Below are 72089 nucleotides of genomic sequence, written 5' to 3'. Positions count from 1 at the left end.
GGTATCTATATTTCACTGTTACCTTGTTGATCTTGTGGTAATCAATGCACATTCGCATCGACCCATCCTTCTTGTACAGTAGTTCCTACAATTGCTCTTTCAACTCTTTAAGCTCAATTAGAGTCATCCGGTATAAAGCTTTAGAAATCGGCGCCTTACCTAGCAGTAGATCAATAGTGAACTTCACCTCCTGATCAGGAAGTAAATTGGGTAAGCCTTCCGGGAATACATCCAAAAATTCGTTAACCACTCGAATATCTTCAAGTTTCAAATCATCCCGAGGTGGTTCCTTCATGCAAGCTAGGTACCCCTAACAACCCTCCAAGAGTAACCTTCTTGCTTATATAGCTGACAGAATCTGTGGCGTCAAACGCACACACGATCCCACGAACTCATACTCCTACTCCCTAAGAGGTCTGAACACTACTACCTTCCTACGACAATCAATCACCACATAACTAGAGAATAGTCAATCCATCCCCAGTATGACGTCAAATCCACACATGTCGTACACCACTAGGTTCCCCGGTAGCAGCCTTCCCTGAATAACCACTAGAAAGTTTCCTAACATTCTACTACAGATCATTATTCTCCTAGTTGGTGTAGCCACGGACAACCACTCATCCATTACTTGGGTTTCAACCCCACATAGTTTCACAAAACTAGTAGATATAAATGAATGGGTTGCTCCCGAATCAAATAAAACAATAGCTCTATTTGAAAGCAATAACATGGTACCTGTCACTATGTTCCCAGCGTGTTCTGCACATATTGGAGTAAGAGAGTACACCCTCGTCGGAGCTGTGTTTGCCTGATAGTTTCCCTAAGGCATCTAATTGCTTCTACGGTTCTGGCTCTGTGTAGGCGTATCGCTCCTCTGTGCCTGACAGTTTCAAGATATGTGGCTCAGTTTGCCACAGTTGTAGCAGTTACCCTAGAATGGTTGGCATTCACCATCATGCCATTTACGACACTTGGTGCATGGTGTGGAAGATGGATCCCCCTGAGAACTCTGACATTTGGTATTCTGGACATAATTTGAACCATAGTTCTTCTTCTTCTTCCACTGTCCCTGTCGAGGACCAATCTAAGACCCAAAAGACACTGGCCTCTTCTTCTGTTTCTATACCACCTCATCCCCTTAGAGGTCAACCTCAATTATGGTGGATTTATCCACTAGAATAGAGAACTCTCAAATATGTAGCATCCCCACAAGCCTGCGAATGTCCTTCCTCAGACCCTTCTCGAACCTCCAAGTCTCCTCACACTCATTAGAGATCAAATACAATGCGAAACAAGATAGCTCAATATATCTGGCAGCATATCTCTACACCATCAAGGTTCCCTGAGTCAAGCTCGAGAACTCATCATCATTTACATCCCAAGTGGAAGCTAGGAAGTATCTCTCGAAAAATACCTCCTTGAAATGCCTCCAAGTTATACCGGATGGACCAGCTCTCTGCTTCTCAAGAAGACTCATCGTTGTCCACCATCTTTCAGCCTCTCCTACTAGCTGAAAAGTAGAATAGAGAACTTTCTGTTGGTCAGTATAGTGCAGAACTTCCAATATCTTCTTGGTCTTTCTCTGCTACTATCAGATCAGGTCCTCCCGTAAACGTCGGAGGGTGCATGCGGGTGAACCTCTCTATGGTACAAACCGTAGCAGTAGAAGAGTGCTCACATCTCCTAACACTCCGCCCAATCTCTACATAACCTGCCTCGTCATTCCCGAGGCACAGAAGGAGACTCATCACTCGCAGTCCCCTCGGAACCACTTTCCAAATTGTTATCCTTGGGCACCATTCTGAAAGTAAGATAGGAATTAGTTAGAATTCCTATATTGTACACAATTAACACAATCATTAAAAACTAATCATGTTAACTACAACTCTCACGGGTTTAGGTATGTCCTACCACACCGACACGAAACCATCGACAGTTTGCTGGGATTTTACTGAAATCGTCATTCTAAGAAAAGCACAGAACACCGCCAATGAGTCCCCGTCTAGCAACAAGACAACCCTCGACCTACTTTACCCATTTCCTACATCCTATACTCTGGTATGTACACATAACTTCGCCTTACCAAGTCTACAAGACCTAACAACCTGGTTTTGCTTTGATACCAAGCTGCCATGCCCGAAACCCGCAGATGGGCCCCAGGTGAAAGTTTAGTAATCTAACCTGTCTCTGTATTATTTAAAACATACATGATACTACTATGAATAAGGGTCCGACCCGTGGGGTACACGTAAACCCTATACATAATCACATACATATCCATACACATCAAATATGCAACGAAAATATTCTTTCTAATCCATACATCGTACCATACCAGAGTCTATACATAACTAGAGTCTATGCTCCAAAATAAAGTACATACCCCACGTGTCTACAAAACCCAATAATGACTACCCGGTTACAAAATCAGTACTTACTCAAGCACTCTACGTAGCTAACTGACAGCCACACTCCCGACCATTAGGATGCTAGTTACGGCTACTCGAAGAACCTAAAAAATATTTGTATATTCGGAGTGAGACACCTCTCAATAAGGAAGAAAGTAGGTTGTATTAGTGTATGGCATACAAGTGTTATTCGACATAAAACATAACACGATACTGTTCCAGTATTTTCACAATTCAGTTCCAGTACATACGATACCAAACATACGGTTAGTGTCGTCACACTCAAGCACTTAATACCCTATAATAACCGAAGCCTCACAGCGATATCATGCTGATACGGTGTCCACTCACACCCATAGGTGACCAGCTGACATAAACAGGAGATATTTCACACCCTCGGATATAGAGTCGAACACTCTCACCCACGGTATTTAGCTGAGATATAGTGTTTGCCCACGGTAATTAGCTGAGACATGGCAAAATTTCATAAAACTTAAAACAATTTTGGAACTCATGTTCCTATACCTATTAGCGTACGGTAATTAGTCACCCTTAGCTATTTTTAAAAAACCTGGAATATTTTACATACAACAGTTCATTCCACACTTATTTAAGTATGCAATAATCATATCATTTTCAATTCAAGAAATATAGTTTAATACAAATACAGGTATGGTCATCTCATTACTATAGTTTTATACAACATTTTATTTTCCAAGAGAAATAAAGATGATACCTGAAACTCCCAATTTTCCTGAAAACTGTAACCTGAAAATCTCGCATTTTCACCTGATAGATTTTCCCAAATAAGTAACCAAAACATACATACAATCCCAAACTACATGTTTACTGATTCCGATTTCAAAAATAACCGATATAAACAAAATCCCCTTACCTTTTCCCAAATACCAAAACACGAACTCTACGGCTCCAAAATTACGAACCAAGTTCCCAAAACCTAAACATCCAAAAACTATACTTCACTATAATTCTTACTACTACATATATACCGAAACAAAAATGAAATCGGACCCTTACCTCGGTTTCGGGTAAAAACCCAAAAATCCTCGAAACGAATTTCCAATCTACTATAAATGTAGAGATTCTCCTCCCAATGCACATGGTAATGCTGGATTGTTGATTCCAACAACTAGCGGCCCGAAATCCTAAAGAGAAAGAGAGGGAGAGGTTTTGAGGTTTCTTAGCAATGAAGCAACAAAATTATCCTATTTATAGACCCTTGACCCAATCCAATTCATCGACGAGACGACACCTTCATTAACGAATCATCCACACATTTCGTCGACGAACCGGCTCCTTCGGTGACGAACCCTATTATGATATTTTACAACACATTCGGTATCTCTTTGTTGACGAGACTTTGAATTTCGGCGACGAAGAGTATGAGGACCTTCATCGACGAAAGCAATGGCTTTATCGACGAAGCCTGCAAACTTTACCATTTTACCCTTTTGGTATTTATTAAATCTGAAATTCTCGGGTCAGGTTCTTAGAGACTGTCATCAGAAAGAGGTGATTTTCAGACCACCGAGGAAGCAAGAATTCAGATTCATGGGATCGCAGGTGAGTTCCCCACCACAGTTAGTGTCAGCCATGCAGGCGAGAAGATTACTCCTGGACAGTTGTCAGGGGTTTATGGCCTTTGTAAAAGAGGTGTTAGAAAAGAATTAAAGTTGGGCAATACACTAGTGGTTAAGGAATTTCCAAACGTTTTTCCAGAAAATCTATCTGGATTGCCGCTCGACCGCGAGGTAGATTTTGCTATTGATCTACTTCTCGAGACAACACCAATTTCTAAAGCCCCTGACTGAATGACTCTAGTAGAATTGGAAGAATTAAAGGACCAGTTGCAAGATTTGTTGGGTAAAGGGTTTATCAGACCTAGCGTTTCGCCTTGGGGAGCTCCAGTATTATTTGTAAAGAAGAAAGACAAGTCTATGAGGATATGTATTGATTACAGGGAAATAAACAAGGTAACCATTAAGAATAGGTATTTTCTACCCCGCATAGATGATTTATTTGACCAGTTTCATTGTACGCGGGTCTATTTCAAGATTGACCTGAGATCAAGCTACCACTAGGTGAAAGTTAAGGCAGAAGATGTCTCGAAGACGGCCTTCAATACTAGGTATGGGCATTATGAATTTTTAGTTATGCCATTTGGTCTGATGATTGCTTCTTTCGTGTTCATGGACTTGATGAATAGAGTTTTTCACCAATATTTAGATTAGTTTGTTATAGTTTTCATTGATGACATACTAGTTTACTCGAGGAGTTTTGGAGAGCATGAGATGCATTTACAGCTGGTACTTCAGATGCTCAGGGAAAAGAAGTTATATGTCAAGTTTAGTAAATGTGAATTTTGGCTATAGAAAGTGTCAGTTATGGGGCATGTTATTTCAGGGAATTGTATATCAGTAGATCCCAACAAGATTGAGGCAATGTTGAATTGGACCAAGCCGAAGAACGTTTAGGAAATTATGAGTTTCTTGGGACTGGCGGGTTATTACCGTCAGTTTGTAGAGGGGTTTTCAGCTTTATCAGGACCTCTCACGCGTCTGACCAGAAATAATTTTAGGTTTGAATGGGATGAGGATTGCGAGCAGAGCTTCCAGGAACTGAAATAGAGGTTTGTCACTGCACCAGTGTTGATCATTCCGTCAAGGGGTGATGGTTATGTAATTTATCGTGACGCGTTTTGAAAGGGTTTGTCTTTGTATTAATGTAGCATGGTAGGGTTGTAGCTTACGCCTCCCGACAGTTGAAAGAGTATGAAAATAATTACCCTACCCACGATCTAGAATTGGTTGCAGTAGTACACGCATTAAAGATTTGGAGGCATTACTTGTACAGTGAGAGATACAAAATATTCTCCGATCATAAAAGTTTGAAGTACTTTTTCACTCAAAAGGAGCTTAACATGAGATAGAGGAGGTGGTTGGAACTTATTAAAGATTATGACTGCACTATCGGTTATCACCCAGGGAAAGCAAACGCGATAGCTGATGCTTTGAACAAGAAATTAGTGGGACCAGCACTGGAAGCTATGGAGTTTCAACATCCGATCCAGATGGATCTGGAAAGACTCGGTGTAGAGTTGGTAGAGAGTGATTCTCAAGCATTTATTGCCAACCTAGTGGTGCAGCCTACTCTACAAGAAAGGATTAAGACCTCTTAAAGAGATGAAGCAGAGTTAGTAGAGTTGATAGCTAAGGTACAGGATGGATAGGGAGAGGAATTCAGCATTTTTTATGACGGGGCCTTGAGGTTCCATTCCAGGTTGTGCGTGCCTGCAAATATGGACATCGGGAGGATGATCTTGGAAAAGGCTTACAAGTCCTTGTACACGGTTCATCCAAGTAGTACTATAATGTATAAGGATCTACGAGAGTCTTACTAGTGGAGCGGCGTGAAGAGGGAAATTATCAAGTTTGTGCAGCAATGTCTGACGTGCCAGCAGGTAAAGGATGAGCACCAGAGGCCAGCGGGCCAGTTGCAGCCACTTTACATCCCAGAGTGGAAGTAGGATCATGTATCTATGGACTTTGTGATGGGTTTACCATCGGCACCGCATGGTCAGAATGTTATTTGGGTGGTCGTTGATTGATTGATGAAAACACTCACTTCATTCCTATTAAAGTCAACTACTCCATGAATAGACTGGCGGAATCATATATTCAAGAGGTAGTATGATCACATGGTATGCCCGTGTCTATAGTATCAGACTGAGACCCACGTTTCACTTCACGGCTTTGGAGGAGCTTGTAGGAGGCTCTGGGGTCTCAGTTATCTTTCAGCATGATGTTTTATCCTTAGACGGATGGCCAGACTGAGAGGGCAATTTAGATATTAGAAGATATGCTGCGGGCGTGCGTTCGGGATTTTGGGGGTAGTTGAACCCTATATATGCCGCTGGTAGAGTTTGCATACAATAACAGCTATTAGGCCTGCATCGGCATGACACCTTATGAAGCGCTCTATGGTAGGAGGTGTCATTATCCTCTATATTGGGATAAGATAGGTGAGAGGAGAGTGGCAGGGCCATATCTAGTGCAACAGGCATATGATAAAGTTCAGCTCATTAGAGACAGGATTAGTGCAGCTTAGAGCCGACAGAAGAGTTACGCTGATACTCGCCTCAGGAAACTGGAATTTGATATGGGAGATCACGTGTTTCTAAAGATAGCACCATTGAAGGGAGTTATGAGGTTTGGGAGGAAGGGTAATTTGAGCCCTAGGTTCATTAGCCCTTTCGAGATACTTGAAAGAGGGGGGTCAGCTGCCAATCGGCTAGCTTTACCACCAGCTTTATTAAGAATGCATGACGTATTTCATGTTTCCATGCTAAGGAAATACGTCCTAGATCCCTCTCACGTGGTCAGTTATGTAGAGTTAGAGCTTAGAGATTCACTAGTTTATGAGGAAATACCAATGCATGTTTTGGACAGAAAAGAACATGAATTGCGCAATAAGAAGATTCTTTTAGTAAAAGTCTTATGGAGAAATCATGCGACGGAGGAAGCCTCATGGGAGCTTGAGGAGCAGATATGACAGAAATATCCACACTTATTCAGTGGAGATCAACACTAGGTATATGAGTAAAGTAAATGTTGTATGGTTTAAGCTTATGAAAAGCAAGATGATATATGTATGAGTAGTATTGTAGGTTATAGAATAGGTAGTATTTTGATTTTGGGAGAATTTTATTTTGTGTATTTGTAATCTCCCAGAATCCTGAATGCAACCACGGTATTCCTCAGCCACAAGTGATGGTAAGTAATAAAATAAGTAGTCTATTTTCTTTAAAAGGATGGTGTCAATACAGATAGTCAATTTCGAGGATGAAATTTTTAGAAGGAGGGGAGAATGTAGAGACCTGAAGAATTATAGTAATTTAATAAGAAAAGAAATGAGAGAAAAAAGGATTTTTCAAAAAAGGTTTTCAGCAGGGTCTCATCGACGGGAACTCGAGCCTTGTCGACGAGAAATTATCGAGAGGACTTCTTCTAGAACCTAAAACTCATCAACGAGAAGATGGTGTTCATTGACGAGACTATCGCTTGGACTCGTTGACGAGGAAATGTGACTCGTCAACGAGGCCACGTGGACAAGCAATTCTATAAAAGGCCATGAACTCATTTTTGGCGAGGGAATCATACAGGAACTGTCTTTCTCTCTCTAACTTCATTCCCTCCCACTTCTCTCTATAAATCTAACCCCGTTCTTCGCTGGTTTGATGATCCGAAGCCGCCACGTTACTCCTGGGAGGATTCTCTACAGATCTGCTAGAGTGATTTGTTGGTTAGGCCAACTTGGGCACCATCCCAAATTTTGGGTAAGTTGATTATTTTAATATTTATTAAGGTATTTAGTATTTTTGGGCTGAGGAAAGGTATTAGATTGGTTTATAATGAAGTTTTTTTTTAGAGAAATGTAAATTTCAGGGTGTTAAGCTGGGAACACAATAGGTGTAATTTTGGAGTAATTTGTGGCTTTTCAATAAGTCAGGTAAGGGGGTAAACTAACTCAGAAATTTTCATGAAATTGTTTACCATATTACAACATTTATTTTCAGAAATTATGTAAGTATTAGCACAGTGTTTGGGAATACTGCTGATGAACAGGAAAATGAATTTAATGTTATTTATCAGGAAATATAATTTCAGATCAGGTTTTTATGCCTAAAAATATTATTCATATTTGTGTGGCATGAGTATAATTTTCATGAAATTGTATTATATCAGAATATTGGGTTCTTCCCAGAATAAGCATGTTTTACTTAGTTTTCAGGAAAACCATGAAAACGATACAGGAACTGTGTTTAAAATATGGTATTAAAACAGTACAAGGATTTCAAAACTATGTATGTTAAATATGCCGGTGTAAAGGCCGTGATTTTTACATGATATACTATGCTGACATAAGGGTCGTGATTTTTACATGATATACTATGCCGATGTAAGGGCGGTGAGTTTTACATGATATACTATGCTGGTGTAAGAGTTGTGATTTTTACATAAACTATGTCGGCATAAGGGCCGTGATTTTTACATGATATACTATATCGGCGTAAGGGCCATGATTTTATATGTTATAAATATGTCGGCGCAAGGGTCGTGTTTTATATGATATGCTATGCAAAATTTATGAAAATATTATCATGACAGATATTATTATGAAATGGTTATGTATCATTATTTGAAATTTACTATATGTTATAAATATGCCGGTGCAAGGGACATGTTTTATATGATATGCTATGCAAAATTTATGAAAATATTATCATGATAGATATTATTATGAAACAGTTATGTATCATTATTTGAAATTTACTATATGTTTTCAGGAAGCACGGTACCATAGCTATATATTCATGATCATGTATATGTTAGTTCTATCACACGTCGTAAAGGACTATGGGAGAACACCATTCGATGTGGTTTTATAATAGTGTAGGCGTCCCTCTGGTAGTCCAGACTAGGAGGGGCAGACCCATCGTACTTATAGACTTATGTTGATTTAGCGTGGTTGGCCAGCCATTGCTAGGTCTCGCCTTCGGGCCGCACAACCTAGTCATGTGGGAGTAAGACATGACACCAGCCAGCTATCCATCCAGGGTGTTATTTCATGTACAGTTATATAAGATGATTTCATGTATAGAAACTCAGTATGTTATACCATGTCATGATAAATTATGTTTTATCCAAATATGATACAGACAGTTACCAAATATGATTTATGAATTGTTACATGTATAACACGAAAAAACCCATGTTGCCACACACTGATATTAGTTTATTTCCCTTACTGAGAGGTGTCTCACCCCAACTATATAAACATTTTAGGAGCCCCAGATAGAAGAGCGGATAGAGCTGCGCAGCGTTAGAGGTCGACTATCCTACCCTATCAGAAGGGTAAGTCGTTATGTTAGGGTTTGATGGATTTTTGGGTTATGACCCTATAACACTTTTTGGTCTTTTTGGGATGTGTATATGTATATGACAGGTTTGGTAGAACTCTGGTATTGTATTGGTTGGATGACTTTATATGTATATGATGTATGATTTCCGCTGTTTAGGTATTAGAGGTGTATGACAGGGTTACCCCTAGTACCCATGGATCTGGAGGGAGAATGTTTATGGTTATTATGAAAATTTAAAAAATAATAATTTATTGATATGGTAAAATAGGCATGTTGTTACAGGGAAAGCATTAACCTTTGACCGATCAACTCGAAACAATGTCATTTTGGCTAGGCATATGTCCACGCATGCCTGCACATGGTTCGTTATGCGCCTTATAATTTAAAAAAAATATATTATTATAGTTTTTAAAAAATTAATTATTTTAAATTATTTTAATTGTTTTGAAAAAAAAAAAACTAATTTCCTAGAGTGGGGAAAAAAAACCAATGAAGCTAAGGAAAAAAATCCAGAAAAGGTAGGAAAATCTAGAAAAGGGAAAAAAACTTCTAAGATAGGGGTTTTCTCAGTTTTAAGGCCGAAAACTTGAAATTTTCATAGGTTGCTTCTAATCCTTTCAGGCCATTCTAAATCACTGAGAACAGTAAAAAATGGTCAAAAGGGAGCAAAAATGTCCAAAATGGGTAGGAGAACTTTCTCAATTTTTGTGTCAAAAATTCAACATTTGTCCAAGTTGCTCTTAACCCTTTCAAATCGTTTCAAATAACCCCATATTATCAAAATTTTTCAAAAGGAAACAAAAATGATTGAAATAGGTAGGGAAGTTTTCTCAATTTTTGTGTCGAAAATCCTAAATCTACCTAGGTTGCTTTTAACCCTTTTAAATCATTTCGAATCACTCAGAATGATCAAAATTAGTCTAAAAGGAGTAAAAAATTTACCTAGGTTGCTTTTAACCCTTTGTGTCAAGAAATGACTATCGACAAATCTCATGAAAACTCTACTACTTTATGTCATTTCAAAATAAATACACATTCATACATAAAGGAAAGTAAAAAGAAAAATGAAAGGACAACAAAAAGTAAAGGTAATAACTTTTAATTTTCAATTGTTATGGCTGAGTCTACATATGTAGATTGCTTATAAATCCTCTAGAGAGGAATCAAGTCATATGCTCAAAAAAAATCTTAGAAAATGTTTAATTGAGTTTTTGAAATCCTATAAATTACTTGAAAACACTTGAAAACCCTTGAAGTTTTGATTGATAAATCTCCATTTTTGTTTAAAACTTGGACTTTCCAACGAATCCTCTGCAAAAGTAGAGATTTGAAACCAAATTTAAGTTTGAAAATACAACATTCTTCCACCCTCAAACCACTTAATAGGTGATTACTTTGAAAAATGTTATTGACTTGCTTAAACTTGAAAAAAGTATGGATTTTTTGTGGGAGAATTACAAAATTGTCTTGAAAACTTATTTTTAGAAAACTTGAAAACTCTAGAAAATACCTAAAAGCCACAACATAAGCATTCATTCCAGTTGTTTTTTTATTAAAAAAAAAATTGAAAACACTTGAAACTTTTGGGGGAAAAAAACTCTTTTAAATATGAAACCTTTGTTTTTTTTTTTTGGTGGAAAAACCATAAAACCATATTGATATATCAACATTTAGACTTGATCATACACTTTAGAGAGTGTTTAGACTAAAAATAAAACATTAAAAGTTAGAAAAAAAAAATCTAGATAAAATGGCAAAAAATATGGCTAATAGATAGGTCGATTGATTGCCTATAGAGACCGATTGACCATCAACTTGTAATCAATAACTACTTTTTAACACTAGAGTCGATTGATCATGCCTATAGGTCAGTGGATTGTATGCATGCCCACTTAAAAAAGTGCAATTCCAATGCAAAGTTATGCAATTTCTTTGCAAATTAGGCTATAATTTCACTCCACACTAAACCTAGATGACACCTTTCATCATAAAAATGCATATTTAAATTACAAAAATAAAGATAAATAAACTATACTACAACATGGACAAATTCATGCAAATTCCAAAGTAAAGCTTGAAAACGCAATAGAAAGACAATTAGACTGACTTAGTGTCACTACAATCAATGTAGATCAAGTAGCAATACACTCAACAATGCTCTCCTTCCCCCCCTCAAAGAACTCTTGAGTAAGAAGAGGAAAATATGGAATTCTCTTCACAAACTCTCAATTACAACTTCCTTTCTCTAACCCCAATAATGCATGAAATCTATCTCTCCCTATGTTTGGAAAGGTCTTGAATTTGGATTTGTTTTAGATTTGGATAAGATATAATATAAAATTGTATTGAAATGTATCCAAACTCGCCCAAATCCAAACCCAAAGTCCAAAAATCCATGCTCCTAAATGCAACATTTGTGTTTTTCTCTCCTTTACCCCAAATTGAACATCCCCAAAAATTCTCCCAAAGGGTTTACTTATAGACCTCTCAAAACATAAAGGGAAATAACATTTGAACTTGAATTTCAAAAATTCAAATTTAAACTAACAATAACCAACCAATTGCCTTAGTCATTACTTGACACGTGACAACTTCAAAAACACTTGACATACCCAGATCTATTAGCCAATCAAATTAAAACAACTCATAATTTTGAATTTTACTAGGCCAGTCGACTAGCTACAGACGCCGATCGACTAGCCTATGCTATAGACACCGATTGACTGGCCTATTAGGTGGCACCAAACTAAAGAAAGGGAAAAAGGTCGGTCGACTAGCCTATGCTATAGACGCCGGTTGACTAGCCTATTAGTTGGCAACAAACCAAAGAAAAGGGAAAAAGGTTGGTCGACCATTAATAAGTTGTCGGTCAATCGTCCTATGCTACAATATTTTTCTTTGATTTTTTAAACTTAATTAATATAATTAATTAAGTTATGTTATTTTATTGGGCAAAAAATGACTATGGGCAGGTGGTTAGTAGTTGCAATTTGGTTTGCTAGAAGGACCACAATAAAGAGATCAGTGGTTGTTTTGAGATGGGTTGGCAATGGGAATTGAAATAATAAAAGGTTGCCAGCTTCATTCAACAGTAGTACCTCGTTGTGGCACTATAGGTGTCCATTTTTTTGCACTTTTAGTAGTTTGTTTAAATACCAAATTCCCAAACCCCCCATCAACCCCAAATCCCTGAGGCAACTATTGGATTGAAAATTGATGAAATTTGACATCTGATCTAAATCAATGAGAATTGTTGACATTAGAAATAAATTGTTGGAGTTGGTAAAATATGGGGAAGACAAACATAGCGTCTTTTTTTTTTTTTAATTGGCTTCACCTTAAATTTATGAGAAAAAACACTGAATTCTTTGGGGTTTGGCAAAAAAAGAACCTCCGAGCTCCCAAAGGTTTCAAAAATATCATAGACCTCTCTTGACGCTTATTTTTAATACATTTACACCACTCAAAAGATTTGACTTTAAGAAAAAAAAAAAAAAACAAATTTAAGGGGAGATTTGTCTTGGCAAACTTTAAGGGAGGTATGTGGAATTCTTGAAACCTCAATGAGGGGGAGTCCTTGATTTTTTGAAAACTCATAGGGGATAAATGTATTTGTGTCAAGCCTTTAGAGAGGTTAATGTCTTCTACCCTAAATTTAAAAAATCACTTAATTCAAGTATAAAGAGAAAGAGAGATATGGTTTAAGAAACACGATGGGGATTTGACAAAAAAATAAATATTATTGGCTCATTTCCTAGATGGAGGATCTAAATGGGTGAAAGAGTGTGTGAGAGACGATGTAGAAATGGAGGGAAATATTTGCAAGGGAGTAAATTGTGACCAAAATTAAGAAAGAGAAACTGTAAGGGGTTTACGAAGGGGAAATCTAGAAAAGGAGTTCAATTGCGGGATGATGTATAGAAAACATTTCAGGGAAGAATTTAATTAATTTTGTTGTGGGATAAAATGGTGATGACCAGTGACGTTGCTCTCCGACTTCCGATAACCTGAAAAGGATGAAAACAAAGTAGGCTTGGAGGACCCGGGGTGTACTCCAGGGGGTTCACTCCAATGCCTAAGTAAGGGAATGCTTCCAAGAGGTTGAATGCAATAGTAAGATTGGGTTAAAAGTGAGTTACCTTGGCTTGTTTGTATCACCCTTCTTTATAGTGGTAAGATTTGATCCTTGGGGTGATCCGCCATTATGACGCGAGGGCGTGGATTGCTCTAGAGGTTTATTTTTTTATCTTCTCCTTTAACTCATTCGATATTTACTCGTTGACTCCTGCGTTATTCGCGTCTTCCACCTTCTTAGTGAGATTGGTTTTTCCCTCACTCTCCTTTAGATTCTTTGTTTTCTTAGGTGAGTCAGAGCTAACTTGTTCTTGGTATGGAACATGTTCTTCTTAACCCTTTTGCTGCAAGAGTAGGTTGAACATATCCTCCATCTTTTTATGGGAGGCTTCCATTCTCCTTTGGAAGGCGAGAAATTCTTCTGTGGTTACCCCTGAATGAACTCTGGGCATGGAGTGAACGAATTTGGGTGATTCTTTACCAGCGGCAGGGCCGGAGCTTGAGTCATGGGTTGTCGTCATTATTCGAGAATCAGAGGTCGGAAGCAAGATGAGCACCTCTCAGAAGCAGTTCCCACAGACGACGCCAACTGTTGCGGGATAAAATGGTGATGACCTATGGCGTTGCTCTTCGACTTCCGATGACCTGAAAATGATGAAAACAAAGCAGACTTGGAGGACCCAAAGTGTACTCTGGGGGGTCACTTCGATGCCTAAGGGAATGCTTGCAAGAGGTCGAATGCAACAGTAAGATTGGGTTAAAAGTGAGTTACCTTAACTTATTTGCATACCCTTCTTTATAGTGGTGATGTTTGACCCTTGGGGTGATCCGTCATTATGACGTGGGAGCGTGGATCGCTTCAAAGGTTTAAAGCGCCAGTGTGGATCACTCTAGGCATTTAAGGCACCAGGGTGGATCTTTCCCTTCATTATTGGATTAGAGCTAATTGTTCATGCCAGAGGATTTTAACTTGGGTAATGATTGTTGGGTTTTGACTTCCTTTTATAAGCTGATATATTTATGGCATATTGAATTTATTAAAAAAACTAGTAATAGGAGTTTAGGAGTTAAAATATCAATACAGTAAAAATTAATTATTTCATTAGTTAATTTAAAAAATTTAAGAAAATTAGACTTGGATTTTAGACACCTATGAGGGTAAATTGACATGTTTTAATATATTAATATAGATATAGATTTATTTCTAAAAATATTAAATGCACATAGTTTGAAACTTATTATTTTTAAAAATTATTATCATTGTTATCTAAGTAAAATCATAAGTTTGTCATTGCAATTGAATACCTATACTTATAAAATTTCGTATGATTATATTTTTCATCCTTGATAGATTTAATGGTGCTAATGAACTTGTGAAGGCATACAAAAAATATTGACCTAACATTATCTTTAAATGTTTTAATATTACTGATTGTTTGTAATTAATCTTTTTATTTTGATATGTTTATTCTATATCGTTCCTAACTCATGGTTGTATGAATAAATCTGTCTCATCATGAAATGAAAGTTCCAATTACGTAAAATAAGTACAAGTCTTCAAAGGAGATTTTAAAGATTTCAAATCAGTATCAGCCAAGATTAAAGAAAACCAGGCATCACCCAGGCTAAGGGTGGGAGGTGGGAACGCTGGCTGCTTTCCTGCGGATAACCGCGCCTCGATCTCTAGGTTTTCTATGCACCTCGCCTTCTAGGTTCTCTCTCTCTCTCTCTCTCTCTCTCTCTCTCTTTTCCTCCCCGCGAGCAAACTTGTTCATATACACAACTAATTCGTCCGTCTCTCGCAGACTCTCCATTGCTCACCACAAGTCAATTTTTTGGTGCGACTCTCCGGCAAGATCTCTGTTCTAAGGTGCAGCCGCAACTTTCATTCTTGTTTCTTTTATTGTATATAATTACAACCTGCGTTGAATGTATTTAAGTTTTTTTTTTTTTTTTTTTTCCCTATTGCTGCTGTTCTGTGCTTTGTCACTGAGAAAACTTTCATAACTAGTTCCACATATTTCCTTGAAGCTACATAATGGCTCAGTATCGGATGAGACTGCCAAATGATTTTGATAGTTGAGCTCCAATGGGAATAAACGAATGATAATTGATGGGTTAGTTCCAAGGGCAGGAGATGCGGAGTATATTTTTCACTCTAAATTTCTGCCTTTTTTCGTTTAGACCCACTTCTGTAAATAAATCATAAAACTTTTTATGCTGATCGAACGGCAGAGATAATCCTGGTGATTCAAAATAATTATTTTAATGTGCGTGATAATATTTATGGAAGCATCTGCTTGTAGTTTTCTGATTCTTTATTTTCAAGTTTCCTTTTTGGATCACGAAAGACCCCAGTGTTCATCACAGTTTTGTGAGAAAGATTGTCAATTTGTAACCAATGATGACACATGAGAAGTATGAATATATTTGATGTTTCAAACCTCATAATTGTGTTAACCCATGCCTCTTTAGCAATCTCATGTGATGGTTAATTGTATTGTGTTACCATAACATTTTTGAGCTAGAGCTGAAATTCTGGAGTGCCCCATTGATCCAGCGTGTGGAGGAAATAGATTGCAAAATAAAATTTGACATGGTAGGATAATCATAGGGAGATACGGTGGTAAAAGAAATACCCTCTCATGCAGAAATGCTGCAGCTGAAGGAGACACTGGGTGAATCCTCAACACACACTTCCAAGTATCAGATTAGAATTTGTGGGCAAATGGAAGGGAGAATTTTGTACTCTCTTCATTATTTGGGATATATATATATATATATGAATGATTTTGATTGATTTGACTTCTCTAGACTCAAAGACCATAAATGAACTTTGGAACTTGACTCATAAATGTATTTGGTAAATGAAGTTGGACTAGGAAATGACACACTTTGAGTAGAGTCAGTAGACCATAATATTGTCGCCTTATTGCAACTAACAGAGCAAAGAGTGGACTGTTTTCCATAAAGTATTAACTAATGCATCACTGTAGCAGCACTGTATCATTTCCCCCCTTGTTGGAAGAAGTTTGCGTCTATGCGAGTTGCCATCTTTAATGGTTCACACATCTTGGCATCCCTTAGCATAAGCTCCTATTTGCTTATCTAGGTCTTCTTGATGGTTGGGTTTGCCTTTCCACATGACAAGAATCAAAGTGGTTGTCCACAAGTCAGAAATTTGAATCTCTGGGGAAGCCATGAAATCTAACAATCTCTTGAAAAAGTAAATGTGAGGCATGGATAGCAACACAAGTCTTTTTGCATGCTGTTATATGTGCTATTTTTGAGAATCTGTCAACCTCCAAAAAATTGATCGTACACCTTGTTCTCACAAATACTTCTTTCTCTTTATTGGGTCAAACAGTGCAATACGGTTGCAGGTGTTTCACACTTCAAGCTTTAATTTTTCCACCACTACTTTAGCAAGCATACTTTTGCAGCTGTCTCAGTCAATAACTAGCAAAGCTTTCCCCCTGTTGTGTCTCTTGTTCTAAGATGAGTTTGAAACAAGTCATCCTTCATTTTAATATTTTCACCAAGGTCTTAAATTTTGATTTTGACTCAAATTTCAAACCTCCAAAAGCACAGAAATTTCAACAAAAATTCGATTTTGATGTCAATTTCGATATCAATTTGAAAAAACGGAAATCGGTAGTTAAACATGGAATCTTTGTGAAACTTTAGAAATGGTTAACAAACATAATAATGTAAGTTTTAGGACTAATATATTACTAGTTAAATACATCTATGTTATGTATGAGATGGAAAAAAAGTTGTAATATAGTATGTGTATACAACATGTTTGTAAGATACTGCGCATTAAACATATTTAGTTAATACAAATGAAGTCATAAATCATTTAAATATTATTTATTGTACAAATAATGATAATTTAGACATGAATGGTTAAATAGAATGTTGTTGTAAGTTTATTTTTTCATATAATTTCGAAAGCACTTGTAATAATCTTTTGTTTTGATAAAAATAAATAAAATAAATTAAGAGAGAAATTTCACTTCACTCCTAAATCTCTCATTTGGATTCAAGGAAATTTCATTCTATAGTTAAAATTTCGACAAGTTTCGCTTAAATTTTGAGATTTCGATAAATTTCGAATGATTCGTTGAGATTTCAACTGAAATTATGCAAGACGAAAATTGATTGCCATTTTGATTTTGAGGGTGATGGAAATTGGAAATTTTGAAAATTTCATGGAAATTTAAGACTGATTTTCACAATCTATCCTTTGGTCTTGTTGTGGGTTTGCTACCGTTATATTGCTCATTTTATCAACTGAGGTCTTCCCTGTAGTGACCAAGGCCTTCCTTAACATCGAGAATAATTTATCTTTGACATATGGATAGGCAGCTTTTTTTTTAAGACTAAATCTTGTAAAATACCAAGAAGATCCAATAAACAAAACCAATGGACTTGGTTTAATAACACAAAAGGAATGAATAAAATGGAATAGTGAAGAACAAATACCCAAGGGGAAACAACAAATAATGAGCAAAAGAAACAAACCCAAGGATGGATTGTTTTGATACCAATTTGATGCAGTGTGTGAGATGAAAATAGACTGTATGATTTGTTGGATTAGAATTTTGACAAATTAGGGATAACTAAGGGGAAATATAGTGGCAAAGAGAGACCCTCATGCATGGACATGCAGCAGTGGTGATCTGTATCACGTGCTGAACACTTCATAACTTGCTGAGGGTTGTGCGGCACTAGTTATGGCACTAGCTTAACTAGTCAGCTAAAAGTACACCGCAGTCCCACACACGAACACATTCACAACCATTGAATATAAAGTAAGCAGAAGCAGTAAACCAGCATGTATTAAACATAAGTCACACGGTAAACAGTTAAGTAATACAATTTATTATTCACCGCTGTAAGCAACATGTGTTTAGCAAGGGAGGCTAGTAGGCTAAATTTGTTTACATATAGCTAGTGGGTTTTACCATGACCAATGAACACTCACCCTTTTTTAAAAATCTTTCTATGATGTTATTTCTTTGTTACTAGGAAATATCAAAGTAACTCGTATTTTGATTAAGGCATTATCATATTCAAAGAATAAAACCTATACTACCATTTACATAATGGTTACCCACCCTATGCCCATAAGATAGGCGCAAGCATAATGCCCTGAACAACCTTGGATTCTGATACTAACTTTGTGTAGGTTAGTGATGAAGTCAAGTGAGACACTCTCTAGCGGTATTGTTGGTACTTGAAGAAGCTCCAAGAGCCTTGCCATCTTCTTCCGTTCGACCTTATCTTATTACTAGGTGAGACAAGTTTGGATATTCTCAACATAACATATCATCATGCACGTGTGACCAGTAATACTTTTGCTACAACAACTCCCAAGTTTGATGCCTTTTTGGGTGGTCTGCACACATGGTGTCATGACACTCTTGCGGTAGTATCTTTCTTAGGTCGCTAGCTCGCCAATTACCATTTATCATCAACAATCCATCCTTTAACTAGAATTGGTGCGCTTTGTCCCCGTCTGCCAATTAACAAGGTTTTGGACAATTGGATCTTTAACAAGGTTCTTATTAATGCGGTCCTGCATTGTCATGATAACATTACTTTTTATCAAGTGTGTTAGCATTTGTAAGACCGCAAGTTTGGCCTTCCTGCTCAGTGTATCTTTGACTTGATTCATTTGCTCCACCTTGTGCTCGAAAGAGAAATTGAACTCCGTTAGAAATTCTTGCCAACAGGCCTACTTGGGGGATAACTTAGGGTGTGTAAATAAGTGATTGACTGCTGCATCTGTCTTCACCACAAATTTAGACTCAAGTAGGCAATGCTGCTACATGTGTAGACAATGAATCATCGTTCGATCTAGACAATGAATCATCGTTAGTTCTCTTTCTCTTGACTTGTATGCTTTTGCTCAAGTTCATGAAGCTTTCGACTCTTGTGTGCAATAGGATGTCCATCTTGTAACAAGACTCCATCAAGGGCATAGCCTGATGCATCTATCCTTGTCTCAGAGGGTTTCATGATGATTCAGCATCATGGCTTCCTTCAAGTTGTCAAAGGTGCCCTAGCATTCCTCCGTGCAGTTGCACCTGTGACCTTTCTTTAACAATTTGGTTAAAGAGTAAGTATTGGATTCAACATCATGGATTCCTTAAGATTTTCATTCTAAGTATCACTTGGAAATCATCTATCGGAATGACTGTGAAATTTTTATGTCCTACCTGCTGTTTAAGTTTTATAGTTACTTGCTTACTTGCTTGGCTACTCTCAGAGAAGGTTGAGTTGTGAAGTTAACCACTTTCATGCATCCTGAATCCTTCTCCAAGTTTAAGTTGAGGTGGAGTTACCACTTTTATGCATCTTGAACCCTTCCCTGAGTTTAAGTTGAGTCTCTGCATTTCTCCCTGTGAAACAAAGTTATAGGTGCCCCACTATCCATCATTTTTTGGGTGCTTTTCTTGTTGATATTCACAAACATTAATCCTTTAGCTTGGGTAACTTTCGGTTCTTTCATTTGCCTCTCTTATGTGTTAACTGCATTGTACTCATCCTTGGGGTTTTCTCCTCATCCTCAAGGCCTTGTGTCCCCTTAACAATGGAAGCTTGCAAGGCATTGGGTGATGACTTGTCAGGTAATCAACAACTTTATGATGGTGTCGACATAAGAAGCACACAAACTTACCTTGAAGCTGGATGTGTTGTAAGACCAAGATAATGAAACTTCCTTTGAAGTTAATGCCATGGTGTTGGCTCCCCCACTTTAGGGGTTGCTCCTTTTGAAAGACTTTATGTTGTTTCCACTAGACATGCACACTACTTGGACATGGGGGACTATCTCTAGCGTAGTTAGTCAAGCAATCCACAATAGCATGTGCAGCTGGCAAGTATTGAACTCTTTGTTGATGAAGTTCAGCCCTTGCCCACGATTTCAATCCTTCAAGGAAATAAAGCATCTTGTCTTTCTTTTACATGTCTTAGATATCAAACATCAAAACATAGAATTGTTTTGCATACTCCCTTATTGTACCAGTATGCTTAAGATCATAGCTTGCACCGAGCAGTCCTTAACATTTTTAGGAAAGAATTGGGCCTTGAACTTTCTCTTCAAGCCTACCCAACTATCAATTGCGCACGATCATTTTGAATATCATTGTACTTGAAACACCACCACAGCTTAGCATCTCCGCTCAAGTACATAGTCACCATGATACTTTCATCTCTTCTAAGTCAATCTTCACTGCATGAAAGTATTGCTCCGTGTCAAATAAGAAATTCTCCAACTCCTTAGCATCACGAGCGGCCCTATATGCTTTGGGTTCTGGCACCCTTGTTCTTTCATATTCTACCATTATAGACTTAGAATTCTTGATAGCATGAACCATCAGGTTCATTTGGGCAGTCAGCTCATCCATGTAGATTTGTTGCACTTCTATCGTAGCACGGAAGTCCTTTCACAATTTCACAATGGATTCCACAATGGAATAGGCAGGATTGCCTTCCTTGCATCAGTTGGCACTATCAAGTCGAAATCAACAGCAAGAGAATAGGACCTGCCCTTGGAATGAACTGATGACTCTAGAAATTGTAATCTCATCCATGTAGATTTGTAGTGCTTCTATCGTAGCATGGAAGTCCTTTGACAATTTCACAATGGATCCAGAATGGAACCTGTTGCTGTTTTTGGGATCCCTTCCATACATCAACATGTTCGGCAAGTTGAACAAGTGGGACTCGTGACACTATGGAAGGAAAGTGAATCCTCTACCCCACACATCAAGATCTCAGGAAAAATTATGAGTAGATGAGAACTAATAGGCCTAATGGAAAGGGAAAATTTTGTGCTCTTTTCATCATCTGGCCTAATACAAACATAAGTACATGACGTCATGGCAGCCTTGCAAATTAAATGTGCCTAGGGATATGAAAATTCTTGATTACAGCTGATTTGACTTATCTAGACTCAAAATACCTTATAAATGAAGTTTGGAACTTGGTAATGAAGTTTGACTTGGAATGACACCCTTTGACTAGATCATAATAATGACACCTAGAGGACAATTATTGATAACTATTATTTCTACTAACAAAGCAAAAGAGTGGGCTGTTTTTAGAAAAAAATATTAACTAATGCTTCACTGCAACAGTGCTGTACCACCCATACTTGAATCTTGGAAATGGATGGCATTGTTAATTTGAAGGCAAGCAGGCAAGTGAAAAGCTTTGTGTATAGTGTTGAAAATTGGTCATTGATTTTCTTTTTTTGAATTTCTAATAAAACAAAATCTTCCTAGTGAACATATGACATTTTTCTATGAATTGTCATACAATGGAAAGCAATTTCAGTTGTTAAAAGTTGTTTTAATTGTCACCTCTGAAAGCGAGGGATAAGTTGAAGGATACTGCTCTGAGCATATACATGCATGATAGTGTAATTACTTATAAATTTTATTCCTTGTTGGAGACTGCATTCTTCATCTTTGACCATTTAAACACTATCAAGATTTTGTGCTTTATGTAATTGTTTGACATGTGCTGTAATTGTGCTTCACTAGAAAGTTCATGACAATATTTGCTAATGTTGTAAATCCATTTTGGGTAGGATGAGCAGCAGATCTAGTCGGCAAAAAGAGAAGCATGGAAACAGAAGTGAGCTGTCCAAGGATAACAGTAAAGAAGGAACTGCTGCTCGAACAAGACCTTTCAGCTTTGACGAGATAATGCTTAGAAGAAAAAACAAGAAATTGTCTGGAGATGTTGAAGAAGCATCAAATATATTGAATAAAGACCATCTTGAGGATGTTTCTAATCATTTCGAATCTGACAGAGGTAGTAGACACATTAAGGATTCTTTTGCTGTTGTCCAAAAGCTTACTTTGGAGGAATCTGTTAGGTTAAGTTCCAGAAAGAAAGAAGAGAAGACTCTTGTGAAAGAAGATAATTTAGCTAAAGGCAATAATAAAGAAAGTCGTCGTTCAGAAAATGCACTGAAGGAAAAACTGAAAGAAGATGTGACCAATAAAGCAAAAGGAAGCAGAATCGAGAAAGGTTTTCATAGCAGGAGAAAAAATGATGAGTGGTCAACTGATGAATCTGAAAGTGAACATGAAAAGAAGCGTTCAAGGGATTCCAAGAGTAAGGACAGATACACAGACAGAAGTAGAGGAAAATCTGAAAGAGAGAGTAAACGAAAACACCGAAATGGAGATAGTGAGAAAGACAGAGATAAGAATTTTGTGAAGAAACATGATCTGGGAAAATTGCACAATCCAGAGTTTTTAGAGAGAAAGGAAAGGAGGGAATCACCACCACCTCGTTATGAAGAATCAAGGACGAAAAGGAGGCGGTCTAGGAGTCGAGAGCATGATAAGAATAGAGGTAGAAGGTCCATTTCACTCTCACCAAGAGCACACAAGCGTGAGTATTATCATGGGCGGGAGCATGGAGATTTGTTTTCACATTCTTTGAAAGGACGGTCAGGAAAACAACATTCTGAAATTGATAGGAGCAAAATATCAAGTAATGGTTTGAATAGCCATTACCGGAGACATAGTGGGTCTGCAAGTGGGCTTGGTGGGTACTCACCAAGGAAGAGAAGAACTGAAGCTGCTGTTAGAACTCCATCCCCAACTAAACGCTCACCAGAGAAGAAATCTGCTGGGTGGGACCTTCCACCTCCAGGAACAAATAGCAATTTCACTGGTGCAGTTATTTCTAATTTGCAGTCATCAAGCCAAACTGATCCATCAACTGTAAATGAGTTGTCCAGTGTTGTCCCTGTTGCTCCAACTACTGCAAAGCCTCTTTTTGGGGTTTCATCCAATGCTTTCTCACTGATGAAGGGTACTTCCATTGACTCAATTCAACTAACACAAGCAACCCGGCCTATGAGGAGGCTGTATATAGAAAATGTACCGGCTTCAGCTTCTGAGAAAGCATTAATGGAATGCCTTAATAATTTTTTGCTGTCCTCGGGCACTAATCATATTTTAGGAACTCAGCCATGTATCAGCTGTATTGTAAGTGCCTGATTAACTTTTTTTGAATACACACAGACCACAGTATTTTTTATTTAATGCATTGAATTGTCATGCTTTACCATTTATTAACTGTAGATACACAAAGAGAAGGGCCATGCTTTTGTGGAATTTCTTACTCCTGAGGATGCTTCGGCGGCCCTTTCTTTTGATGGCAGATCCTTGTTTGGCTCAATTCTCAAAATCAGACGCCCCAAAGACTTCGTAGAAGTAACAGTAAGAATTGTAACCATGTTCCTACGTTCTCATCTGGTTAATGTTTTTTTTTTTTTTAAATTGAATTGTGGTTGCATATGCATACATTTTAATGTTTAAATAATTGTTGATGTACCAATCTGATGCCCCAAAGACTGTTGTTGTTGAAGTAGTAAGGCGAATGACAGCTGTGTTTCTGCTGAACCTGATCCTAGAGTGATTAGGGGTCCTGTCTAGGTGTTATCCAAGGCCAGTACTAAGCCCACTAGGTTGCTGATTATGGGTCCTATCTAGGTGGTATCCAAGGTCAGCAGTAAGCCCACAAGGTTGCTGTTTAGTTCAATATGAAATAGTGTGGGGTTAGGTTGTTTGTATCTGTGAGTCAATAGAGGAAGGTGAACCAAGCCAAAAAGGAGGAGACTGGGATGAAACTACCTAGATGTGTGGCTCTACTTATATTATTTAGAAAATATTGTCAGCTGTTGGAGTAAAAATGTTTTGGGTCTGAAAACTTTAAAAAGCTGGTGAATGGATGCCAAAATTTCTTGTGTGACCTTTATGATCTCCTGGATATGTTGGTTTACTACACGAGAAATTTGTTTGACTGAGCCAATAGGTAGCACTGATCTTTTTTTTTTTTTGCATATTGTTTGTCGGTGGAAGTTTTTTGTTAAATGCTGGATACATCTCATTTGCCTCCTTTTATATACTTTTCTATAGTGATATAGATTTTCTGATGCAAACATAACAGGCAATCCATCTGTACAAAAACAATACATATGGGAATTTCTGCTAGGGTGTGCTAGAATGTTATGTAGAATGCGGAATGTTCTGGTACATGGAATGGGAGTGGGGTCATGGTACAGCACATGCTCTAAAATGTGGAAGGAATGGAGTTAATAATATAATATTATCTGAAAACTAGTGCTGTGAAAAGATTTTTGCATTCTCCTTGTTATTGATTTGGCTCAAGTAAGATGCTTGCATTCTGATTTATTGTCTAAATGTGCTAGGAAAGCATAAAAGGGCATCTATCGCATTTAACAGAACAATTTGTGGTACCTTTTCTGCACGACTACAACATTCAAATTCATGACATGCATTTATAAGTGGATAATATTGCAACGAACCAAGCCTTAAGTCCCACTAGGTGGGGTCAGCTACATGAATCCTTTTCCGCCAATTTATGTGATATAAGTGGATAATATTGATTTAATAAATTATTTAATTTTATAAATGAATATATTTCATGAAATAGTGGAATGAGAAGTCTTATTGAAATAAAATACAACAAACATTTTAAAAAAACATGAGCGATTGGATAGAAATTTTTTTAACTAGATTATTAATATGTTATTTAATATGTTAATTTGAACACTTGCCTGATTAGTTATATGAATTGTATAGTGTATTATTAGTCTTGCTTTTGGTAGATGTAGCTATAATACTACTTTTAATATTGTATTAATGCAATACGTTGTATTTCTCTTAAATTTATAATTTTAGAAGAAACTCTAATTTGGGAATATGTGCTAATTCCTAACAGGGCTCGAAGTAGAGATGGTACAAAACATTGCTTACTTTTGTTTGACAATTTTTTAAACTAAATTTATTCATATTTCTTGTACCATTAATTTTAATTATAAAAATTGGCTACACACACTTGATCACATATGAATTATGTATGTGCCTTTTTTTTTGTGAGTAAGAAGTCACATGAGGCATCCCTTGCATATGTTTTACCTTCTGAAGTCATTTGTACTTTATTTTTCTATGCATATAGATATTCCTTGGGCAATGATGCCATATATGACTCTACTGGACTACCAGGGTTGTGCTTGCTGGCACTTTTATTGCTGCTCCTCCCCCCCCCCCCCCCCCAAAAAAAAAATCTCAGGCTTCATTTGAAATATTAGCAGATACAGTGATGATTGTGATCAGAAGTAACAAGAGTCCAAATTTTTGGTCTGATAAGCAGATTAAGCAAAAAACGTTTTGGTTTAGTTGTCAAGAGCAGTGGATAATAATTATGTGTAATGATGTGTGTTACTGATTGATATGCATGCTCTATGTAATTTGGTAAGGTGATAGGAATAAAATTTATCACTGTAAATTAGATGTATTGATGATCAGCATGATTATTATTATTTTAATGGATAGAAATTAGCATGGTTATGTTATCCCTAAAAGAAATTAGTATTAGGATCTATCAGTCAGAATATAAAGTCTCTGACCATTTATTTTATTTTACAGCACTCTTTGTTATTGAATATAATTGGTAGAAGAAATTACCAATGATAACAGGAAATACACCTTTTTTATGAGGTTTTTGTTACCTAAGTTGTGTAATTTGGCTTGGAAAATTTTATATTCTTAATGATTTCTCCTTTTACTTGCCATGTAGTTGAGTTGCCCTCTGGTTTTTTATAATCAACTTTTACTTGTGTAAAAATGATCCCTGGTGGCCTTCACATTTGCTACTTGAAAATCTTTTTGAGTTACTTTTGCAGGGTGATTTTACATGAGGAATTAAGCCTCGTGGATTTCATTTTCATTGCAGTTGTCATGTCTTATGCCCTCTTAACAACAGGCAGTGATTGAGTGGGTTTGGTTTGGTTTTGGTTTAGTTGGATCTTTTAGTGATTTTCGGCATCATGGATTAAGTTCTCAGCGCATATTATGGCACATGAAAGCACATAAAGACTAAATCTAGAATTCTAAATGTTAATATAGATTTTCTAGAAAATAATTCTAAATATTAGGTAACAACTGAGAAAATATACTTTGTTTGAAAACTAGCTAGATTTGCAGCTTGTAATCTTAATTTTCAAGGTTAATTTAGTGGATTTTCTTTCTTGTGCTACTCTATCCACCCATTAGCTTGTGAATTATTCGGGAAATTTTAGAGATTCCCAGTCTCCCGAGAAACTTAAGTTCAATTGATTCCAATTTTTGTATCATTATCAAAGATTCCTCACTAGTTTCGCTGTATTTCAAGTTGCATCTGGCTCTAGTTCTAATGAGCGGGGTGTTAGTCCTGGCCCGACAATTTTGTCACCATGATGAACATTCATAATTTCCAACTTCAGTGGCTTAATTCTCCACTCAGTGCACAAGGTTCTCACACCATATTGGAGGTGTGGGGAGGGCCTGATGTATGCAGCCTTACATCTACGTTTGGAGAGGCTGTTTTTGTGACTTGGACCTGTGAGCTGTGACCTTCAGGTTTGAGTGTAGCATTCTTACCATTGGGCAGGAGCTTAGTGTATGTTTAAGATTTGTCACTGTCTGTCAATATCTTTGTTGACGATTTCAAAATATCATGTAAAAATTTTGTTGTGAACTTGCGCAAAATATGAAATAGAATTGAATTTGGAACTAAATTTTAATTTCCAATAATCTATCTATTGAAGGCTTACTAAAATGGACGGGGTGGGTAATGTGAGGACAAACTCTTTGATCCAATTGAATTCATATCCACTATTTCCTGGCCTTTATCTGCAATGCTCACAACTTCTAAATTCTAGGGGAAGATCTTGTGATTGTATAAATTCCTTGTGACGGCATCATTGGTTTTCCAGAGTTTCTATAGTTTTGCTTGCACTGTGGGAGAAAATATTGATTGCTCATCAAACTTGACATTAGAGACTGTTGCTTTGGTTTCACTGTCTTTAGTTTGTGCAAGACATGATCTGTTTGCCCCTTATGTGGGATTTTTTCTGATTGTCGTGTTGGAATCTCTTAAATAGGGTGTTTTGGTTCTTTCATAATTCACATTCAGGATGGTGATGAAGCGGATGCTTAAATAAGAAGATTTCAAGGTGTAATGGCAAGTATGATGTGCTTGCAGCTTTCTTTTCTAGAAATGGTTATGGATCATTGATCTGGGCACCTTTTTATTGGGGTAAAGATCTGGGCATCATTGAACAAATATTTCTCGTGACATGATTTAGTGTCTGCTTTGATGTTTGATTTTCAAAATGATAGGAGGAGGTGTTCTGTCAGGATTGATGGTGTCATTTTTAGTGAATTTTTTGCAGTATGCATGTGCTCTGAGCGCTTGGCTTTTGGTTCCAGTTAATACAAAACCTTCTGAATGTCATATGAAGTTAACTATATTCTCATTTCTTCACATGATTACATTTTGTTGCGTTTTATTTTCATTTTGTAGACGTTGTTGGCTGATGTTTATTAATGACATCAGTAGCAGGATCAATGAATTCTGGGACAAACATGTTAGGTCCATGTTTTCATGTCATGTTGATGATCCTGCAGGATCATTGATTCTGAGGACAAACATGTTAGGTCCATGTTTTCATGTCATGTTGACGATCCTTTGCTTTCAAGTATTTAATTAGAAATGAAGATAATAAGCCCTCTCTCTTGTCCTTCTCTTGCTCCCCCTCCCCCCCTTTTTATCTCTCGTGTACTGTCCCATATGGCGAATCTCAGTGGGCAGATGTTGGATGGAACTCTCCAGAAAACAATCCTGATTGAAGTGGGTATTTTGGATCTGAGATCAGGAAGGTGGAGTCAAGGGTTCTGTGCTTTATTTTAGAAGAATCCTAAATGGAATAGGTGGATTAGGTTGAATCACTTTGCTTGTTAGAAGAGGTTTGGGTATATTTGTTATTGGGTCGCTCATAGGTTGATGCGAGATGGTAAGTTCTTGGAATTAGGGTTGAGTTTGAAGGGAAAAGGGTATTCTAACTTTATTCCTAGAAGATTGAAGGGAGATCAATGGAGGACACTCTTGGAGGTTTTACAATCAATTGTTAATTCTAAGAAATTGAGAAGATATGCAACAAAGTGTGCAAGTTCATCAGATCTAAGTAACAACAATTAGGGTTGGAATGGGGCATTGAAGAGGGGGCGTGTGAGAAAAGATGAAAATGAAGGAGGCATTTGGTGCACTTATTGTGGGGTATCGGTGGGGCGTTGGAGTATCAGTCAATCATTTCAAGGGAGTAATGGCGGCTAAGCTTGACTAGTTTGAATGAGGAAGGAGATGGTGTTTGCTGATTTGGGCCTGGGTTGGCTGCTTCTTGGTTGGGTCTGGTGCAAGGTTTTAAATAGTGGTAGCAGGTAGCATAATGTAATGGTAATGGGTGTAGCGGGATGCTAAAGTAGCGGAAGATACATAATGGAAGTAGGTGTAATAGCCATGAATTTTTTGTAACCACACACAACATTATGTATATTGGTAAATTTGCATATTTTAAACTCTTAATTCTTCTTAAAGAGAGTTTTAGTAGATGAACAAATTTTACGTTTGTTTTAAACTGCTATTGACAAAAAAAATTATACTAATCACATGCTTGACAAATTAATTATAAAAAAAAATATTTATACACTCCACTAGTCTATTAGGCACATATGACATACATATAAGACTATAAATTAAACAAATTCTATTATTTTATTTGTTAAGCAATAATTTTAGACTAACAAGTTATACTATTGAGGTGTAACTATAACCTAATCTTACTATAATATATAATCATAAAATTTATCATTAGGTAAATAATTTACTAATAATGTGGACAAGGTGAAAACTAGGAAAGAAAAGGAAGTTAAAGCTAAAGAAAAATCAAATTATTATCAAAATAATGTGCATATCAAATTATTAATTAATGCACTTCTTGTGAATATTAAAAAAAATAAATTTTGTATCATTGTCATCCTCATTATGGTCTCCCCCCTTCCACATAGCTCATCAAGAAAAATTTATGAAAAGGGAAAAAATGAAATGGGAAGAAAAAGTAAATAAAAAAAAAATATATATTTTTGTAATAGTCTTGTCGCGGTAGTAGCCGCTGTTATGTGATGGTATCGGTCCGTAATGGCTGTTACACTTACAACTATGATTTTTTTTCCCCACTGATCTAGCAGGGTGTAATGGTATTGGGGACCCAAAGAACTATTACGTAAGGGCGTTACGTAGCATTTGCGGCTGCTATTTAAAACCATGGCCTAGTGTTATTCATTTGGATTCTCAGTAAACCTTTGAGTTGCATGGGTCTGGACCCAAGAGATGTTAAGGTCAACTAGATCAATTTGGTTCGTCAATGTCAATTTGCCAATTGGCGAGAGTGAATCTTCAGATCTGTTTGCTAATATGGACAAGACCTCAGATTCGTTTGCTAATATAGTCCAGAGTTAATTTCTGTTTGCCAGTACAGACCAGTTTACTGATATGGTCCATCAGCTGTATGTCAGGGTCCAGATCGAACAGCTTAAGAGCAACCATCTATTTTGGTTTGGCGAAGGAAGGTCTACTTGGTGAACAGTTAAGCCAATCTCATGGGTTAGGTGGGCGATAGTTGTGGATCTCCTCTTGTTCAGAATATCCATGGCTTTGAAACCTGGAGCAATTACCAATGTGGCAAAGTCAACGGGTTGGTTTTGGATCAGTGAGTTGAAGAGAGATATATATTTAGAGTGTTTGACTATGGTTATTATCATGAGTAGGAGTCAAACAAATATTAAATAAGAGTGGGAGATGTTTTGATTTAGTTAAAATTTTACTTGAGGGTAAAATAATAGAATTTGATTAGTTCATAAATATATTAAATAAAAGTGAATGTTGATTCTCAAAAAAATTTACTTGAGAGTAAGAGTATGATTCAGATGCAACTCCCCTAAAACCCAACTAAAAGAATTTTAAACCCTTTTCTTTTTCATGCTCGCCTTCCATTTGCTATTTACATGAGTTTTGTCCTTCAAGAGGGAAGAAAGAAGTATGTTGGCCCTCTCATTCTGCACCTCTTCTTTCTGCCATTAAAGAAGATTAGAAGAAAACCAGAGTTAGAGAAGGAAACCTGTCTTGAGAAGAAAACTAAAGTCAACTAGGTGGGTGAGCTTTTGGTTGGAACATTGCCCTCTGTACTCCTCTGGATTTAAAGATCTAATTTTCATTAGTTTCTATATTTTAGTAAGTTTTGTTTGTGTTTTTTATTTACTTTCTCTTCTTTTTTTAGTTATTAGAGTAAGCCCATGCATTAAAAATGACTTTTCTTATTAAACATCATGAAGTTCAAATTGCTTTTGTTTTTCATTGATTCGTTCCCTTAAAATCATAAAGTCCAATTTTTCATTAAGTTTTTCTTGTTTCCTCTCCTTATTTTATTTTAAAGAAAGCGTACACATGATTTTTTTATTGTTAAACATGTACACTTACACCATAAGCATGAATTTCAATTTAAAAATTTTTTTTGTGTCCTTATCTTACTTTTTAGTGTATTTTGAACTCTTAGACTTGTTGCTTTAGTTTTGAGTCACCTAACAAGTGTTATAGTTTCATAGAAACTAGCTTAACTTGATACTTGATAGAGGTGGAATGGTTAGATCATGGTATATCTTGCTTATATGGCAACTTTTATTTTTATATCAATATAGGTATAATGGTATTGGTAGGATTTAGACCTACAAAACTTACTACAAAGGCATTAGGAATTGATTTTTCAAATTTTGCACCAAATCTTACGATTCGATTTGATTCGATTCTCGATCTCAATTCATGAAATTGGGGTTTCAATTTGCAATTTGAATCTCGATTTGGAAACTATGGTGTATATAAATGCATACTGTTTGTTTGATAAATGAAAACAGAAGGCTGCAGTTGTATTGGTAAATATTTTCCATGTTGTGCATGCAATTTGGAGTTTTATTCTTGGCAGGAACAGAATTATAAATTTTTTGGTTAAAGGCTGGGTCAAGCCAGTTGGTTCACTGGGTCTGGCTAGGTCACCCATGTTTGGCTGGTTTGACCTCTGTTCATAATCAAGCATCACCTGGACTGGTAAAATGGTGTGTTTTGGTTTGCTGATAAAATGGCTTGTTCCCTCCTGCCAGTTGGTCTGGTTCAGGTTTTAGAAGTATGAGAATACCTGCTTGCGAGTTATCCCACATTTGAATGGAATGAAAGGGAGGAGTGGTGAATATGCATGGGAGGGCCCAAAGACCAAATGCAAGTGTCTTAACGTGCTAATATTTGGAAAGCCAAGCATGTGAATTAGGCCAATGACGATCATCTAGCCTGGTTAAATGTATTCGGATAAGGTAGAGATGTGGGAGCTGAGATTTGTTCGAAAGGCAGATGGAATGCAATTTGAGGCACATATGACATGATGGTAAGGCCCACTTGAGCAATTGTTGGAGAATTGGACTTGCTCCCAAGGGGGATATGATTTTTGCTCAATGGGGAGTGCTATAAACTCTCAAGTGAAGGAATACTGCTGTGAATATTTCACTTGTCAGTTTTCTCACATCGGAAAGGATGAAAAAGAAGAGTCACTAATATACATGGATGTCTCCTTTTGGCCAAGTTGATAGCCTGTTCTTGTATATAATGTACATACTAGATACACTTCTGTCATAACACCTGGTAAAGTCAAAAGGAGCAAGTAGTAGAGTCTCTACGTTAGAGCCAATGAGTTGTGTTGGTGCATTGTTGTAACAAGCTGAAATGTGATCTGTGCGCTGATGACATTGTCAATTCAAGCAAATGAACCATCCCAATAGCCTAAGGCATAAGCAACCTGAAAATGATTATGGTTAGAAAGCCTTGTAAAGGTTGAAAGCCATTGATAACCAATGAGAAATCTACTTCTTAATTGTTCTTGGAAGCTGAGGGGCATTCTATGGATGATCATGGTTTTAATATGCGGTTGTAGGTAGTGTCATGTAGCAGTTGCGGGTTTTATGAGAAGCAAGAGAAATAGATGATCTTTAATAGGAACAATGGTTTTTACATTAATGTATTTTGACTAATTTTTTTCATCCTAAGAATGCCCTTTTATAGGAACAGTGTTTTTATATATTAATTTAGTGTGCTGTCGGCAAAAAAATAAAAAATAAAAAATAAAAAATAATGTTTGAATGACTATAAAACTGTTGAAATACAATTAAAAAATTGAAAGTAATCCTTGGGTGGTTCGAGTTGGAGTGGCCGCTGTCCTATCTAGGGGTTCCTTTGCGGGGTAATCCTAGGTTAGTTAGATTTTGAGACCCTGTAGTTTAGAGGGTGGCCAAGCGTCTAGATGGGTGGAAGGGAGTTCTTTTTTTCCTTGGGAGGCAGGATTTCTCTAATCTAGCCTTGTCTTTCTAGTATCCCGTTGTATTTTCTTTCTATTTTTAAAATTCCAGTGGGTGTTGCTAGTAAGGTCGAGAGAATTATGAGATCTTTTCTTTGATCAGTGGTAGGGGGTTCTACGGACCATTTGGTGAGTTGGGAGGTAGTTTGTAGGTCTAAACAGGAGGGTGGTTTGGGTCTTGGAAATTTGGTGTCTAAAAACACGGTTCTCTTGACCAAATGGCTTTGGTGGTTCTCTTTAGAGGATTCTTCTCTGTGGCGTAAAGTTATTAAAAGCAAGTTTGGACTTCATGGGAATGGGTGTGAAATCAATTTGGGTTCTAGATGTTATTCGGAAAGTTCGTGGAAAGCTATATTTTAGATTTTCCCCTCTCTTTATTCCCCATGCTAAATTTGTGTCGGGTAAAGGGTGCAATATTTGTTTTTGGAAAGACGTTTGGTTGGGGAATAACCTCTTTTGCGCAGGACAAAATGATCCCATTTCCTCTTTCCTTGTTGATCTGGATGGTCCTTCTTGGAATTTTCATTTTAGGAGATCCTTGAATGATAAGGAAACAAATGAATTATCTTCATTGTTGGTCCTGTTGAATAATTGTCGGGTATCCTTGGAAGCTGACAGCCTATCTTGGCTGTTGGATCCTCGGCAGTCTATTCTTGCAAATCCTTTTTGTGAATTCTTGGTTAGTTCATACTTTTCCTTCCCACTCTACAAAACTATTTGGAAGGATCGTATTTCGTTTTAACTGCTCAGATTCTGCTCCACTTCTTTTTTGCATTGTAATTTTGCATAGAATGTTTGGAACAAGTTATTCAGTTGTTTTGGAGAAAGTTGGGTTTGTCCAGGTGGCAGATCCAGAAATTTTCGTCAATGGAGGCAAAAAAATATATTGATAAAAAATAGATATATTTTTCTTATTTTCTTAGACGAGTAATTAAAAAACACATATATGCACATTTAACGCTAGTAATTTTTATTTCAAATAACATCATTTTATTAAAAAAATCTTAATTTTTTATATTTATTATCTTTGAAAATGAAGATAAAGAGTATTTTTAGTGGATCTATTTTCTCAATTTATCCAAAACATCTCTTTATTTTCAAAATTTTAGTGGAGGCATTGCCCCCACTCACATATATGTAGGCCCGCCACTGCGTCCGGGGACAGTTGAGGAGTTTTTGGCAATATCTTTTGTTGGGTTTGGTAGTAAGAAGGAAAAATGCTATAGATAGTGCTTTACTTGCAGTATTTTGGGGTTTGTGGAAGGAGTGAAACTTGCATATATTTTCAAGGAAGAAATTAGCATTTTTGTTGGTGTGGGAGAAGATTCATTTTTTGGCTTCTCTGTGGTGCGTGGGTAATGGTAATTTTGAGGGGATATGCTTCTCAAATATTCAATTGGATTGGTATTATTTGTTGACTTCTTAGGCTGTGCTGATTTCCTTGGGCTGTTTTTCACAAATTTGGTTTTCTTATTTTGTTTTCCTTGAGGTTTCCTAGACTTTGTTAGGGATATGTCTTGTCTCCTAATTGTACATTCTTATTCTATCTAATGAATTTCTTTGGCTATCCAAAAAAATAAAATAAAAAATTGAGTCTATGTATGGCATACAGCGTATTCCCATTCTTTATTACTCATGAAAATCCACTTCCTGTGAAAATCCAAGTGATGAAAAGGGTTCAAATATTCCTCCTTGCCTATATCTTGGATCATATCCATAGGTTGATATAGGGGTTTCTGTGCATAATGACTAGGTCAATTGGGATAAGGATACATAGACATGGATTATAATAGTTATGGGTGATGGATAATGTCCACCATTGCTGGATCCATAATGGTTTTAAATAGCGGTAGCAGAAAGCGGGAGTTGCGGTTGTTACATAACGGGAAGTTTTCTCAAGCACAAACAATCTTATATATGTTAATTAGTTTGCATGTTTTAAGCTTTAAACCCTTCTTAAAAGGAATTTTAGTGCATTTTGGATCCTTTAGTTCAACTTACAAGATTGTTTAGTAAAGGCAATAGATTTTACATTTTTTTTAGCCCGCCTTTGATGGAAAAAAAATGTATTTTTTTTGACTTCTTCATAAATCATGTGTGATAAATTAATTTGTTTTTGGTAAATGAAGGGGATTTATTGAGTAGGCATCAAGGGGATGCCAACTTGAATTACCACAAATCAACCACCTTGAAGGGTGCCGCAAAGATCAAAGATTACATTAAAGTCATAAACAACATTTCCATTGTGTCAGCTAATAACTGCCTTTAAGCATTGCTCTTTGCTGGTTTGAAGCGTTGAGGTTGAGTTACTAAATACTCTCTTTCCAAAAACACCAGAAAATTGTGAAGGGAATGAGAGACAAAGCCTTTTTCTTATCGTTTGTTGCCTGAGTCCCTTTCCAAGCCCAAAGCTTCCCCCCAATGGAATTGGTGGTGGCCCACCGTTGTCCAATCAAGTTCGGAGCCAAATTCCACTAGTTCCTTGACCAAGGGCAATGAAGGAGAATATGCTTAACTGATTCAGCATCACCCACACAAAGGGGGCATCTATTGGTGACAGAAAGCACCCTTCTCTGCAAGTTATCCAAAGTCAGGATCTTACCATGAGTTGCCTCCCAAGCAAGGAAGGCAGCTTTTGTGGGGGCAGCTGTCTTCCAATTTTGACTCCAAGGAAAAATTTTATTGTTGGACTCTGAAGGACAGAGTTTTCAGTAAAAGGATCTAACGGTGAAGACCCTATCTAAGGTTCAAGCTGGCTGATTTGTGCTGTTTTGATGCTGTAAGTTGCAAAGATGGTTGTGAAGTCTGTGATCTAGTGTAATTCCCAATCTTCCACATTTCTAAGGAAGGGGGTGTTCCAAAAGAGCCCCTGATGTGAGGTTTGAGGTGCTGGTTGATATATGCATCTTTGTTGCAAGCCAAGTTATAAACGGCCAGAAACAACATGCCAAGAGCCTCTTGATCATGCCAAAAGTAAATATTGTCCCTGTTCTCCATAGGGAAATACGAGAAAAGAAATCACCCCAACCTATCTTGATGAAGCTCCATACACCTACACCATGCGGTCGTTTGCCAGCCTGGGAAGTCCAGTCATTATGATCTAGCTTGTATTTCGTGATGATGATTCCTCGCCAAAGGTGTTCCTTCACAATCTTGCATCTCCATAACCCATTTCCCAAGTAGGGCTTTGTTGAAAAAGTTGAGGACTTCAAACCCAAGCCACCTGGACGAATGGGTTGTTTCACCATTCCTTATTTGACTAGGCGGAACTTGAATTCCGTGCCCAAGCTCCCCCAAAGGAACCTTCTTTGAGTTCCCTCAAGTCTCTTGACAACAGAAGCCGGAAGGGGTATGAGGGACATGAAGTAAACGGGATGATTTGTCAAGTTTCTTTTAATGAGGGTGAGTGTGTCACTTTTTGACAAAAAAAATTCTTTTTCCATCTTGCTAGCCTTTTTTTAAAATTGTCAATGATGGGATCCCACACTGTTTTGTCTATGAATTTGACGACGAAAGGTAGCTCAATGTAATTGATAGGAAAGGTTCCCATCTTGCATCCCAAAAGTCCTATGAGAAGAGGCCCGTTTGCAGTTTCGCCAATCGAAATGATCTTACTTTTACCAAGGTTAACTTTCAAACCCAATGATGTCTTGAACCTTGCTAGATATATTTCAGATTTAGGATGTGGAGAGGATTATCCTCTCAAAGATGATTGTGTCATCTAGGAACAGGAGATGTGAGATCTCTAGGGACCTCCCCCTTTTGCCAAATATTAGGCCTTTGTTGAGCCCTTGTCTTGTAGCTTTTACCAATATAAGGCTCAAAACCTCCATAACCACAATGAACCAAAATGAGGGCGATAAAGGGTCCCGTTGTCTTAGTTCTCTAGAAGAATGAAAGAAGTCAATAGGGTACCCATTGGTAAGCAATAAGAAACTTGGAGTGTTGATATCTACACCGGTGCTCCCCGAAGCTCAATTTCCTTCAAAGGTAAAGGAGAAAGTTCCAGTTGAAGTGATCAAAGTTTTTTCCCATATTGAGTTTGCACAGCCCCATTTTTATTTTCCCTTCAGTAAGAATCCAACACTTCGTTAGCAATGAGGGCTGCATCCATGATCTATCTACCAGCTAGAAAGGGTTGTTGATGTTGCCTAATAACTTGCGGTATGGCTCTTTTGATCCTTGTGGCAAGGAATTTTGCAAGAATCTTGTGAATGCTTCCCACCAAACTAATTGGGCAAAAGTCCTTTATATTGGCTGCCCCAGACTTCTTTGAAATAAGAGTAAGGAAAGTGGCATCGATGCTGCTCACAAATCCACCTAATCTAAATAATTCCTTGAAGGTGTTAAGGAAGTCTTGCTTGAGCACGCCCTAGGTCGTCTGAAAGAACGACAAGGTGAACCACATGGCTTTGGCGCTTCATCTCTGTTGCACTCTCTGATGGCGGAAGACTTTTCACTTCCTCAAAAGGTCTCCCTAGCCATTCTGCAGTGGAGGATTTAGAGATTTAAAGCTGATGCCATTCACTATAGGCTTCTAGCTTTCGGATTTAGAGTAAAGGGTTTTATAGAAGTTGTAGATGCCCCTTTTAATTTCATCTTCCCCTGTTAAGGTGTACCCCCGATTTCGATGCTGGAAATGGTGTTCAATCTGCAGTGGGCATTCATAGTTCGGTGGATAAATCTGGTGTTCCGATCTCCCTCCTGTGGCCATAAGGCTGTAGATTTTTGTCTCTAAGTGATCTCTTCGAGACTAATAGCCTTGATCAGCTCCTTCTTCAAGAAAACTCTTTTGGCCCTTTCTTTGGCGCTGAGTCCTTGTCTAAGCTCCTGCTCATCAAGGACCTTGATTTCATTAAGAGTGATGGTCTTTTTTGCTTGAATTTTCCTGAAGGTACTTTTGTTCCACACCTTCATCTTTTCTTTCAAATCCTTTAGCTTTGTAGCTAACATTAAGCTAGCTTTCCTCTTAGCTTGCAGTGATGACCTTGGTTTTGAATAGCGGTAGTGGGTAGCGTAGTGTAATGGTAATGGGTGCAGCGGATGTTACGTAACTAAAAGTGGGTGTAATGGCTGTGAATTTTTTCCAAGCACACACAAGCTTATGCATATTAGTATATTTGCATGTTTTAAGGTCTTAAACCCTTCTTAGAAAGAGTTTGTGTAGTTTGGATCATCTAGTTCAACTAAGTTATTAAGTTTTTTGGTAGGGGCAAAAATTTACAATTGTTTTAAAACACCAAGTACAGAAAAATCTGTGTGCGTGTATTTCTACCTTTTCATCAATCTTATGTGTGATAAATTAATTAATAAAACAAAATACAATATACACTCTATTAATCGATTAAACGTATAATTCAAATATATAATAAATGAAGCAAGTTCTATTATTTTATTTGTTAAAGTAGTGAAAATTTAATAAATTTAGTCCAACAAGTTATATTGTACAACTATAACTGAAGCTTTAAAATTATAATATTTAATCATAAAATTTATCATTATGTACACAAAGTAACAACTTGAAAGTGTTAAAAACTAGAAAAGGAAAGAAGGTTGAAGTGGAAACATATAGAACAAAAATATTAACTTACTAATATTATCAAAATAGAATATTTTCTTAACAAATTAGTGTTTTAAAATTGTTAATTAATGCATATCTTGTGAGTGTTTAAAAAAATAGTAAATTTTGTATCATTATCATACTCATTATAATCTCCCCCACTTCTTTTTTCACATGGTATATCGAGAATGATTCCAATTTCGCTGTGTAACAGTATCAGGAACCCAAAAAATCTTTACGTAATGGTGTTATGTAACAGTTGCAGCCGCTAGTTAACTCCTCCCATGTCGATGGTGATGGGGAAATGGTCCAACGTGGGCCTGGGGGAGGAGCCCCTGGGTGGCTTTTGGGAAGTGAGAATCCCAGTTTACTGAAATGAAGAATCTATCAATTCTTGAGAAGGCGGCTCTCTAGAGTTAGACCAAGTGAAAGCGTCACCCATGAGAGTAGTTGATGATTGTATAAATTTAGTTTGTGAGATGTGTAATTAAAATTTTGCATGAATGGTGCTTAAAATTATCACAATATGTGTCATCTAAAACGAAAAACATACCTAAATATATATTTTTTGAATTACTGTGTCCCTGCTGTGTCAATGGTGTCCTATCCTCATTTTTTTGTTTTTTTTGAAATTGTCATATCGCTGTGTCAATATTGTGTCCTATCTGCATTGCTTTTCCATATGGTGTTTCCTAGTAGGAAACTCAATCCTCTGGCAGGAACTAGCAACAACATTCTCTGGAAGATCGTATGGAAAATAGTAATCCCTACAAAAATTGCTTCTTTATGTAGGCCACTCGTGGAAAAATTTTTACCGTGGATAAGCTGTACAAAGCTTTTTTCCTTTCTTTGACAGAGTGGATATCATTCCAAGCCCATAACTCTCCTTCCACTGCTCTTGGACCAGAATACTTTGGGACTTGGCCACTTCTTTGATGAGATGGCACTGGGTTACTCCAAGAACAGTGCAAGGAGAGTTATGGGCTTGGAATGATATCCACTCTGTCAAAGAAAGGAAAAAACCTTTGTCCCTCATCCCCCGTACCATCTTTTGGTTTTGTGTTGAGGGAAAGAAACTTTCAAAAGATTGGTCACACCATGATATGTTAGTAAAGATCATTGGATTACTGCTGTTATAGATGGCATAATGGATTGTTTTTGGTTAATTCACTTGTAATTCTTGATTTTTTTGACACCGTTCAGTGCTGGTGATCCCTTGTTGTTTGTGGTTGAGTGGCATCCCCTTGATACACTTTAGTGAATTAAAAAATAATTTTTTTAAAGAGTTAGGAATGGGATTGTAGTTCTTTCCTCCCATTGAATTGGGGAATTTTTTAATCGGAATTTCTGCTGGAATGTGATTCTGCCCTCATTCATAAACAAACATTGGAACGAGAATTGGGCTTTGAATTTGAATCCATTCTAATCCTAACTTGGCGAACCAAACGTAGTGTAAATTTTTCTATAAGATGGCAAAGTATCAGGACAAAAACTGACTGTATTTAAAGTATAAGCATATTGGAGACATTTGATGAATTATGCAAAGGAATTCTTAATTTTTGCAAGAAGCAACATAGTGCATGAGGAAGATAGGACTTGGCTTGAAAGCCTTTCTAGGAGGAATATGTGGAAGCTACTCTCAATTCTTGTAGTCTGATGGTTTTTCTTTGGGGTTTTAAAATGCATTTGGAGCTTTATTGTGGACGATCTCATAGTTGTCTTTTATTTCTTTTATGAACATGGAAATTCTGTAAGAGAACCTCAATGCCTCATTCATTGGGCTAATTAGTTTGATTGGGGGAGTCCCTAAATTCATTCTTAAGCTTTTGGCTTTAAGGGTGAAGAAGGTTATTGGATTGGTTATCTCTTAGTGCCATAAGCAGGTTATCTCTTAGTGCCATAATGCTTTTGTGCCTTGTAGGCATATTTTGGATGCTGTTCTTTTTTCTAATGAACTTGTGATTCATGTTTATTCCAAGAAGAAGGTGGAGGAGCTAGGGTCATCTGCAAGATGGTCATCGAACAGCACCCTAATATTTCTTGGGAGTTTTTATCATTTGTTCTGAATAAAATGGGGTTTGCAGAGTCAATTGGATTAGTTTCTATGTATCTGCAGCAAATTTCTCTATTCTAAATAATGAGTCATGCTGTCTCAATCTCGCCCATTATGGGGCAGAATGGAAATTCTGAGCTGGAGGTTTCTCATCTCCTCAATACAAATACTTATCTTTTGCGGGGCTGAAGAGAAGCAACTCAGGTACCTCAGGTAAATTTTCCTTCAGTTTGAAGCATTGTCAGGTTTGAAGGTTAAGGTCAGGAAGAGTAAGGTCATCTCAATTCGAAGGGTGGAGAATGTTTGGTAACTTGGACCAATGTTTTAAAAGGCTCAATCAAGGCTCAATTCAAGGCAAGGCATGCCTCAAACGTCTTGTGGCACAATCTAAAATACTAAATCCCAAAAAAGCCAATGCATTACATGCTGAGGCTTACACATTTGTGCAAAAGGCATGCCTTTCGCAACTTTTAATTGAAGCTTACACGTTTTGGGTGTGTGATTTTCAAGTTAGATTGGCTATAAAAATTTAGAACTCCGTGTTTATATAAAAGGAATGTCATAATGTGACTTTATTTCTAAAATTCTGAACCTCAACCATTCCAAAATAATTGTGAGGTGTACCTTAAATCTTGAAAATAAATTTGGACTTTGTAATGTTTTAGCTATCCTGTGTATGATTATGTAATGAGTTCAAGTTAGCAAATTTTGAATGGCCAACAAGTATGCAAATTATATTTGATTTTTTTTAACATTATATTTGTGATTTCTTATTTTTTATTTATTTTTATTTATTTTTAATATATCTAATTTATTTACATATTTTTATTTAAAAAGTAAAATTCTCCAAAAGGCTTGCGCCCTAATGCCTTAAGGCTTATGCCTCACCTCTCAAGGGTTACACCTCGCCTCGTTAAGGGTTAAAACGTCTCGTCTTATGCTTTGCTTTTTAAAAACATTGACATGGACAATAATCTGGGTTGCAAAGTGGGGCAGACGCCAACAGCCTATGTGGATATTTCATTGGGATCACAATTTAAGCATAAATTGGTGTGGGATACAGTAATAAACAATTTTAAAAGGGCTTGCTTGATGGATAGATGGAGAATACAGTAATTCTTCCAGGGCTGGGACTTAGAGATCTAAAAAACATTCAACAAAGCCTTGTTGGGCAAGTGGCTGTGAAAATTTGGGGCTGATTGGCAGCGGTTATGGAAAACAGTCACTGTGGATAAGTATGGGGTGGATGCTGGTGGTTGATACACTGAGGACATTAAAAGCTCCCATTGTTGTGTCCTTTGGAATGGTATTATGCTTTGCAAAAATGCCTGTTTTAAATTTGTGAAGTTTCTTGTGGGTAATGGCAGTAAAATTTGGTTTCAACTTGATGTTTGGTGTGGTGATACTACTCTCAAACTCAAAGAAGCATACAATTTATTGCTTAATCTCACTAGAAGTCAAGGTAACTTGGCGTTGGATATGTGCTCTATTGGGGAAAATATGACATCTGTAATCTATCTCATTACAGGAATCTTAATGATTGGGAGCTGCAGGAGGCATATATGCTGCTGGGAGAGCTCTACGAGTCTACTTTTATACCTGGCTAGGAAGACTCAGTTGAGTGTGTGGGGAATAAAGGAGTCACCTTCACTGTCAAGGATTTCTGCTTGCCCTTAAGAATTGATGGGTCTGTTCCTTTTCCTTTGAAGCCTGTTGGAAGGTTAAAGCTCCAAATTTTTTTTTTGTCATAATTGCTGTTTGTTGCCTTTGCTTTTACTTTCTTGCTTCTTGTTCTACATCAAATCTCCCCCAAATAGAAAAAAAATTCGGCCTCAAATTTTGAAATGTTGGAGGATCAGAGGTTAGAAATAGACTTGGACTCTTCTAAAGCCAGAACTTGAGTGAGAGAAGAAAGTATGTTCCATTGACAGCAACATAGACTTGAATTGAGAATTGGCATCAATGAATTCATCGGGGGTGATGAACTCTACCATAGGAATGTTTGAAAGACTTTGAGTATCTTCAACAACATGCATTTTCTTCCTAGCAATGTCTTCAAGTTGAGTTACGCTGACAGATTCTTTGTCTTGGTTGGTGGTAGTGTGGGCTTCAAGATGTTGCCCGCCTTACTGTTATAGTGGAAGATATATGTGTTCTTATGTCTTGGAGTCGCACCCAAATCATCCAACCTTGGAGAACCAAGGAGTGCATGGCCAATATTCATGGGTATGGTATTACAACAAACATTGTCAAAATAGTAAGCCATGTGGATAGGAATCAAACATGTTTCGCAAACATGTAGAGTAGAGTTGTCAACCCAAGATAACTCATAAGGCTTTGGTGAGGTTTTGGTTGAATTTTCATACGAGTGACTCCATTTATAGAAACCACGTTCATAGGACATCTTCCATCAATGATGAATTTGCAAACATTTTCTCCACACTTAAGAAAGGTATTGGAATGGCTTGATATTATGTCTAAAGTATGACAAAAGCCATTCACTTTCTAGCCTTTCTAATCAAATTATCATGCTTGCTCACCAAATATCATATCCACAATCAAAATATCTCATTGAAAGTAAAAAATATCATGAAGAAAACTCAAAAATATTGTGGCTGGAGCAATTTCTACCGAATCTGTAACCAGGAGAAGAGACTGGTGGATTCCCACTCGTAGGTTGCTGGTGGTCAGGCGTGTGAGTTGTCGGTGGCAGGACTTTGGCGGTGAAACTTTGGGCGAAAGGAGAACAGGGGGTGGGGATTGCACTAGTGGTGGTGGCGTAATGAGGAAAGAGCATGGAAGTCGGGGATTTTGAGGAGCCATTGGCTGGAGAAAGTTTGGCTGGTGCGTGGGAGCCCTTCAGTGGTTGGATGGCGAGAAGTATTAAGGGATAGGGTTTCAGGGGATTCTGTCTTTGACGGTATGGGAGGCGTCGAGAAAAACTTCTAGGGAAGAGGTGTTTGAAAAAATGGAACATGGCTGGAGTTTTTGGAAAAAATTCAGAACTGCTTTTTTTTTTTATATACTGAAATTTAAGGGCAAGAGGATGGTTGAAGGGGATGAAATCTAGTTTGGGATTTAGAGTAACAAAAAGAGAGGGACAAAATTGAGGAAGTGACAGGGGAAGGTGGGGAAATTGAATGGGAAAAATGGAGATTGTGCTTGGTCTCTGATACCAAATGATGCAGGGGCAGCATTAAGGTTCTGCATCCATGGGGATAAATTAGAAGAAATTGAAGAGGAAAGGAGAAGAATGGAGATAGATCATGGTTGGGCTCTGATACCAAATGATGCAGGGGCAGCATCAAGGATCTGCAGCCATGGGGAGATATTAGAAGAAATTGAAGAGAGGAAGGGGAAGAGAGTAAAGAGGAGGTACAAGGGGGAAATCCGATGTTCACTTTCAAGTTCAAATTCAACAACCACCACCAACATGGTTTGCACACACTATTTATAAGAAAGCCTCAACACATGAAATTACACGTGTACCCTTAAAATTATATTAAATTACAAACATGCCCCCAGAAAAACACAAGTATTACAAACAAGGACCCAAATACACATAATACTATACTAATTAAACTGAACATATAATAAACTACTGACTAAACCCAACAATCCCTTGACCCAATTTTATTCTCCAACGAGGGTCTTTCCATGGTCTTGCTTCTTTTCCTACATCAGACAACAATTTAATTTGAAATTGTTATGGCATGTCGCATAAATCACAACTTCACAACATTTTTATTTTGTCATCACATTTGGTATGACAGAACAAAAAAAGAGATAAAGGTGTTCTTAATCATCTGTGAAGATTCTTGGAGTAGAATTATACTGAAATATGAAGTCTGGAAAAACTGATGGAAAGAAACACATACTGTGAATGAAATGTTCGGTTGAGGTGGTCTTTATTTCACCACATTGTGGGGGCTAGATCTTTTATCCACCGTTTTGGTTTGGGTGTTACATCTTGAGGGGGATGGTACTAGTGATATGTTACCTGTTTCTTCTTGTTGCCAATTTTTTAGTAACCACTGTTACATTTTAAATAGAGTATTTTATTTATAAATTATTGCATCCTATACCTCCATGGGTATAGAGTTGTGCATTGTTCTTCCGTATCTGCCTAAGTTATTCTAATGCTAATGGAAGCTATTTTTTGGTTCAAATAGTGCTTTCTACTAGTGCTTTGCAGTTTCTGAGGTATATTGTGGTTACTATTCATGTAGCAGGTTTTCAGACAGTTGCTATTTTCATGCAGAATGGTGTTTCGGAGAAATCAGTTGCCGCAGTTGATAAGATCAGTGATATAGTAATGGATTCACCTCACAAGGTATGCTGACGAAGCACATCTACAGTGTTCATGGCATAATTGTTTTCATTTCTTGTGTTGCAGTTGCGGGATCAAAATTGTGCCCCTAAATTTTATTAACTTTCTATTTTTAGAGTTTACTCGTTTCTTTCCAACTCTTGGTGCACTGCTTATCTTCCTGTACAAATATAGCTTATGCTAATATAAAGAAAGTGTATGACATTTTAGTGTTTATGGGTTAATAATATTTTTGTATTTATTGAACGATACTAATTATTAAAATTTTAAAGGCTTGAGGGGTAATGTTCAATATAGATGTGCTTGTCCATCCAAAATTGAGTGTGATTTGTTCTAGTAAGGAATGCTGCAATAAAGTGTTGGGGTGCTTTAGCCTTTACTCTTGACTCATTGTCACAGAAAACTATTGGAATGCTTTCACTTTGTGATTGTAACCTAATTAGTTCAATTATCCTCGCCATTATGGTGCCGGACTCAATTCTGTTTGTTTCTGAAGCTGTAGTTTGTATCTTCATGTGCACATACATGTATTTAATTATTTAAGTGCTAAATGTTCTGTTTTTTTATACATGTATTTAATTATTTAAGTGCTAAATGTTCTGTTTTTTTATAATATTTTATTCTTATTTAGATACCCCTTGCTCTATTCTTTAGGTCATGCAGGGCTAGCTACTCAAACCAAACTGAGCAATTGATATTTTCCATGGTTTTAAGGAGATTGGTTGATCCTTTCATGATCGTTTGGAGGAAAGAAATAGAAGAGCTTTTTATGGCGGGGAAATTGCTATTTCTATTGCTAAAGCCCAACTATGCTGGGCAAAGTCTTTACATTTTTGGTCAAGTGGTCAGCATTTTGTCAATGTGCGGGCTGTCATTGATTTTGTTGATCATCTTTCCTTGGAATCCTTAATTCCTTCCTTCTCTGCACATGGGTACACCCCCTTGGTTCCCATATTTATATTTTAAAAAAAAAAAAAAATTTTACTAATAAGGCAAAGAGAGAGAGAGAGAATGAGAGTTTGGATGATCAATTCGCTGTTTTTTGTGATAAATCTAAGAAAAGTTTAGAGTCCTCGAGGCAAGGGGCCTTGTTTGTAGGTGGCTTTATTAAATTGATGTTGTTTTTGCTTTTATTTGTTTCCACGAGTGAGGATTCCTTGTTCTCCTTTGATTTATTTGTTTTTCCTTTTTACTTTGTGAAGCTTCTTTTTCTACATCTAAAAAAAAATTATTGGTTGTTGGATCTTATTTGTTGCTTTTGTGTTATGATGAGTTCCAAGATGGGCTGATAGTGAACCAAATTTTGTTAAGAAAAGCGAATCATTATGGTGAAACTGTGCTTGAAATATAATTTTATTGTAGTTGTACATGTTTTTCACCTTATGGCAAAGCAGATAGGAACATTGAACAAAAGTGTAACTTTTTTTTTTTTAGGTTTCTTTAGTTTTGGTGTTTGGTTAGCTACTCCAAACCTTGCAAATAAAATGCCTTAATAAAATATAAGCAAAATGAGAAAGCATGTGTTACTAGTGTTTTGTAAGGAAATGGAGCTTTTACTTTGTTTTTTCTACCTTTATACTTTCCTTGTGCTTCATTTGATGACATGAAGTCATGAACCAATGTCATGGGCCAAACACTTCACATCTTGTGAAGGGCAGTGCAGCACTAGCTAAAGCACTCTTGCTTAGCTAGTTAGCCAAGGTATACTGCAGTTTACCACAAAAACACATTCATAGAAATTGAATGAAAAGTAAGTGCAAGTAGTAAGAAATTCATGTAATCAAATGACAAGCACATGATAAACATTGAAGCAACATAATTCATTAACAACACCTCTGTAGGCAGCATGCGTTTAGCGAGGGAGGCAAGTAGGCTAAATACTATTACAAAATGCTAGTGAGCTTTACAAGATTGACAACACTTTCCTTCCCCTAAAGAGCTTTATATGCTATTTTAGCTTTGGCACTAGGAAACATCAAAATGATTGAGTCATCATACTCTCACTTTACACTAAGGTTTACACATGCTCATAGCATAATGCATATACTATTATTTACATGATGTAACCTATTGCACACAAGGCAAGCTGTCATAGGCAAACATAATGCACTGAACAAGTTTGGCTCATAACATTCTCACCCACTTATGCGATTGATGTCTTCGTAGACTTTGACGATAGGTACTTTTCAACTGTGTTCACGAGCAGTTGCAAGTCTTCCGTTGACATCCAACTAATTTCTTCATCTCCAAGTTCTTCCCACTTCACTAAGAACTTGTGCTGTTCTTCCTTGTGAACTCTTTGTCTGCAAGGATGACTTCAACTTCTCTTCTATTGGGTTGCGTTGTCTTCAGTGGTGCTCTTGTTGACTTACTTTTGTTTGGATCTTTAGTGTCAGTGTTGAATGGCTTGAGGTAATTGACGTGATACACAAGATGCACTTTCATCCAAACCGGAGGATCAACCTTGTAAGAGGCCTTCTTGAGTCTTGACTTTAGTAAAGATGGGGATTGGTCCTTCATATTTGTGAAGTAGTCTCCAATCTTGACTTTGTAGTGACCTAATCTATTTAAGATAGGGTTTAACAAGCATCAAGTCACCCATGTTGAAGTGCAACGGTCTTATCCCTTGATTTACCCACTTCTTCATCCACTTGGAAGCTTTCTCTAGGCACGCTGAGACGATCTATGAATCCTGTCTCCGTTTTTTCGTGTATACGTATGCTTTTGAACTCTTTCCTCTATACAACTCGTCCACTGTGTGAGGTAATAGTGACTATTAGATTGTAGCAAGCTCAAAAAGACTCTTATTGGTTGTTGAGCTCTTTTGGGCAGTGAAATATAATTGAGCCACCTCAAGTAGGTGCACTCAATTAATTTGATTGGTGGTGACAAAATGGCGTAAGTACTCCTGTAGTAGCCCATTGAATCTCTTTGCCTATCTGTCTGTCTGTGGGTGGTAGCTTGAAGAGATGTCAAGCCGTGAGCCAAAGATTCTAAAAAGTTATGTCTAGAAGTTGCCCGTGAATCTTGAGTCTCCGCTATTGACAGTGTCTTGGGGAACAACCCAATACTTTTCAATATGTTTGAAAAAAAATTGTGCTATCTCCTCCGTCAAACAATAATTTTTGTGGATATGAAAGTACCATACTAAAAAAACCTATCTATAACCACAAAGTATAGACACTACGTCTCCAACTCTGGGTAGACTGGTGATGAAGTCAAATGAGTCACTCTCCCATGGTCTTGTTGGTACATAAAGAGGCTCCAACAACCTTGCAATCTTCTTTTGGTCCACCTTGTCTTGCTGATAGGTGAGACAAGTTCGGGTATACTCGACCACCTTATCACGTATATGTGGTAGTAATACCTTTACTTCAACAATGCCGAAGTGCGATGCCATACTGGATGACGACCCATATGGTGTCATGACATTCTTTTTGCAATGTCTTCCTTAGATCTATAGTTCGAGGTACAAAGAGCTAATTACTATGTGCTATCAGCAATTTGTTTTCTAACAAGAATTGATGCTCTTTTCCCTCTTCCACTAGTTGCATGAGGTTTTGGGTAACTGGATCTTTGGCAAGGTTCTCCTTATTGTTGTGGTAACCTTATTGTCAAGTGTCTTATCATCTGTAAGGCCGCAAGCCCGGCCTTCCTATCAGTGCATTTGCAACTCGGTTCATTTGCCCCACCAAGGTCTTAAATTTCAATTTCGACTCAAATTTCAAAGCTCCAAAAGTATGGAAATGTCTAGAAATTTTGATTTCGATGTAAATTTCGATTTTGATTTGAAAAATAACGGAAATCAGCAGTTAAACATGAAATTCTTTGTGGAACTTTAGAAATGGTTAAAAGACATAATAATGTAAGTTTTAGGATTAATATATTATAAGGTAAATGCATCTATGTTGTGTATGAGGTGGAAAAGTTGAAATATAATATGTATATTGTCGGATTTCTAGGGAATAAATTAGGAAATTCTATTTTTTAAAATCTGAAATTACTATTTCAGTTTCAATTAGTTTTAGTTTCTTGTTTTCTAGCCTAGAGATCTGCTGATTTGATTTGCTGATTTTGTGGCCTTCCTAATTTATGTCTTTTGAAATTCAAGAAGAATGGTTATTCATCTTCTAAAAAATCCTTCATGGTATCAGAGCTTCGTGCTCTTTTCTTCTGATGATGTCATAAAAGTCGGCGATGACCGGCGCCCAAAGATATTCTACCGGCTATTTCGGTACTTGTGAAACCATTCCACCCAATCCTCCCAAGTATGTATCTATTGATTACTATTCCCAGAATTCAGCCCTTTATCCCACAGTTACAAAACTCAATGGGCGTAAGAAACCATGGTGAGAGCATTGAAAAAAACCATGGCATACGAAGGAGATGCGTTGGAAGCTTCATGGTAAACCACCAAATTGGAAGTCAAAATCCAAACGTGACAGTCACACCTACCAAGCCACTGCTGAAGAGACTCAAGAGCCTTCTACTAACTCGGATGCAGTCCCTTTTACCAAGGAGCAATTAGGGTACCTGTACAAATTGTTTCAATCTCCAAAACTGTCCTTAACTTCATTTTGTTCTTCGGTACAGAAGGGTAACTCTCTTGCTACTGCGTTTTTAGGCATTATTCCTAATTCTGTTCATTCTTGGATAATTGATTCTGATGCAACAGATCATATGACTTGTTGCTCTAAATTGTTCTCATCCTATAGTCCGTGTGTAGGCAATAAAAAGGTCAAAATTGCAGATGGTTCACTCTTGGTAATTACTGGGATAGGAACTATCAAACTCACTTCGTTGTTAACTCTCCATGATGTGCTCCACGTTCCAAATTTGTCTTGCAATTTGTTGTTCATCAGTAAAATTACCTCTGATCATCAGTGTCAAGCTAATTTCTACTCTTCTTATTGTGAATTTTAGGAATTGACCATGGGGAGGATGATTGGTAGTGCTAAGGAAAAAGATGGACTCTATTATTTTGATGATGGACCTAACTTGAGTAGACAATGTCAAAGTACTTGCTTATATTTTGTTTCTTTTTGCAAAGATAATGATATCATGTTATGGCATTATAGGTTAGGCCATCCTAGTTTTCAATATTTAAAATACTTGTTTTCCAATTTATTTCGGAATAAAAGTCCATCTTCTTTTCAATGTGAAGTTTGTCAGTTTTCTAAACATCATTGTGTATCCTTTTCCACCGAACCCTATAAACCAACTACACCATTTATTGTGATTCATAGTGATATCTGGGGCCAATGTAGAACATATTCTGGCAAAAAATGGTTAGTGACCTTTATTGATGATCACACATGATTAAGTTGGGTTTATTTGATAAAGGAAAAATTTGAAGTGGAAACAATTTTCAAAAAGTTTTACACCATGTTACAAACACAATTTCAAAAAAATATTCTAATATTGCAGGGTGATAATGGTCAAGAATATTTCAAAAACATTTTTGGCCAATTTTTTCTTTGAAAAAGGAATTGTTCATCAAATATCTTGTGTTGACACTCCATAACAAAATGGTTTGGCTGAAACGAACACTAATTGGAAGTAGCTCAGGCATTGCTTGTTACCAATCAGGTACCTAAATATCTTTGGGGTGAAGCTGTTCTTATTGCTACATATCTTATAAATAGAACGCCTAAAAAGGTTTTAAGCTTTGAAACACCTTTTGATGTTTTTCATAAGTTTTATCCAACAAATCGACCGTCTTCTTCTTTACCACTAAAGATACTTGGTTGTACCGCTTTTGTTCATATTCATAGTCATAATCAAGGAGAACTTGAACATCGAGCCCCAAAATGCGTGTTTGTTGGTTATGCTCCCACTCAAAAGGGGTATAAATGTTTTGAACCCATTTTCAAAAAAATATTTGTTACCATGGATGTTACATTCTTTGAGTTACATTCCTATTTTACACCTTATCTTCAGGGGGGGGAACCAAAACAAAGATTCGACTGTGTTTTATGATTTTTCCCAAACCGAGGACTCGCAAAATGATCCTTCTCCAACTTTGATTATTCAACCTGAAAACCCAATCTTTACTATACCAGGAGAAAGTGAGTCGAGTTTTTTAGATACTGAAAAGACAAGTCTTCCTATAGTGCCATCTCATGGTGTTCATGATCCTATAATGACTAACAAAGGAGAAACAAAAAAAAACACCATAGCGTTGGTACCATTTGACATTGTCTACTCGCGACGGAGGACAACTCGAAAGAAAGGGTCTTCCAATCCTTTGCATTGTCTAGAATCTGTAAACCCTCCAGGTAATGTTCTCACCGAGCCTTTACCTCATGTTTCGTCCATTTCATCTTCGAGTTATGAGTCCTCTAGTTCTGAACCCGAGTTTGGTTCCAATCTTGAGTTCGATGATTCCGAACTTCCCATTATTGTCTGAAAGGGTGTGAGGTCTTGCATCCAACATTCATTGTCAAATTATGTGTCATATGAAAATCTCTCACTTGTTTTTCGTGCTTTTACCTCACAATTGTCTTGTATATAGATTCCTAATAATGTGCAGGATGCTCTGAAAGTTCCTGAGTGGAAGGAGGCTGTCTTTGAGGAGATGAAAGCTCTTGAAAAAAAATGGCACGTCTCCTTAGTTGATCTACCGAGAGGAAAGACAACTGTAGGGTGCAAATGGGTGTTTATAGTAAAGTATAAATCTGATGGTTCTCTAGAATGGCATAAAGCTCAATTGGTCGCCAAGGGATTCACTCAGACCTATGACATTGATTACTTGGAGACATTTTCCTAGTCGCAAAGCTAAACTTTGTAAGAGTTATTTTGTCATTTGCAGCTAATCGTGATTGACCTCTGCAACAGTTGGACGTAAAAAATGCATTTCTTAATGGAGACCTGGAGGAAGAAGTGTACATGGATGCACCTCCAGGATTTGGTGAAAAGTTTGGCACAAAGGTGTGTAAACTGAAGAAGTCCTTATATGGGTTAAAACAGTCACCAAGAGCCTGGTTTGAGAAATTCACTCAGTTTGTTAAAAATATGGGGTATACTTAAGGGCAAGGTGATCATACGATGTTTATAAGACATTCACAGGATGGGAAGATAGCAGTACTAATTGTGTATGTAGACAATATAATTCTCACTGGAGATGATGTACTTGAGATGAACCGATTGAAGACTTCCCTCTCATCAACATTTGACATCAAGGACTTAGGATCTCTGAGGTATTTCCTTGGAATGGAGGTTGCTCGGTCGAAGAAAGGGATTGTTGTCTCCCAACGAAAGTATGTCCTTGACCTCCTTAAGGAGACTGGGATGAGTAGTTGTAGGCCAATAGAAACTCCAATAGATCCCAATCAGAAACTTCGAGATGACAAGGAAGGTGATCTAGTGAATACAACTCACCATCAAAAGTTGGTGGTAAAGTTAATTTACTTATCACATACACGACCCGATATTGCTTTTGCTGTGAGTTTGGTAAGCCAGTTTATGCATTCACCCTATGAGAAACATCTTGAAGCAGTTTATCGGATTCTCAGATACTTGAAAAGCGCACTAGGCAAGGGTTTACTCTTCCAGAAGACCACACAGTAGAACATAGAGGCATACACTGATGCAAATTGGGCATGATTAGTTATTGACAGGAGATCCATGTTAGGATACTGTACTTATGTCTAGGGAAATATGGTCACATGGTGAAGCAAGAAATGGAATGTGGTTGCAAGGAGCAGTGCCAAGGCAAAATATAGGGCTATGGCTAACGGAGTTTGTGAGATGCGATGGCTAAAGAGAATTCTTGAGAGTTGTGGATACCAGTGAACATGCCAATGAAGTTGTATTGTGACAACAAAGCTGCCATAAGTACTGCTCAAAATCCAGTACAACATGACCGCACGAAGCATGTAGAGATTGATAGACACTTCATAATAGAGAAGATTGATAGTGGAGCTGTTTGCATGCCTTTTGTTCCACTTGCTCAACAAATAGCCGATATCTTCACCAAAGGACTTTTCAGACCTAGTTTTGAGCTCTTTGTAAGCAAGTTGGGCATGATAGATATCTACACTCCAACTTTAGGGGCGGTGTCGGATTTCTAGGGAATAAATTAGGAAATTCTATTTTTTAAAATATGAAATTACTATTTCAATTTCTAGTAGTTTCAGTTTCTTGTTTTCTTGCCTAGAGATTTGCTGATTTGATTTGCTGATTTTATGGCCTTCCTAATTTGGTGACCTTCCTCTACTATTTATTGTGTAATTGTCTCTTGAAATTCAATAAGAATGGTTATTCATCTACTAAAAAATCCTTCATATATCAAACATATTTATAAGACACTGTGCATTAAACATATTCAGTTAATACAAATGAAATTCATAAATCATTTAAATATTATTATACAAATAATGGTGATTTAGACATGAATGATTGAATAAAATGTTGTTATAAGTTCATTTTTTTTCATATAGTTTCGAAAGCACTTGTAATAATCTTCTAGTTTGATAAAAATAAAAATAAATTAAGAGAGAAATTTTACTTGACTCCTAAATCTCTCATTTGAAATTTGAGGAAATTTCATTCTATAGTTAAAATTTTGGCAAGCTTTGCTAAAATTTTGAGATTTCGATAAATTTAGGATGGTTTGTTAGATTTCAACGGAAATTATGCAAAACGGAAATTGATTGCCATTTCAATTTCGAGGGTGATGAAAACTGAAAATTTTGACGGAAATTTCAACAATTTCATGGAAATTTAAGACCATGCGGCCCCACCTTGTGCTCCAATAAGAAATTAAACTTCGCCAGCTTGTCAACGTGCCTACTTGGGTGATAACTTTGGCCGTGTAAAGAAGTGACTAGCAACCGATTTATTTGTTTTCACCACAAATTTCAACCGCCACACTTGAAGACAATGTATCACATTAATATCTCCTTATCTTGAGTTGTGTATCTCTGTTCAACTTCACTAAGCTTACGACTCTTGTATGCAATAGGATGCCTATCCTATAGTAAGACTCCACCAAGGGCATAGTTTGATGCATCTGTCTATACCTTGAAGGGTTTCATCTCCGGACGGGCGCGTATTGGATCTCTCATCATGACATCCTTCAAGTTGTCCAAGGCTCGTTGACATTTTTTCTATCAAGCTTCTTATGTAACCCTTCTTTAGTGGTTCTGTTAACTAGGTAGTTTTCCTTGAGTTCCCCTCCACAAACTTTTGGCAATAGTTAGCAAGTCCAATAAAGGAATGCAACTCCTTCACTGTCGTTGGGATCTTCTATTCTTGAATAGTTTCGACCTTCTCCATATCTATTTGGGTGACCTTGCTTGATCACATGACTAAGGAATTTGATGCTTTGGTGAGCGAAGGAGCACTTCTCTCTTTTCGTATAAAGACTTTTCTCCTTTAGCTTGTCGAACACCTTCTATATATGCTCTTTATGTTCCTCTAGAGTGGGATTGTAAACAACCATATAATCCAAGTATACCATGACATCGAGGTACTCATGAAATACGTGGTTCATCAAGATGTAGAATGTCGCTGACACATTCGTCAACTCAAAAGGCATCACGAAGAATTCATACACCCAGTATTGTGTAACACAAGTAGTATTTGACTCGGCAACATTGCTATCCTCATACCTCCCCGCAAGTCAAGTTTGGTGAAGTACTTGACATAACTTAGCTGATCAAACAAATCGCCAATCAACTGAATGAGGTACTTGTTGCACACATTCACCTTGTTAAGTGTGCGGTGGTCCACACACATTTGCATGCTTCCATTATATTTCCTTTGAAACAACACTATGCTCTGAATGGTGCTTTGGAAGGATGTATATAATCCGTTTTCAATAACTTATCAAGATGTTTCCTTAACTATGCCAACTTTGGAAGTGTTATCTGATATGACCCTTTAGCAAGCGGTTTCACCCCTAGTAACAACTCAATCTCATGCTCCACACCTCGTCATGGAGGCAAATTGTGAGGTAGTTTGTCTTGTATCACAACTTTATACTCATCCAAAACAGCTTGGATGGCAGTAGCCACCCGTTCTTGGCCTACGTCTTTATCTAGCACCAGTGTGGCAAGATATGTTTGTTCACCCCTCTTCAATTCCTTCTTGAGCTGCATAGCAAATAGGAACTTCTTGTTGTCTCCTTTCTTTGCAATGGCTTGCATCATGCAAGGGTGGTCTCCCACTAGACAAAAGGAACTAGAACACTACATCAATATCGCCTTAGTCTTCCCTAAGAATTCGAGTCCAAGTATCACTTGGAAGTCATCCATCGGCACTCCCATACGCTCTAGGTTCTGGCATCTTTCTTCCGTACTCTATCCCCAATTTGCCATAGCTCAAACTATCAAGTTCATCTTGGCATTTAGATCCCCCAACTAAATCTGTAAAGCTTCTATAGTAGCATGGGAGTTCTTTGACATCTCTATAATAGAACTTTGTTGATGCTTTTGTGATCCTTCTAATGAATCAACATGGTCAGCAAGTTTAGCCATCTCCATGGCCACATTGTTGGCTGTTTTAGCCTGCGCCTCTAGCACCTTAGCTCTCTTGTTATTGATTGGCATGGTCTCTTACCAATGCTTCACACAATCCCACTACGAAGGCAGCCGAATTCACCTAACAATTAACTAGGCTCAGACATCAACTGTCACGGTCTGAACACTTCATATGTTATTGGTTGATGTGGTCTCTTACTAATGTTTCGTAATTTTTTTTCCTAACAAAAATGTTAATTATTATTACTGTGGAAATCATTCATGGGAATGGGGCCAACATCAGTGACACAATTTTATTTTATTGTAAGACCACTTATAACTTTAGGGTGAGTACATGTAGCGAAAGCTTCATGTGCTATAACTTGACTTTCAATTGAGAGGGTTTCTAGCAATTCCAAGCTTCTTCTCATTTTGAGTGACATGTTGGATTGTTTTATCAAAACTAATAGCCTGTGTTTCGTCCTTCTCCTCCTTTGTGATATCAACATCTTTCATGGGCTTTATAGCTACCTTCTTCCTCTTGTCACCGTTTTAGACATAGAAAGATTAGTTATTGGCATGCTCATCATGGACAGCGCTTCAGTCTCCTTGCCGAGGACGACCAAGTAGAATTTGACATGTTTCCATTGGTACTACATCACTCCAAATGGATTTTTATTAGAGATTCCAATCGAAAAATTGATCAGGCATCTTGTTGTCATGAATACTTCCTTCTCTTTATTAGACCAAAGAATGTGATATGGCTGCAGGTGTTACACCACTTCAAGTCTCAATTTTTCTTCCACTACTTTTGCTAGGATATTTTTGCAGCTGTCATTGTCAATTACTAAGTAACAAATTTTTCTTCCTGTTGTGCATGTTGTTCTGAAACGAGTCTTTTGTAGCTAATCATCCTTCATCGGTTTCAGCACAAGATTCCTCTTTTTCTCACCATCTTTCACAAAATGGATAAGCATTCTTGATACCATCATGGATTATGCCTTTTTTTTATTGCCAAGGCTGCCCAAGAAGACTATTACTTGCATCCATGGGAGCCACATCACAATAAACGAATTCTTTAAAGGAACCAACTGATAAATTAACACAAGGCATCTTGAAGAGATGGTTACCTCATTTCCCTTGTTGAACTACAGAATCCGGTATGGCTGTGGATGTCTTCAAGTTTTCAATCCCAACTTGTCTACCATCTCTTTAGAATCAGATTCTTACTACTACTGTCATTTAACAAGTTGCAAAACTTTCCACCAGCTGTACATCTAGTTCAGAAGATATTCTTATTTTGCCAATTGTTGCTGCTGGTTGGAGGGGAAAGTACTAACCTTCACATGACTAAAGACTCACCAAGGTTGCCACTCTCAATTCCTTATTCTGCCACATCATTTTCAGCTTTTAGTTGCTGCTCTTGGTCCTCCAGAATTGCAAAAAAATTTCCTCAAAATTAGCCTCTTGATCTTCAGCTAGGTTAACTCTGCCTTTAGCCCTCTTTGGACGCTTATTGGTCTTGTGCCCAAGCTCAAAGCATCAGTAGCATTTCACCACTGTTTTCCCCTGGTTTACTTGGGCTACTTTCCCACTATTGTTGTTGGTTGGTTGGTTAGCATGTGTAGATGCTGCTATCTGACCACTTCTGGTGCTGCCTTCCACCTTACTAAGTTGTGCACCACTGCTGTGTTCTGTACCAACCTTCTTAGACATGTTGCAGGTAAGTTGTGACTCAACTTTTGGTGCAAGCTGATAGGCATCACTCACCTTGTAAGGATGCTGCAAGCTTACTTGGTCTTGTATGGTCATTTTTAGACCATTCACATAGCGACAACCCTTTGAGTGTCTGTTTGAGCAAGATTGCATCTCAATGAAAGCCTATGAAACTCCTGGGTGTACTCTTTGACTGACTTCTCATGCTGCTGCAAGTTTTGAACCCTTTGGTACAAGGTTAAACCCAGGGTAGGAAATGGGCCTTCAGCTTCTCTTATATCTTGTCTGATCTTTTGATTTTCCTTTTCCTCCTGTTCTCACTGTCATTTTGATTATGTTTCCACCAAGTACAAGCAGGTCCCCTGAATTTTGCACCCACAAGCTTCACTTTCCTCTCTTTTGGCTCATTTTTCCATTCAAAATAACTCTCAATGCTATCAACCCAGTCCAAGTATTCTTCGGCTTCAACATTACCATCAAATTCTGGAATATTTACTTGTACTCCATACTCTTTGGAATTTTGTCGAGCACGTACAATGCAATCTTCCCATCTTGGAGGCCTTTCATTTTGTCATGCAGGCCTATCACTTTCAGAACTCCTATCAGCATTACAGCTGTCAATTTCAGCCTCAAATTGCTAATTTGTTTCAATTCTTGCTCCTAACAAAATCATATTCATTATCACCATCATTTTGACGACCTAGATTGCCCATAGATTGAGTAACAAGCTGATTAAGTAGTCAAACTTGTTCCTGTAGCTGTCCAAACATCTTGACAGTCATTTATCTACCTCTATGGCCCCTATTTCGTCTTCCACCTCTTGCAGCCATGAAACCACAAGTTTGAACTTGCTCCAATACCAATTTGATGCAACTAGGTGTAAAAATGGACAAGAAATTCAAAAATAAAGACTGAGTTTTCAGGATGGTATTTTAGCAACCTTTCTTGATTCAAAAACTACTAAATCTGTAAATTAATAAAGAGATGATTGCTTTGAATTTCAGTTCAGCAAATTAGACAATTTTTAGTCCAACAACAACTTAAATACTCAAAGCAGTACCTGTTTTGGCACTGTTTCAGAATGATAACAGTGGCTTTCTGCTAGCCTTTTGCACCTTTAGCTGCAATGGAGGGATTGGTAGGCACTGTGAGGTCAAATTCTCAAAACCCTAGCTTCCAAATCTTCACAAATATAGCTGGTCTGGTGCTAAGTTCTGGAGAAAAGTCTTTTCAAAGATAAAATGCCAAAAAAGCCTCCTTGAGAAGTGGCTGAAGACTCCTATTTATACTAATCCTAAAGCTTTCAAGAGAAGCCAACTCCTATTTTGCACATTACCTCCCTTCTTAAAACCACTTGTCTTCTAAAGACCCACACAAAATGACTACAATCACAAAAATACCCTTGAATATTACAAAATGACCCCCAAAGCTAATTTGACCAAAATCCCAAAATTCTGAAATTATAAAAATACCCCTTGCACCCATAAATAACAACAATTGACATAAATAGAAAATTAAATTAAGATTGCAAAAAGATGAAGGCTCAAAGGAGATACTTGATGTACACCTATTGTGATTGGAAATTCCTTAGCCTCTCCACTTGTAATCTTAGTGCTAGTCATTACTCCATTGTACATATCCTTAATGACATCAACATACCTACTACTACGCTCCCTTCTCCCCCCCCCCCCCCCCCCCCCACCCTAAAATCCACCCTTGAACTTCCCTAGGTACTCTATGTTACACTTTCTCTAAGTCAATAAAAATCATATGCAAGTCTCTTCTTTTTGCTAAGCTTTTCCATTAATCTTCTTAAATGATATATAACTTCTGTAGTAGATCTCCCACGCAAAAAACCAAGTCGATTTTCTAAGACCTCGTTTCAAACCTTAATCTTTGTTCAATTACCCTTTCCTACAGTTTCATGGTATGACTCATAAGTTTAATTCCATAATAATTGTTACAATATTGAGTATCACCTTTATTTTTGTATATAGTTATTGAAATGTTTTTCCTCCATTCATGTGGCATTTTTTTTTAGTTTTTGTGATTGTGTTAAATAAATTAATTAACCATATAGTTCCTTTGTCACCTAGGCATTTCCAAATTTCAATTGGGATGTTATCTGGTCCTATTGCTTTTCCGTTTTTCATTTTTTTTTAATGCAAACTAACTTCATTAACTCTAATTTTGTGAATAAATCTTGTATTTTTAGCCTTTTCCTCATTTTTCAATTCTAAATTTAAGCTTTCTATGTCGTTTTTATTAAAGAGCTTACTAACTTCACCATTTTTTTTTTAAATTTAAATTTTTATTTCTATTTTCTTTTTACTTAACCAAGACAATATCATCCTCATTTTTTTATATATTTTACATTACCTAAGTCCTTGTGTGAGTGTGTGTGTGTGTGTGTGTTTTTTTTTTTTCTCTAGCTCTAGCAAGTTGAAACGTGTCCTTTCCCCCATATTTAGAATTTCAACATGGCATTCCCTATGATTGTCATTTCCTAAATGCTCTTTTCTCGTTCTTTCAAATCTGTGCTGCTTTTCTCTTATATTATTTGTATGGTTGAACTTTATGCAGATCTTCATCGGTGGAATTTCGGAGGTTCTTTCATCTGAAATGGTAATATGATCTTAAAAACTTGTTGAGACCTTTTAATCATTTTTTTTCCCCTTTTGGTGGGAAGATTATAAACCCATTTCTTTTAGAATCAGCCTCTAGGTTTATTTGATATTCTTTATATTTTTCAAGGTTACTATAGTCCAGATGTCCTCCCCCTGCTTTTCATTAGTCACTTTTTTATTAATTTAATTCATCTCTTGCTTTCCAGCTCGTGGAGATCATTAGTACCTTTGGATCTTTAAAGGCATACCGCTTTCAAGTTAATGAATACATGAATGGACCATGTGCTTTCCTGGAGGTATTATAGAAACTTTTTGCTTTAGCTTCTCATAATTTATGTAATAAGAGGTAGTAGTAGCATGGTTAGTTATCAAAATTCTTTATATTTGAATTGGCTTTTTACTGTGTTGTTATTTTGGTTCTTTACCAATATTTTAATACTAATTTATTTATTTTTTATGTTGGGATTTGTGAGCATAGTTGTTAAATTAGGATTTAAATTGTGATAAAAAACTTAATTTTTGAATCAAGAATTTAAATGAAGTACAATTTTGAGAGCAATTCTAAGAATCAGCTGTAAGTTGCATGTATAAGTAAAGCAAAAAAAAAAAAAAAAAAAAAACATTAGAAGAATGAAAAATGTTGATGAACATTGAATGATCACGTGCTGTAATGTACATATATGCATGTGTATGTGTACATGAAAAGTGTGCTATAAATAACTCTTCTTTAAAAGATTAAAAATTTTCATATGCAAACACACTTAGCTTTCAAATGAACTATTCTCAAGTTGAATAAAAAAAATTGAGAAGGTTCTAAAGTCATCTGTTTTAAAAAATAATGTTTTTTCTTTTGGTTTTAAGTAGTTGAATTTGGTTGAGTACCTATTAGAACTGTTAGTTTTGGGTCTGAACTGGCTGCATATTGAATTGCTGATAATAATATTCGAATTGAGAATCATATGAAACACGGTCGGTTCTTGCTTAATTCAATTTGTCTACTAAATTAGAATTAATAGATCTGCAAATTGATTTGAACAATATCATTTTGATGACTATGTTTGTGTGAAGTAAAGTTTCTATGAGAAATTCGAATTGCTCTAGCAATGCATACCTCTGGTTTGTAATCTATATGGTGGTGGAAATTCAATTTTAAATATTTTTTTTTTTTTTGCTGATGGAGGGCATAACTGTAAACTAGCTGGATACTTTGTGAACCATACTATTACTAGCCCCACAACTCTTTGCAGTTAAAGTGGTCACATAGCCATTTAGCCCCAATGAGTCATTGCACCCTGTGAGGTTTGAAGTTCGAACCACAGACCTGCACTTCTCGAGGTGCTTATCTTGTTGTTGTATTTTTTTTTTTTCAAAAATAAATTTTAAATAAAATAAATTGGTATTGTTTGTTTAATCTTCCCTTAAATGATTTTTGTGAGTTATCAAAGTTCTTGATATATTTGAGCTAGGTGGTTATGAATTGTAACTGCAATTTACTTTTTGTATTGGATTTGGATAATATAAAATTGTATTGAAATTTGTCTGAATCCACCCAAATCCAAATCCAAGGTCCCAAATCCATGTTCCCAAATGCAACATGAGTTCAGTCTTTAAATTGTTTTTGTTCCCCCTTTTCCTTTTGCAACATTCTCTGTTCTTTGTGTTTTTATTTTTATTTTTTGGTTTTTTTTTTTTCCTCATATCCTTCTCCCCAAGGTGGTTTTTTAGACAGGCTAAGAGTTGGGGAGTTCAACCTGGTCAAGATTTGGTTTTTCTCTCACTGTTAAGGAGAAACTTGATGGTGGATAGTCTAATGTACCAAGTTGATGTTTTTAGGCTGTGAGTGTGTGTAGTTCAAGGATGCCTATTGAGAAGTATTATTGGCAATAAGCGTCGAAGTGGTAACTTTGGTTTGAGATGCTGAGTTTGTTAATCTTGTGTATGATGGCCCCTGATGGGCTAAACAGTTTGTAGGAGACCTTTGGAAACCTTTAATAGCTGATGCAAATTTAGGCAGGAGGTTGAGATTATATTTTCTGGATAGAACTGCGGGTACAAGTGCCTGCATAGGGACCGTCGGGGAATGGCTGTTGGGTGAGTATGACTTTACCTGTTCAGATGCACTCCATATGCATATTTTTCAGTCCTCATTAAAGCAGGAGGGCATCAAGGTACTTTTATAATACCTCAGACAGATTTGGTAAAATAGAAGAGCATCAATATACTTGGATATGTTTTTAAATGGTAATTGCACACCCTTTCAATCACCATACTCCTCAACAGTGGTGGTAGGCTAGGAATTGGTGAATGGTGATTTCTGTTGATGGTAATAGCATGCCTAACTGGATTCGTCAGCCCTCCTTATCACTAGTATATGCTTATTTCATAGTTAATTGCAACATCCTACATTCTGGGCCTGGTATAATTATGGTGATGGGTAATGCCAGTTAGTTTGGTATTGCTAGATTACTGCTTCACCTAAAAGCTTAAGATATTAGGTTGTGGGCCAACAATTTATATCAAGCCTTAACACTCCCCTGCACATGCAGCCTGATTTTATTTGGAGAGATAAACACATGATAAACAACACCCGTTACCGTTACAGGGAACAAGATAATCTTTAAAAGGCGAACAATAAACGTGGGCAACAAGACTAGAACCTAGGACGTCCTATCAACCATGGCTTTGATCTCATGTTAGATTACCACTTTACCTAAAAGCTTAAGTCAACAATGTATATTAAGCCTTAACAGGTACTTAGTGTGAGGGGTGGGCTTATTTGGTATGCTATTTTGGATCATAGTACGTTTTGGAACATTTAATTTGGGTTGCTTGGGTACTTATTTTGGATTGTGATCACAGATAAAAGTGTTCTAAACTAACAATGAAGTAAGTGTTTTTTTTTTTTCCTTATAATTTATTTATGAATTTTCTATTGCACAAACAACATCATAGCCTAAATCATAATTCAATTGAATTAAATATATTATTTTTGTACTTACATTACATTAATGTGTAATTCTTTTTACTGCTGGCATTGACTATAAAGTAAAAAAATGGTTGAAATTTTAATTTAAATAAATCAATCAATCAATATATCACATATTTTCAAAAATCATAATTAGAATCTTATGAATCGTATTGAGGAAGGCATAAATTGGTTTGAATCACATAGGAGAATCATAGGAGGCTGTGAATCAAGGGTGAATCATATGATTCACCATGTGAAAGTCCCAGATCCAGATGGATCCTACTCTAAAACCAAACTGAAAGCCTTCTAAACTCATTTCTTTTGCATGATGGCTTTCTATTCGCTGTTTTACGTGAGTTCTGTCCTTCAAGAGAGAAAAAAGAAGTCTGTTGGCCTTCTTATTCTGCACCTCTCTTTTCTGCCATTTGAGAAGATTAGAAGAAAACCAATATTGGAGAAAGAAAACCAGTCTTGAGAAGAAAGTCAAAGTAAACTAGTTGGGTGAGCTTTTGGTTGGCACATTGCCTTCTCCACTCTCTTGATTTATAGATCTGTTTTTATTAGTTTTTTATGACAGAATATATGAAATGTAATTTCAGTAATAGTAGGAGGAATATTGGAGATAAATTTAAACTTGAAGATGAAGAAATAAATAACACTTGTAGATTTTAATACCTTGGATCTATTATGCAAATTGAAGGAGAAATTGAAGAGGATGTAATGTGTAGAGTTAAAGCAGGTTGGGTAAAATGGAAAAGTGCTTCAAGTGTGTTTTGTGATCATAGAATACCATTAAAATTAAAATGGAAGTTTTATAGGCGGCTATAAGACTAGCTATGCTATATGGATCAGAATGTTGGGTGACTAAGAAACAACATATCCAAAAAGTAAAAATTGTCGAGATGAGAATGCTTAAATGGATGAGTGGTATAACATTGAAAGATAAATTTAGAAATGGACATATTCTTGCTAAGTTAGGGGTAACTCCTGTAGAAGATAAGATAAGGGAGGGATGACTCGAATGGTTTGGGCATTTGCAAGTTGCAATGTAGGGCACATAGTGCACCAGTGAGGAAGAGTGAGTTAATTACCGTGAGGGGCAATAGAAAGGATAGGAGTAGACCTAAAATAACTTGGAATGAGATAGTAACAATTTAATAGCCTTGATTTGTCGAAAGAAATTGTCCATGATTGTATAAATTGGAGCAAAAGGATTCATGTAGCTGACCCCACCCAGTGGGACTTAAGGTTTGGTTTTGTTGTTATTGTTTTTTTATTAGTTTTTAATATCTTAATAAGTTTTGCTCTATATATGTGTTTTTCATTTTCTATTTTTCTTGTTTTAGTTGTTGGAGAAAGCCCATGCATTAAAAATGTTTTTTTTTTTTAATATCATAAAGTTTGAATTCTTATTGCTTTTTGTTGATCCATTCCCAAGTCATGAAGTTCAATTTTTTATTAAAAGTTTTTTATTTCCTATCATTTTTTCTTAAAAAAAACTTACACATGAATTTTTTTTTATTGTTAAACATGTTAAACTTACACCATAAACATGAAGTTCAATTCGTTTAGATTTTTCCTGGGTTCTTATTTTTTTAGTGTATCTTGAACTCTTAGTTTTGAGCTTTAGTTTTGAGTCACATAACATGTGTTTTAGTTTCATAGAAACGAGCCGAACTTGATACTTGAAAGAATTGGAATGGTCAGATCATGGTCTATCATTTGTATAAGGCTAGTTTTTTTCTTTTATGTGAATGTATGATTGAGTTAAATAGATTATGGTTGGATTGGATCTACAAAACTTACTTCAAAGGCAAGCGCCATTCCAATTAGCAACATGGTGGATCCATATTTGTTGAAATTTCAGTGTATTTTACTATTTATTCATTGTACACGTATGCATGTCATTTGGAACTGATGATTCAAATTTTGTATCAAATCTAATCATTTGATTTGATTCTTGATTCTCGATTTATTAAATTGGGGTTTCAATTCATGATTCAAATTTTGATTTGACAATTATGTAAAAAATAACTCCAGTGATTTGAGTTAAAGCAAACCTCTGACAATATTTGGTTTATTTTCCAAAAAATGCAAATTTCAAAAATTTGTCAACCATAAGTGATCCTTGTTTTTTCATTTCCACTCCATCTTTTTTTGTTTTCACATGGTAAACAAATAATAGACAAAACAAGAAAAAAGGGGAAAATTTTGTTTCTCATTGTTGGTCTCTCCCTTTCTCTCGTTATTGATGAACAACTCGGTTCCTCTCTCTGCAACATCATCTAGAACAGAACTCCCAGTGGCAACAATGGTTCCAAAAGCTTCACAACCTGGTGTTGCATTGCCGTGCCTAAGCATTGCTTGTTAAAGCTAATAGTTCATTGAGTTGTCCTATTGACCAAGGTTGATTTTAAAATTGCAGTGAAGTGTCTAGCCAGTAGTTGGGTTTACTGTGGAGGGTGTAGTGGCCCAAGGGAAGTCTTATTTTGTTTTTTTGCATATGACAGATTGACTCTATCATTATGTTAGTCCTGTTTAGAGTTAACTTGCCCTTGTCCTTGTGTAGTTCAGTGGCTTTTCTGAGGTGCTAAGCAGTGTTTTGAAGAGGTACAAGCTAGATGAAGACAAGAAGTCACTGCTGTTTGTAGGTGTAAGGAGGTCATATGGAGAAATATCATTTTTCTCTTGATCTCTATTTGGTTAGGGCAGCCTTGCTCCTATGCGTTATTTTTGGAATGGAGCAAATTAACCTTGACTATGTAAAGCATGTATTGGTAAAAAAAATTATGCCACTACCCCGAAATTGGTAGTGTAGATGTCTTAAAGAGAGTAAACAAGTACTTATTGTGGATAAAAGTTGGCAAATTTCATATTTTTCTTCAGGACATAGTGCTTGATTAATTCATGGTAAATAAAGTAAATGACTGGATTATTTATTGCAACTTTGAAGTCATGTTGGTCATTATACTAAAAAAAAATCTTTTGATAGTAATTCTCCCTCCATTGGAGTTCTTCAGAAAAAGACTATATACTCTATAATTTGAGTATTGCCCCCCTTAACTGCACCCCTAGTTCAAAACATTACTGGAAATTTTGCTTAGTCTTAATCAGTGCTAAGCCTTTTCATTTGCAATTTGAATTGCTCTTCCAATTCTCTACATTCTTTCCATGGCTCATCTGTTTTCCAATGACCTTGGAGAGGTGACTGATTGTTGTTATAACTTGCTCGTTGGACCTGTTTTGGGTTGCAACATCTTTTTTATGGTTCATCTTGATTTGAGCTTCCTGTGCTAGTAGTTTGTGTCAGAAACTAGTGACCATGCCAATGCGTCCTTGTTAGAAAAGTGTCCAACCCTTGCTCCATCTTTGTTAAGTTGATGTCCTCTTGTTATTAAGGATATATACTTTATCATATCCTTATTTGCAAAATTTGCATTGCTTTAATTCTTTAGTCATGGAATCATCTAAGAGAGAGGGTTATCCATGCCAGTGACACTTGGAAATGTGTTGCAAGCATGGTTGTTAAAATTGCAATCTTAGATCGTAGGATCCTTCCTACTTTGCCAGAAGATCCAATCCTATATAGAAATGCAAACTGGTAGGATCATAGTAGGACGAGTAGTAAAGATGGGATTTGTAGGATCATAGTAAGATTGTAGGACTGTAAGACCCTACAACAAATTTTTATTTTTAACTCTTTCCTATATAGCTTGAACCGTTGACTTAGTGTTTGTTCTTTACAATTTGTACAAGAAGCAGATAACTTGGGTAGTGATTATTTAATATTGACACAATTATGGACTCATAAATTCATTTTACATTCATTAAGTGGTATGAATACTGATGTTAAAATTGAGGATGAAGATAAAAATTAGTACTCAAATGCATTTGATGATAATAATGATGGTGGTGATAATTTCAAAATTTCAATGATGAGTGTGATGAAGTCATTTAATGATGCTAGTAATATCAATGAAGCAAATTACAACGACATTAATATTGAGGAGCTAGGTTAATAACTTGATAGTTTGCCTTTTGTTAATTCTTTTCCTAAAAATTTATTATTTATTATTATTTTTTTATTTTTTTATTTTAGATGTTTTGTCTAGTGGTTTGTGTCAAATTATGTTCTTTTTTTATAAGTATTTGTTCCTCTTTTAATATAAGTTGGTTTGATTGAGTTAGGAATACAAATATTTGAACACTGATCTCTTTGAGGGCTCTTCCATATGTGCTGCTCTTGATATTCTTAGTTTTGAACTCTTCTTTTCATGCATAGTTGGCCCCAAGGATGGGTAATGGAGGAGCATCGTATTAGGTAGCTAATAGTTAGCATAAAACTTGTCAGATATTGTTCATTGGGAGGTCCCCTATGAGTGACATATTGCACTTATGCCACTCGGGTGTTTGGAAAATGGGCAAGGGTGGGCTAGGTTGTCGCCTTGAAGCGAAGTGCCATTCGGTGCTACCTGGTGTCAATCATGTAAGGGTTCCTACATCATTCTATACAAGGTTGGGTAAAGAAGTTAGTTCAGAGACAAGGGTTATATTAGCAACTTGAAATATAGGAACATTTATTGGCAAAAGCTTGGAGATAGCTGACACAACAATTAGAATAAAAATTAACATAACCTGCATTCAAGAAGAAACTAAGTGGGTACAGAAGAAACCTAGAGAAGTTTAAAAATTAGGATTTGAACTTTGATGTATTTGAAAAGGAAAAACATAAGAATGGGGTAGGAATCATTAGAGACAAAGGCCTAAAGAGAATGTTGGTGATATTAAGAGAGTAAGAGATAGAATCATAAAAATAAAGATGGTCTAAGGACAAGAGAGAATAAATGTCATTAGTGGTTATGCTTCTCAAATAGGCTTAGTAGAAACCTTAAAAGTCAATTTTGGGAATATATGGCTGACATTACACAAAGATATTGAGGACTAAGGAAATATTGATTAGAGTTGATTTGAATGGACGCAATGGAAAGGATAATAAATGTCATGAGAGGATACATGGAGGAGGTGGATATGGAGATAAAAATGAGTCTTGGTGATATGATTTCACCATGTTATATAATCTTATTACAATGAATGCATGCCTTAAGAAGAGAGAAGAACACTTAAAGAACCTTCAAAACAAAAGTCAAATAGTGTCTGCTTAAAGAGGAGGGTAGATACTTTATCATGTGGGGATTGTAAAGTTATCCTGGGTGAAAAATTAACTATACAACATAGAGTTTTAGTATTAGATACATTTATTAAAAAATGGAAAAGAAAGGGTAAGATAAATCAATGCCAAATAACTAGGTGGTGGGACCTAAAAGGAGAAAATACAACATAATATGAAGGTAAAATGATCAAAGATGGTGATTGGATAGTAGGGGATAGCATAAGCAAATACTCTTTTGAGTAGGATAGCTAGCTCTATTGAAAAGATAGCAAAAAAAATTTTAGGTGAATCCAAGACTCTTGGCTAGCAAAGAAAGTTGGTGGTGTGGTGGGATCAAGATGTCCAAGAAGTTGTGAAGACGTAAAGAATTCAGTTTAAAACATGCCAAAAAATATTGGAACATGGAAAACTTTGAGAAGCATAAAGAGGCAAGAAAAGATGCAAAAAAAGCCATTAGTGAAGCTAAACATAAAGCATATAATAATTTATATACTAAACTAGACATAAAATAAGGGAAAAGTGGCACAATTGAACTTGCGAGAGCTAGAGAAAGAAAGTAAGGACTTGGGTAATATAATATGTATAAAAAATGAGGAGGATAGCGTCTTGGTTAAAGAAGACATAAAAGAAAGATGCTGAAGTTACTTTAATAAGTCATTTAATGAAAATCAGGTGGAAGGATTGAACTTAGAATTGAAAAATGAGGAAAAGACTAAAAAATTGAGATTTTTTTACAAAATTAGAGTTAATGGAGTTAAGTTTGCATAAAAAAAAAAATGAAAAATGGAAATCCTATTTGACCGGATGGTATCCCAATTGAAGTTTGGAAATGCCAAGGTGATAACGGAATTGCTAAACACAATTATAAGATCTAATAAAATGCTAGATGAAAGGAGGAGAAGAACTTATATAACTGTATACAAAAACAAAGAATAATAGCTATCATGGAATTGAACTTATGAGTCATATAGTGAAACTTTTGAGATAGGTAACAAAGAACATGGTTAGAAGGTATAGTTTGTTTTATGCTTAAAACTGGCTACAGAAGCTACATATCTTTTATGAAGATGGAAGTGGTATATTTTTAAAAGATAAATTAAGGAATGAATATATTCACGATGCATAGCACTTGTGAATAGAAAGGGAAGGGCAGCTGAGATGGTTTGGGCACTTGTGATGTAGGCCAAATAGTGCACTACTGAGGAGTGGGAAGCTAGTTATTGTTAGTGGCAGTATAAATGACGCGTAAACCTAAAATAACTTGGAATGAGGTAGTAAGGATAACAGTCCTCAAATTATTGGAGGAAATTGCCCAAGGTCATGCAAATTGGAGGAAAAGGATTGTAGCCAGCTCCATCTAATAAGACTTAAAGCTTGGTTCTGTTATTGAAATTTATGAAAAATAACATGTAAATGCAGTCCTTGATCTGATCCTGCTAACCCCCAGTGGGCATATGTACCTAATTTAACAATCTTAATTGCAAGTTGAATTATGACACCACCTTCATTGTATTTTTTCTTCTCATTATTTTGTTTGAATATCTCTTTTTTTCCTTATATTTTATATGTCAATCCCTTTCTTTTACCTTGAAATTCAGTTAATAATAATTTTTTATACTCCTTCAGTATGTGGACCAGTCCGTTACTCCCAAGGCATGTGCTGGGTTGAATGGCATGAAGCTGGGAGGGCAGGTCCTTACTGTAGTTCAAGCTTTTCCAAATGCATCATCAGTGGTACTTATATCCCAACATATGCTCTTCCAATGTGTATTTGTTTTAAATTTATCTGAAGTAGAGTGACTAAGAAAAAAAAAATGTTAGGAAAATGATGGAAACCAACTATTCTATGGGATCCCTGAGCATGCAAAACCCCTTCTGGAGAAGCCCACCGAAGTCCTGAAGCTTAAAAATGTGGTATGGTGTTTTTGGCCCACAGATGTGAATTAAGTTGATAATAATCGTCTCTCTTAAATTTCATTTAGTATGCAGTTTATCTAGAGTATGGTTTATTCAGTTAGTTTTTTACCTTTTCTTCTCTTCTTTTCTCCTTATGCATGCAATGCAGTTCAATTCAGAGGGCCTCTCATTGCTGTCTGAAGCTGAAGTGGAAGAAATATTGGAAGATATACGGTTAGAGTGTGCCAGGTTGAAGACAAAAACTGTATTGATCACACCTTCAATTTTTCAATAGATCTTGAAATAGCATCTAAATCTACCAAAATCTGCAGGTTTGGCACTGTTAAATCAGTTAATGTTGTCAAGTGCAACAGCAACCATGCCAACACTGCAGACGCATATGAAGTTTCTGATCATTTGGAATCTGCTGCTGGCCATCAAGATGTGCGTGAAGACAAGAATGAACTAATGGAGACCTTGGAAGGAGGCATCGATCATGGTTCTAAGGCAAGTAGCAGAGTGGAGTCCGAACCTCCAAACAATGCTGAAGAACTTGTTGGAGTTGATAGAGTTGCTGAAGGTGACTGCATCAGAAATGATGAGCCTGCAAATATTTCAAGTGATCTGAATGATGAGTCGTCTGAACTAGGTCGAATTGATAGTAAGATGGCTGCTGAAGATGATTCAATCCACCAGAACAATTCTGATGCTACTCTTGGGGAACCTTCGAACAAGCTAGACACTACAGAAGATCAAATGGAATGCCACACTGCCAAGGTTCATGTTTTCATTAAAACACAAGAACTTAGCATGGAAAGCATAGAGTGTGCTGGAGAAGAGTTGAATTTGGAGGAAGCCAATGGAATGCAGCCGGAAGCTTGTTCTAAACTGGATGATATTTTGACAGTAGAATCAGATGCTGCTGAGAAAGATGACAATAGAGAACAGGTTTGTAATCTCGCAGACATTTTTGAACCAGGGTGTGTTCTTGTGGAGTATAAAAGAGTGGAAGCCTCTTGCATGGCAGCACATTGTTTGCATGGACGCTTTTTTGATGATCGAATTGTGACTGTGGGGTATGTTGCTCTTGATCTTTACTGTGCGAGGTTCCCAAAATGAACAGTACAATTGGGTGAGATAGCTGGTTACAAGATGCTGTTGTCAACCCCCCATGTGCTGAATCACATATCTTTCAAGAATTTCAACTGGGTTTTCAATAGTTTTAAAATTATATATCCATTGTGAATCACATTGAATTTTTCTCTTATTTTTAACCTTTCCCTTACTGAAGTCGTAGCAATATCATCATTTAGACCAGCTTATTAGTGCCAGAGCCCTTGAATCTTCAAGTGATGAGTTGCAGCATTTGAATAAGAGTTGTCATTTAAAGAGTGGGTGTAAAGTGTGGCTGCAGTGATAAATGGAAGTATGATGCCCTTGTAGACTTGGATGAGTGTAGTTTAGGTTCATTCCTGTGATACCATGTATTAAATCTTGTAGAAAAAAACTTGGGCCTAATTTAATTTGTAGCTGAAGGAACTTTATGACTTCTCTTAATCCAAGGGAGGCATTATGTGCATGCAGAGCAAGAACGATTATGTTAATAATTTGGAAAGAAAAAAAAAAGGGAAAATTTGTTAGGTGATTGTCAATCTATTCACAAAACTTACCTGCTCGACTCAACATGAGACTGGTTTTATCCACGAGACTTCACTGGCTTTGCAGAGCCACTGGTTAGAAATGAGCCATCCAGTTGGGAGGAAGGTGAGCTTGTTGCCCAATTGTTTTTGGTTGGATGCTGTTGGTGCGCGTCCATGATGTTCTTATACTTGAGAAATAAAAAGACAACATTCTCAAGTGTTCAAGAATGCTTGTCTTTTGAAAATAAACTAGATTTGAAAACAAGCATTCTTACATATAAGAAAGTTTGTCTTATTCTGCGAAGGAAAAAATAATAATATATATATTTTTAATTTTTATTGGCAGAAATTAAAGATGTATTTTACAATTGAAAATTCATGTCAGATCCTGTTTTCTATCCCTCTCATTTTGTCTAAAAACAGCTAATGGTCAACATTGAGTATTATTCATTCAAATGGGATTTATTTTTTTAATAAAAGAATGAACTAAGGGGAAGTCTATATAACTTGAGCTTGCTTATTTCCACTCGGGTTACATTTAATTATGGAATATCTATTTGTTAGAATAAAATGCTTAGGGTATAAGAATTAATAGTTTACATGTCTGTTGCATTCACAACGAATTAAATTTTTTAATGAATTGATAGTAAAGAATAGATAAGAAATAACATAATTCAATTCTCATAAGGAGAATTTATGTTTCTTTCTTATTTCACGTTACAAGAACAATTTTTCTATGTTTAATTTCTTAAACTATTACATTTTCATACAATTTTGTACACTCAGTAAATTTCATCATATTTTTATGAATAAGAATTCTGTGAAATATGCATTTTTCTTCCATCTTACTTAATGCCCAATATGCTATACTACTTAACAAGTTTTATTTTATCATAAGATTTATGCAT

At 36.6% G+C, this 72089-nt stretch overlaps 1 protein-coding gene across 1 annotated transcript; it reads left to right on the top strand.

Annotated features, from left to right (window-relative positions):
• The first annotated feature begins 14751 nt into the window (after window positions 1-14751).
• On the top strand, window positions 14752-71193 carry LOC131152194 (splicing factor U2af large subunit A). Its single transcript, XM_058103916.1, has 11 exons — window positions 14752-15140; window positions 15234-15298; window positions 22034-23450; window positions 23547-23684; window positions 44633-44704; window positions 59464-59505; window positions 59714-59803; window positions 69272-69379; window positions 69467-69559; window positions 69711-69790; window positions 69874-71193. The coding sequence occupies exons 3-11, from the start codon at window positions 22035-22037 to the stop codon at window positions 70658-70660; spliced, it is 2826 nt and encodes a 941-aa protein (XP_057959899.1). The 5' UTR covers window positions 14752-15140; window positions 15234-15298; window position 22034; the 3' UTR covers window positions 70661-71193.
• The last annotated feature ends 896 nt before the right edge of the window (window positions 71194-72089 follow it).

The sequence above is a fragment of the Malania oleifera genome, chromosome 3 (assembly GCF_029873635.1).
Source record: "Malania oleifera isolate guangnan ecotype guangnan chromosome 3, ASM2987363v1, whole genome shotgun sequence".
In the NCBI taxonomy this organism is placed as follows: Eukaryota; Viridiplantae; Streptophyta; class Magnoliopsida; order Santalales; family Ximeniaceae; genus Malania; species Malania oleifera.
Note: the sequence above shows the minus strand (reverse complement) of the source record. Positions and strands in the feature narration are given on the sequence as shown.

What these genes read in the sequence shown, in the direction of transcription:
- LOC131152194 (XM_058103916.1), top strand. Translation starts at nt 22,035, where the DNA reads ATGAGCAGCAGATCTAGTCGGCAAAAAGAGAAGCATGGAAACAGAAGT. An exon ending in TAATGGATTCACCTCACAAG is followed by an intron (nt 44,705 to 59,463) that starts GTATGCTGACGA and finishes AACTTTATGCAG; the next exon opens with ATCTTCATCGGTGGAATTTC. An exon ending in AGGTTCTTTCATCTGAAATG is followed by an intron (nt 59,506 to 59,713) that starts GTAATATGATCT and finishes CTTGCTTTCCAG; the next exon opens with CTCGTGGAGATCATTAGTAC.